Here is a 70,337-nt window from a genome sequence, read left to right as displayed (position 1 = left end):
CATATCCCACGGCCAAGGGATCCTGCAGGCAAACTCAGGGACATCCCCAGCTGACTGCGCAGCTGCACTTTCTGTCTGCAGCTTTTTACCAACCCCAAGGTGCCTGTGACCTCGAGTCCAACAGCCAAGGAGCCAATCTGCAGTTCTGCTCCAAGTAAACGAGGAAAAACCCATCTAACTGCTAGCAGCAAATACACAGGGCAACTACTACATACATGTGGTCTAGCTAGCACTGGACACTAGGATTATGTTGTTACCATTTGTGCAGCACCAGAAAGGTAATAAGCCAAAAAACAGATGAGAACACAATATCCAGAACAGGGAAGAGAAAGAAAGAGAGAGCAAAACAGTTATTTGAGCTAAACACAATTCTATTTGAAAGAAGAAGGAGACCTTTTCTGGAACAAGTGTCAAGATACTGCAATAAAGACTAAAGATCTTTTTTTTCCTCTATTTAAAACTGTTTCTGGGACTCAGAAAAAGAACTGCCATTGAGTTTGTGATATTCATAATATTCCTCAACAGACATTCCTCACTTGAAAAGGAAGTTAAAGAAAGAATAGAGGAGATAGAACAAGTACATTGACTCACAACTTAGATGTGGAGTCATTTACATTCACCGGTACTGCAGAATCAGAAGGCTGTTTTCACTGGACATTGCACAGTCTATGGTATGTGTTGCTGACAGAAAATAAATGCATTTTGAAATTACCAACCAGTGTTAGGGGTTAATGTTTTAGAAAGCTATCATTTTCTTGAAACAAATCTCTGCAAAGTTCTCATTAAAGGCAACAAAAACACAAACTCTTTCCATGCAGAATAACTTCACATACCTCAAATAAGGCTACAGGAAAAAAAATAAAAGGGAACCTCTTTTGTAACTGAAAATGACAGAGAATTAGTATTCTTCCAACGCTATTTGAATTACAACAATTTTGTCACGTTTAGAGTCATATTCTCCAAACACATTGTGAAGAGGGCATAAGACTTGGTCTTTGATCTATTAGCCTATATTCAACAGCGATGTGCTGGAGCACTGGGAAGTGTCCTAGTTCATGCCTGGAACACTTGCACGCATGTTATTAGACAGAATATTCTTTATGCTGTGACCGTCTAGTATACGGGAAGGACAAAAAAAATAAAATCAAGGGAATGGACGAGTATGTCAGTTGCCCCAAACTGTACAGCACAAAGTCTTTCCCCTACGTCCCTTATGAGGCACTGCCAACAGGAGCCAACATGCAGCATCCTCCAGGCCGTACCTGGCTACAGCAGACACCACAGCACTAGCTCCACTATCAAACTCCAAATTGCCAAACAAGACACCAACCCGTACAGCTATACCTTTCATTCTGGTTCTGTTCCCACTTCAGGTTGCCAGCCCATAAAAGTAATAGAGATCCACAGTGCTCAAAGAAACAGCTTCTTGCTTCAAACATGACAGTGACAGGCACAAGATACTTAAAACACACACGCACACCCCACATAAGAACCTCATGATTACATGTACAGGTCTGCAGTAACAGCTGGTTCACCCGGGCCACGCTGGTCCTGCCTTCCACCTCCACATGCAGGGTTCCTATGACACTGAACACTGACCGATGTGCTAACATCGGCTGTCCAAGCAGGTTAACACAACTGTAAAGGACTCGAGGCCACAAGGCAAGATCCTGAACCACGAGAGCTTGAAAATTTGGAACTGCCTAAACCAGATGCAGACGCAGGTGGCCACATACTTCAATACCCAATATCAATTATAGCTGTTTCATTTTTAGTCACCAAGACCCACCACCTCTCATTTTTATTCTCTGCATTCTGTTGTTATCGAAAACTATTTCTGAGTCACTGCCAAACTCAAGTTGCCTCTACATTTTTTGTTTATACAAGAGGGCTTCGCAGTTCAAAACAGCAACAACAAAAAAAGCACAGGTTCTAAGTGCTTCTGTACAGTTATGGAAACATATCTGACTGGAATATTTTAAGGAGTTGGGACAAAAGAAAAAAACAAATGGGTCAGAGAACACAGAGCATCAGAAGACTTTCAGCTCTGGAGTCAGCCTGAGTTCAAAACCAGAGACAAAACTATCCCCAAAGCATGGCTGCTGGGTTGGGTTTTTGTTGTTTTGTTTTCTTTTTGGCAGTGTGTGCTGAGCATAGGATCAAGAGTAAGAGAGGACAAATGCTTTGCTCCCTGTAGATGCCTTTTTACTCCTACTAAATTCTCTAGGCAACTTCACTATCAGTCAAATGAAATATTTTCCTTGCCAAACAACTTTCCTCCCTCTGTTTCTACAACAATTCTTTTGTTTACAAGCTTTAATGTTCCAGTAGAAATAATGGCTATCCTATTTCAGGAAGTAAAAAAGTCATATTGGTATAAAGACACTGAACCAATTTAAAGAAAAAAGAAATAGAAACAAATTATAGAAAAGAAAAAGCAAAACAATCCTATAAATGCTGCAAAGGCCAAGAGACTTTGGAACTGTGACCAAGCAGGCCTTTTCCACAGCCATCTAATCGCAAAACTTAACTCCAAACAGTCCTTGCTGCAATACAATTATAGATCAGCCCAGATAACTGAGTGACAATTTCTTTTAGCAAATGCTATTATCTACCTCCAGATCCAGAAGAGCCTCCTCTGACTGTGATATCTGTCATCTTAGAAGTCACCCTCCTGCATCCCCTTCTACACGCTCTAACATAACTCAAAAGCAACTCTGGCTCTCTGGAGTTTTGACAGACCCACAGTTTAGACAAACCATCGTGCAGGTAGCTTCTCTTCTCTGCCCTCTTTGGACACAAATATGTCTTTTTGACAAATGCCCTAAATGTTTGCAAAACAAGGTAATGATTCAGCTTCCCGCCTAAACTCTGCTTCTTACTCCACAAAATAATACTGCTTTCACCTTGTGAAGTTACACTTTAGTAATGCCTTGGTATGTTTGTATTCATTTCCCTTATTAAGTAATTCCCTTAATCAAAGTTCCCTTATTAAGCATTAAGTAAATTCCCTTATCATTTGGTTTTCTTCTTTTCTCCCTGTGGGGCTTATGGCTACACCTCCTTCAGGGCCAGACAAGCTATTTGTGGGCAATCCTTTATCTACAGAAGACAAGATGGGATTCAAAAGACATCGATAGCTTAGTTCCCAACGCACTTTAATGGTTATTTTACTCCTATATAGCTTAACCTTTACTCCCTCAGAGTATTAGCAACTCATTCTCACTGAGGTCAAAACAAACTGAATTGCAAACATAATTTCCTCATTGATAAGCCAAATTGTATCAGCTCACATCAGAACAAGACACTACTATTAAGAAAATAAAGAGGCTCGTTCTACCGCCTGTGCCATACACAGGGTACTCATACACAGGAGCTCTCACTCCTTCTCTTAACAGGGGGCAATTTTACCCAAGGATAAGCTCTGACATGGATTTTAGCTTAGGGTCTCTTGGATTTGGTTTGTTAGGAACTGGATTAACTCTTACTGACTTGTTACCTTAAGGAAGACTTCCATTCTGAGATGAAGTTGCAGGGGCAGGATTTGGGCTGTTCCCGTTGATGGGATGGTACAGGCAGGATGGCTTTGCGCTGAGAGCTGCAGCAGCAGTCATGTTTCACACACGGGGATGCCTGACTTGCCATTTCTCCCCATCACTTACACTGCAAGACTGAGGAGCACAAAGGATTCCTTCAGCTTACCAAGCATCTCAAGTGTTAGAAGTCCAAAAGACTAAGGAGGGAGACTTCAAAACGCTCTTCCCGTGATCCTCAGCTCAAGGGGATTCTTAGAGGCAAAAATCCCTTAACATTTTCTTCAGCAGAACTGTCTTTGATTAAATCTTCTGTTCACTACGTTCCAGCAAGGGCATCATTATGGTTCTGATAAGCTCATGTTATACCATATCTCACTTTACAATCCCCACTGAACTTGCAGGGAACATGGAGGAAGACTTTTTGCATTTACTATTGCACAAGATAGAGCTTTTATATAAAAGGCATCAGAGTCAAAAGCCTTAAAACCCCATGGTGTGCTGAGGAAACTGCTCATGCAACAGCACAGATGTTGGCAGAACTTCAGGAATGAGGTCTCTAAAACAGTGTTTCTAGATAACTAAAAGGGGATTCTCTCCCTCCACTACCTCCAAAGGGAGACATCGGCTAATACCTGCATTCCAGAAGGACACAATCCATCCGTTTCCAATAAGAAGCACAATAACAGGTATCAAAATGAAGGACCTTGGCCATTTCCTTTACCTTAGATTTGGTTTCCTAGTGTTCTACTGAACTTTTACCTCTTATTTGGTGAACTGTCTATTAATATAATCATTTTTTTATTATCATTATGACTAGATAATAACTGCATCTCCATTTCCTTGTCTTTATTACCTAAGGATTTTGATTGTTTTATTTTCTCCTGGGATACTCCTTGGCCATCTCGGATAACGTAAAGGCTCAAAACTGTGTTTTTTTCCACCGATCTCAAATGTAAAGCATTGGGAAGGATGCCCCAGAAAGACCTACTTATTGTTAAGCATGTAATCCCCATAATCCGTAGTAATTAGTAACAAATCATCTAAAACTGCAGAAGCTTTTCCTCTGAAGGTCTCAAACTGCTTTCCAGCCAGCAATTGTACTAACTTCACAAGAGCACTGTGCTAGTAAATGCGTTTCCTCGTTCCTATCGCTGTCCCCAGAACACCAGCGACTTGAAGCTCGTCCATCAGGTAATGGGCCTCCAATTTGGGCAGTGCATCTGAGCAGCCGTAGCACAGAGGCCTGCCATCCAGGGAGAATTAAGCCCTAGCTATTCCTTGACTATTCACAGTAGTTTGCCCCTGCAAATAAAATATATTGTATATATGTTGGTAGAACAGCGTTGTGAACAGCCTGGATTGTCACTGCCTGCTCTATGGCTAATTAAGCCATCCACTTATATTGCTGTCAATCTAGGAATCTCCCACTAAAATCAAAAGGAAAAAGAGTAAGAGATTACCCATGGTTTAAAAGCATTTCATTAGTGTGTATCTTTGGTCATAAATTACTGTTTACCTGTCAACTGGGTTCAGAACACCCATAAGGTGTTCTTTGAAGTTAACCTCCCGGATTTAAAGATTTTTCAACAGCTGTTGAAGGACTGTTTGATCTGAAAATCTGAGTCTTTTGAAGCTGAGAGCTAATGGAAGATTATTTTTATTCACAGTGATCAAGCAGTTAATGAGATAAAGCAATGGCAAGACAGGCTTAATAAAATACGAGGATGCATCTCATGTTATCTTTCCTGCTGCCTTTTGTAAGGATTAGCAGGAAATGCAGGCATAGTCAGGGCCACGGAAGTCAGAAGGAAGAAGAAAATTAGCTCCAAGTCATATGTAGCTCTTCTACCAAAATCAAAGCCATTTGGGGACTCCAGTCCAAACCCCTTTACCAATGTGTAGCAAATCGCAGATTAAGCTATTAGGGATATGGGCTGTGCTGTTTCTGCGTGCCCAGATAAGCTGGACCCTGACATAAGGCTGATACTCCAAGAAAGAATATGACTAAACAAATGAAGATCTGTTACTCATGAACTATATGTCTGTCCTTTTAAAACCCTTCAGGCATAGAGTTTTTACAATACTCCAGATGTTTCAAAGAGCGCCTTTTGCAGCCAACACAGATATTGAAATGAAGTGCTTACTAAGGGTAAAGCTAATATTATGTGCATTAATATTTGATAAAGAAATATCAGCTACTGTCCAATAAAATCCTCAGCCATGAAGTCCCTAGTACAGGGCACCAGCAACATCTATCAGAACTATTCCCACTGCTCCCGCTCATGTGGGACAGAGGATGGGAAAACTTGGAGGGTTAAGCAGTTCCAGAGAAATTTTTAAACTACAGACAATATGTGCAGAAGGCAAAAAAAAAAAAAAAAAAAAAAAAACAATTCACACGTAACAATTCACACTTCACAGCACAAAAAAATCACTTCCAGCATAAATATCTGAGTTGGGTTACAATCCATATTTATTTGGATCCTTCTCCAAGTCAGATGCAGGCTTCCCCTCGAAACCAACTCCTGAAGATAACAAATCATTTAAAACAGCTGTTGACAAGTAAAACATTCAATTTAAAGAAAATACACCCATCAAGTAACTTGCAGTCTGTCTGAATAGGCTGGCATACTCTTCTCAAGCCTCCATGGGTCACTATAAACAGCAGAGGATTTCAGTCCTCTTAAGCTGTCAAGTGACCGTGACAGCAATGGCCAACTGGCCCAAGGGTGGCCAAGCTGGGGGCAATGGGGAGACAGAGGAATTTTCCTCAGTGCGTTTTGTTCAGAAGTGGAAGTGCCACTGGCACTTAATGGAATTGCTCCACAAACCAGGCCAAGCAGGTTAAACGTGAAAACGCAGACATAGGGCAGAATAAAAGCACCTCTAACATATTATTTAGAAATCATGTAACAAACCATAGATACAATCAGTGCTAAATGAGAAAAAGTAGCATTTTAGTGTCCTTCTGTTACTGCCCATCAATAACCCAATAATTACTAAGTACCTTTGTATGTGCTTGTACAAATCTCCTCTCTAATGAGGTAGTTAATAATGCAGAACTTGAGCTCAAGAAATGCTTCATACTCTTTCATATATTGTGCACAGTATGCAGGAAGCTTGTTCTGCAACAATGTTTCTGGGGGAAGGAAAAGCAAACAAAGCCAAGTTAAACACTAGTTTACGATCAGTTTCCTCTAAAGAATATCATTAGCCGTAAGCGCAAAACTAAGGATTTTGGACAGCAAATGGGCTGGCAGATGTTCTTACTCTTCTGACGTATTTGATGACATGGCCACCCCCAACTCCTCAGCAGGGGCGCAAAAGTTTTGTCCTTCTGCATGCCAAGGGGGATGCAAGGCCATCCGAGAGATGGTGGGCAAGCGGGAAGGGCAAGAAAGCTTCCGAGGCAGCGCAGCCGAGAGGCAAGTGGCCCTGTGCGTGGTGAGGGGGCTGGGAGCTGCTCCCAACACAGCCAGCCGGGCACGGCGCCCCTTCCGACCCGTGTGCGAGTGGCCCCGTGCGTGGTGAGGGGGCTGGGAGCTCCGCGGCCATGGCCAGCCGGGCACGGCGCCCCTTCCGACCCGTGTGCGAGCGGCCCGGGCAGAGGTTCTGCTGCTGGAAACGTCTTGCGTGCAGGGCCGTTCCAGGAGAAATGGCAGCATCTTCTAAGCTATTAGGAAAGAAGTGCTCCCAACGCCCCAGTCCGCTCCCAAACAAGGCTAAGGGCAGCGCTGCTGGGCGGCAGTGAGACACCAGCCCCCGGGCTGCCGGCCGTGCGGTGAGCTCTGTGTGCTCACTGTCCCCTTCTCCAGCTCTAAGCATCTCCCTGCTCCATGTATACTCTCTCCAGTATCCCAGGCAAAGTAACTATTATCTCTTGCCAAGGGGAGTCATTTTCAAACAAGATGAGCTAAGAGCGATGTTTGATACTCAATTATTTTCATTCATATGAACAAGCCTCAGAGAATTTATTTAGGATATCACAGTATCTCTGTTCTTAAAGCCTTAATAACTGTTAAGGACACAGGCCCTCATGGATAGTGGCATGCTTAGTTGTGCACTTCCTGGCTCACTGGGACAAAAGGAAATTGGTCACACTGAGTCAAAGTCTTGGCAGGAGGTAAACGTGCACTAGGCCTTATTCACAGCACTTGACCATATCAAGAGACATTCACCTACTCTGGAAAGTGTTTTTAAAGCTGAATTACAAGTTCATTGACACTAACATAAGCATAGCAGGGTAATCAAAGTTCTATTTCTACAGCATAAAACTGGGAAAAGGCCTTCCAAGGTTGTCCTATAATTTATCTGTCAACATAGGGCTCCACATACTTGTAAAAAAATGAGTTAGAGGAATTAAAGAACCATTTCTGTGGTTAGAGCTCAATAATTACCACCACTGTAATATCAAAAAAATGCACTGTATTGTAGTATGAAAAGATACATATATACGTATATAGCTGTCCACTGCTAGCCATGTTTGCATGACAGATAGAAAAAATACTACAAAGAAAATTCCTTCTAAAAATACTCTAATTCTGATACCCTACATCCAAGTTTTCTATCATCTTGCATAAGGTCTACAGGAAGAAAGAGAAAAGCATTGGCATGACACACAACCTATAGCCATGTATGTTGTGGGCCAGGCTCATTCTATTGGACAAGGGATAGAGGACAAAAAATATTTATTCTGTTACAGAAGCTGCCTTGGAGATACCTTACCGGAACAAGGAACATTTCGAGAAACCAATTTCGAAACGCAGAGGATCAACAAAACAAGAGAACAAAGGCACTGACCCCATGTCCCAATATTGGAAGGAGAGGCTGAATGTTTAGCTCACACAAAATGAGTTCAGAAGCACCAAATGCCTCCTCATAAGCCCCAATGTTGTTTAAACAGTGTAATGCCATCCTATACCTCGAATTCAAGAATGGGAATCCAACTCTTTTTGGAGAGCGCTTAAGTTAATACACCCTCCATACACTAGCCACAAAGGTAGTTGTGATTCTGTACAGCAAGGAAGAACTATTTAACAGAATGGAGGAATAATTTCAGCTCAGTGTGGACATGTCAGCATCCAGGACTGCAGTTAAAGCAATGGTTCTTCCTTCAAATTCCTCCTAGATATATCACAGAAGATTCTCTCTGAAAAACATTGTTTTGAAACAATTCTCTTGAGCTTTCTCCTGGCCTAGGTATCACAGGACACTTAGTAAAAATTGATTCTCAAAGTTTTAAAAAAAAAAAAAAGAAAGTTTTAAGTCAGAGGTCTGTGACTGCGACACTAGTGACCAAAACAAGGGACTGGAAAAAAAATAAACCTCGTTGGGTTTATTTGCAGTACCTCACTGCAGCAACTGAATGATTTTCCTTTCTTTACTCAGATTTTTCAGGACTATTTTCTGTCCTTTCCAAATGACTTCACTAAGCCCCCAGATACGTCAGGAATTCAAACCACCTTCCTTCAAACTCAGAGCAACAACTAGTGAAAACTGCCCAGACTGATCTGTTTTAATGCCTGCAAGATCTGGTACTGCATTGAACTTTGGCAAGTGAGCTACACTCATGCAAGTTGTCAGTGAAAAAAGGAAGTAGTGGGAAGAAACATTCATGAATATGCATACAACCTAACACTGAATTTTGATTTGGCTGCATTCACAACCCATTTACGTTCATTTCTGTGGATGATCAGATGCTAGAGATTTATTCATGAAAATGAACTCAGCTCTCAGTCACCAGAAGGGAATTCTGAGCAGCATTTTTAATGGCAAGGTCTGCCAGTGCTGCTGAGCTACAGAAGTCACCTAATCAGACAAGGAAAACGAGCGAAAAATAGTAATATATGTAAAACTAGCACAAATTACAAATATTCACAATGAGGACGTCGCAGATGAACTGATAATCAGCACCAATTCACTGAGGAGCGGGAGTTCAGTGGTCTGGGTTCTGCTCATGATCTAACTCCTGGCACTGTAAAGCGGGAATAACCCACTTGGGTAACAAAGCATTTGAAAAAGCTACAGATGAGACGCCAAGGATAGAAAGTTCACTATCGATCACCAAGGGCATGGCACAGCTCTTGGCTGCCTGTGCACAAACAAAGCCAAAAGATAGAGTAGCTGATTATTTGTTGTGATCATTTGCAAAATTGATGACAACCTGGACAACATTCAAATCAATTCCTATACAATTTCAGGTTTCCTAAAAACCTACTGTGCAGTGTTAAAGCACAGCCTAACTGCCACGAGCTGAAAGCATCATCTCCACTGCTCTCCAATAGAAAGACCTCTGCAAACTGGATGGTTTTCTAAAGCTATGTAGTACAGCAGATCACAGGAGGTTAAATGGCAACTTGGCTTAATTGGAAGCCATGAGGAGAGCAACATCACACCACTTTCTTCTCGGATTTTCATGTAATCTGAAGAATTATGTTACTGGAGATTTAAGTTAGAACAGTAAAGAGCCTCAACAGCAAGACTCTCTCACATTTCGGACTTTCAAATTCTTAAATTTGCCCTTTACTTAAAAAAGTCAATGATTTCACCAAGAAAGTTTGATTAGTTTCTTTTACTTTCTGTAATGAAGTGCCATCCTTTTTACACTTGAAAGGATCTTTGTAATAATGCAACATTGATCTTTTGAATACAGATGAGCTAACCTAGATAATAGGATTTGGAACCAGAGAGGGCTTGTGAGCAGAGATATCTAAGACTCCAGTGCCATCAAGAGGATTTGAAAGAAAAAACAACCATCCACAGAGCAAATGTTTAGATTTGACATTGCAACAATACTCGCTTGTTTCCTTGATATTTATGTGTAATCTTTCAATGCAAAGGAAACTCCTATATGGCATAACTGTGAAGGCAATATATGCACACAAACTAGCCATGATGCAGAACCAGCCACAAAGGTGAAACACAGAGAAAGCAGCAGCCGCCAGCAGCTTCCCCTGAGAGGAGTTTGAGAGCTTTTCTGCTCCAGCGTGGTCCACGCCACACCATGGTGCCTAATTTATGAACTGCAATCATTTCTTCTGGAGGAAGAGAACAGTTGGGGGAAAACGTTAAAAGCATCTCCCTAGACAGAATAGGAAATAAATGATGTTATATTATTGTTTCTATATTTAAAATGGAGTTTGAGTAGAAATTATGGTAGTAACAGTACTCAGTGAAAAAACTTTAAAGTTTTGTTTTCTTTTATGTTCCTGCAAACAAAACAGGGTATTAGTATCAAAATATGTGGACTTTTTCCTCCAACTGTACTACTGGCTTCTTGCATTAAATTGTTATAAGGTTATTTAAAAATCTGCATCTTTATACCATTACCACCCTCTTACTTTATTTATTTTTGTAACCACTTTGGGACAAGAGCAGCTTTTTATGTGCCACCAAGAGGCTAGCATTGGCTAGGTATGTTTCGTGATCTGTAACAATCTCATTAGACTCTGTCCCTTTCAAATTCAGATCCCTATATTCTGCCTACATCAAGGAGAAAACCATATTAGAGAAAAAAAAAAAGAATAGGACAGGCTAGTTGGAGGAGAGAGACAAAACACTTCCTCACCTCTACCCCCTTAAAGACTCTCTGCCAGTTAGTGCTTTTTTAAACAAAAAAAAACACTAAACCACCCTTTTCACATACCCATCCTACCAGAGAAGGAGGGGGAAAAAAAAAGAAAAAAAAAGCAGCAGCTCCGGATATCACAGGCAAGCTCTTGCCAGCCTGCCAAATCATTGTTAGAGCGAACCAGCAAGAGCCCAACTCAGACTGTGCCTTAGCACCATTTTCAAATACAACTCTGTTCCAAGGGCAGCCAGGAGCCTTTGAGGAAGAGAAGAGAGCCATTTCTTCTGACCTTTTAAAATCTTTTTATGACACAGACCCATTAAGAGGCTTACTGGGAAAGCATTCTGCACTGGCAGGATCTGGATAACTTCAATTGCACTTTCCTATGCACAGCAATGCGGCTTTGCTGCTGACACTACACATGCACCATCGTTTCAGATTCAGCTCTCCAGGCTTTGGGACTATTTAAACACAATTATTCTATAGTCAGAAGATCAAGCACTTCTGTTAGTCCATGATAGCAGTAGGATATCTCCTGACTTTTTCTTTCCAAGGGGCTTCAGGCAGCACCTACAGATTGGCAGTTTAAGAAGAAAGACAGACTGAGCCACGGCTTTAACTTGTAAACAGGGTCTTTGAAAGAGCAAAGGTGCGAGTTTGTCTTCGGTAAAGCAAACTTACTTTGTTGTTTGCTTTAGGCATTTTTGTTATAAATCTACGGAGTAGGAATGGATTTCCTGTCATGTCTGCAAACCTGCCTTTTACTGAACCAAGCAGAATTGCTAGGGTTTTATTTCAAATGCAAGCATGCGTGTCAGGGTCAAAGACATGGGATCAGAAGTGTGTTTCAGGATTAGGCGCATTTCTTCTCAATTCTTATGCAATCTACAGTGGGAAGGGAAAATGAAGCACAAAGACTTCTATGGTATAGACAGGCAGAATGTGGTGACAGAGTGGATCAGTAGAAAAGCCTGGAACAAAATACACAGGTTCTCCCAAAAAAGTAATTGAACAGCCACTTCCCAAATGAAACTTTAAATGGAATGTTCGTCTGTTATGTCATTTAATACATATTAATATAAGAGTATTTGTGCATATATTATATACATGAATGTATTAAGTATAGTGTTTGTGTCTTGTATTGTAGAGTGCTTTTCACTCTTCATCTCAATGTGTTTCTAAAAAAACAAAAACAAAAACCAAACCCCCCACTAATTTTCTTCTTACTAGTTGAGAAAAAGACACCATAATCTGGCTCAAGTCGCCTGATTTGGTGCTACTGGTATTGCTTCTCAGCAAACCTGCGGGGAAGGAACCACTAGACACATTTACAACATTTCCACATACCAGAACGATCCTACTACGTTTAACTGAGCTAACCACTCTGCAAAAAAATGCACCCGAGATGTGAATGACAGGGTTGGCAGGTAGCAGCAAGCAAGCAACACGTACACATTACCACAGTGACATTTCCAACTAAATAGCATCTATTCTACAAGTGCTGGATCAGAGGGGAAACGAATACCCGACTCATACCATTAGCACATGTCCATCAAACTGACAAATGAAGATAAATCAGCTACTTGGCTGCTTCCATCAATATAGATACATAAAGAAACCATAAACATTATAAATTTTTAACTACCTGTCTATTTCTACCTGCAAACATGAAAATCCCTCACGCTTCCATATGCCAAAACCGCACTCACCAGGGTCTAGCAAATGCGCCATCTGCTCGGGCGAGCGCGCGAGGCGCGCGTTGCATGGGACAACGCTGACCTCTCGTGGGGAATTCAGGAAAAAACAGCTCGAGCAGCGAAAAAACCTTGAAAACCCGGGCATTCACATACACATAAAGAGTAAGACGAGCTCCGGAAGATGGAACCCATACGGTACCTCGTGCCCAGTATTAGTCACCCATGGTCCATATGAAGAGATATTTTAAATGGGAACCACAACGAAAACCACACCACTTAAACCTTCATGAGCTTTATTTCACCTTCTTTTTTTTTTCTCTATCCAACCAACAATCTATTGCCAGCACCAAGACTCAGGAAAGTTACTTTCAAGCCTCAGAAGCCCTGGAACACCCAGGCACCAAGCCAGCGTATTCATTCCTTAAAACACCTGCTAAAGGTCACGCTTTTTATAGTAGAATGGGCATTTTGAGGGCCTCAAGTCATGGGTAGATCTCAGCAGAAATCCTAAATGCCTCAGCGGTTGCTCGACTTGCACCATAAGGGCACACACAAAATTTAAGACTTCACATTGCAGCAGTCACTTCACAGCCATGTTTGAACACTGCAATTAACCACCTGATTTGCCTTGAAATTTCTCATAAGAGATTAACTTACCATTAAGAAGAACGTGAAAAACAGCCGTTCCAGGGATCAACGAGGAGAAACCATAAGTACACATAGCAAAACCAAAAACAAAAACAAAAAAAAAAAAAAAAAAAAAAAAAAGCTAAGCGACGACAACATTCGCCGTGGCCTCCTGACATCGACGAACACCAACCTCTCTCCCACAACCAGCACTCGCGCTCAGCAGGTGGCGCCATTTCGAGTTCCAGAAGGATCGGCCGCCATGCCGCCATTTGCGGCGCAGCTGTGAGGAGAGCGCGGCCTGCTGGGCCTCCAGGGCCTCGGTGGGTTTCGAGGTTTCTGCCTTCTCCTTCAGCTGCTTTGAGTATTACAGTGCTTCATTCCTGGTATGAGGACAATAGAAAAAATAACTAAAATCTGTGCTTTTTTTCCAACTATTTGTCATTAGACAATTTTAGGAGATGCTACTAAGCAGACTTAGAACTCAAGCTCAATGATTGGTTTAAACAAAAGAAAAATAGCTGTATGTAGGTAAATAATTACAACATATATCTTCAGTGGGAGTGTTTGTGACATCCGACTCTGTCTCGTAAGAAACAGGTGGTGTGTTTTTTATTTAAACATTTTCTTATAATGCTGGAAACCCAAGTGAAAGAGTTCACTCAGTGCTTGAGAGCTAAAAAATGAGACTCAGCTCAGAAGGTTATTCTAACCACTGTAATTTTCATATGTAAACTGGGCAATAGGGAGCAAGCAGGAAGTTTGCACTGTTGCATTAAAATGAACTTTCTGAAGTTATTTGAGTTTTGAAGCTCCAGCTGTTCTAGCCACAGGCCACCTGTAATTAAGTTGCCACAAGGCTGCCTCGCCCTGGAAGAGGTGCTGTGGACAGCAGGGCAGTTTTAAAACAGACAACCCTCATGCAGCTGCCACTTGAGAAGTAAAAATGAACTACAGCTGTGTCTGATTGGTGGGGGGGGAGGGAAAGAGAGAGTTTTATGGTTCCTCAACGTCCTGAAAATGTGCCTGTTCTGCATATTGTGGAAGTTCTGAAGTATTTCACACAAAGTAAAAGCAAAAGCACCCGCATGGCTGCTGGAGATGCAAATACAAGTGAAGACTGTGCAAAGTGGTCTCCTGGCATCAGTGATGTCCAGTTCTGAGTTATACAACACATGGACTTAACATTCATTCCACCACATCCTGAAATGAGTGACTTGATCACTGCCAGGGCCCTTGGTAGGGGTTTGGAGCCCTTTCTCTCTTCCTAATCACTGCCTGTGTAGGTAAATGTTCATGAATGGATACAGGAGTGGGTATCTCCTATGCTGCAGTGACTAGGATTATATTAGGACACTATTGAAGCCAGCAGGGGTTACTTACATGCAGCAGAGAAAAATACAAAGCCTTGGGGGTCCATTAAGCATTCTGTGAAGTATCTTTCCAAGGCAGAGGTCTTCTCTTACAGTGATGTTATTTGTATCTTATTTTCATGAAGAGATAAGAGAAATATTATGCATATTCATATTTTGGAGGCTAAGTTAATATCTTCATGTCTGTGCTAATGTTATTTTACATATTTTGGGAAATAAGATACTGGGTTACTGATACTGTATCTTTATGCTATTTTTCTTCTTAATATTGTTGCTTTTGTGTAGCACTGACATGGATGTAGACAGTTGCATTTGTTTTAGAACTAAGTATCTAATAAAGAAATGGTCGTGGATAGGTTTGGTTCCTATTTACTTTTCCTTTAGCTCATCAGAGAAGGAAGAGAACCCCAAAACCCAGGGAGAACAGTGCTCTGGTCTTCACAGGAGGATGTCTGGAACTGCTGCGTCTACCTAAGTGAAATAAGCGGTTCTTCATAATGCCTCTTTGACATTTAGACACCAGGTAAAATACCTGTTTGCAAGACTATTAATTGACAGTTTAGATTAATTATTTGAGGAAAATCTTTAGTGGGAGGAACACCCTATAAATGCAGAGGAAAATTTTTTGCTTTCATCTGTTCCCTTCTCCTTTTCACAAAATGTCTCCTTCCTGCTTTTTTTTTTTTTTTCTATGAGAATGGAGCTTGGACAAAATAAAGCTCACTTGTATGCAAGGGTGCATTTTTCATTTTCAGTTTTTCAGACCTACACCTGTCTTCTGAAGCTTCACTGTTGCAAAGCATGTGCTACATGAAACATTTCTCTTCCTGCTTTTGCTAGAATACTGAAATATGTAATTCATCTTGACCTTGTGCCTTGTCAGTTTTTAATAGTTCTAATTGCCTGTCTGCTCCAGCATAATCGTAAAACCTTTTAACATCTCACTTACTCCAGTTTCCAGGATTTGACCTTCTTCAGCCTGTCTCATGAATAATGGCACACAGAAATTCATTTAGACTCCTGGCAGACTCAGCAACATTGATCTTCCTCTTTCCTTACTGATTCCCTCACAACAGCCATTTACTGTTAATAAATACAAGATAGTGTTTCACTTATTGCTGTTCTCTGTCATAGAATAATAGGATAGTTCAGATTGGAAGGAGCTTGAGGAGATCTCTAGTCTAGCCTCATGCTCCATCCAGGGTCATCTCTGAGGTCAGACCAGGTTGCTCAGGGTTTGATCTTGTCTGGTCTTGAAAACCTCCAAGGGCAGAGACTGCACAGCCTCCCTGGGAAACCTGTTCTGCTGCCTGACTGTCTTCAGGAGGTCCAACTCTTTCCCTATTTCCAGTCTGAACCTCGTGTTTCAAGGATGTTTGTTGTCACTCATCCCCCCACCATGCACTGCTTTGAAATTACATCTTGCAGATCACTTACACATAGGTGCTGGCAGGCTGCTATTTGGACCCCAAAGCCAATAGGGGGTCACTCCCCCAGATCCCTGATTGACCTAAGGTACTCTTTTTAGCTGTTTCAACAATCCCACTTTGTTTATAGAAGAAATGGTGCAGTTAGTGTTCCAGTATGTGTCTCATGGATGAAGTTTGCCTCTGACCTGATTTCCAGGCTATTGTTGAATTAATTGAACCTATACAGGATATTTCTGCTACTGTTTAGATCTCCTGACCCGGTGTACAAATCCAAGCTTCTTTGCTGATTCATTTTCCCTTGTTTCTGAGTAAGCACTTCTCCCTGCCTTATTTGCCCATTCCTGACTAAGGGCGTATAGTCCCAAATGCTAACTATGGAAGTGAGCTGTTGGTTTAACTCAAGTGGTAGAAGAGTGTGCTTTGGAACAAGACATTCAGGCACAGGTCTTTCCTTATAATCTATTTCTCCAATTTCTCTGCTGTGCTATATTTTGTAGTAAGAGCTCTGTGGATGATTATTTTTCTTAGATTTCTCTAAAGTAAAGCCTACATGCCATATGCTATCATGCGTTTTACCCTTTCTATGGCTTTTATCAGCAACAATTAAAATTCAGTGCAAGTCCTTCCTGCATATACTTTTATTAGCACTAATTGTCAGTGGTGCAGTTGTAGGAGCAGTGCTGCTGGGCTTTGATCCCCCTGTGATTACATCCACTGCCATCACCACTAATTCCTAGACCATGATAAAAATACTTGAACCTTAACCGTTTCTCTCTTTCATATGAATTACAGTAACTCCAACAAAATTCTATCAAATTATACTGATAAAGTACGTGTGAGATGATAGTCTGTATCCCTATTTACTCCTGATCAAGATATTCCCAAGCATTGATGATTCCAAGTTATATGCCTGCTTAAATGTAAGCATAGTAAGACACCCTACTGAAGTCAATGGAACATTAAGCACAGGCAGAAGTCTTTGCTGAGATAGTGTTTCCAATGTAATTCTAATCCCTGCACTGTATACACTTCTTTTCTTCCCCTCTAACTATTAAGTACAATTCTTCATGCTGACAACTGCCCTATACCATCACATGGTCATTGTTGTGGCAGCTAGTGTAACAAAACAACCAACTATCCTTGAGAGCCCTTTCATAGGTTATAAGGAGGCCATCTCAGACAGAAACCTCATTTCTCAAAGATTTTAACTACATACAAATTTAGGCAAATACAAGTTATAAAGTAAACGAATGACAATGCAAAGGCCAGGTTTCTCCATCCCTAAGCTACAACTCAAGGTTCCTCAAGATAGTGCTATGTTTACTGTTCATTTTATTAATGACCACCAAAAGCAGTGTACGTAGTAGGAGGCTATATATTTCCCTCTTATTATGCAGCTAATTTCAGCTCCTGTTATACCCTAAATCCCTAGATGTTTAGGTGTTTTTATATGTGATAGTTGTCAAGTTAACACATTAAACCATAACACACCCAGCTTGAATAAAGGTATGGCACTTTTATATGTGTGTGTGTTTTATATATATATATATATATATATGTGTGTGTGTATGTGTGTGTGTGTGTGTGTATATATATATAAAAGTCCAAGCTTCATTTACTTATAGAGAATGTGGAAACAGAATGGTTAGAAATTTGGATAATTTACATCACTAGTGAGCTAGTGTAAATCAACCTTATGTAAATCTAGGTCAGAACTGATTGGTATCATTTGAATTAAATATATTTGAAAGTATGCACAGGTCTGTCACAGTTCAGTCAACTAATGCATTTTCTCATTTCATTTAGGAAATAGATTAGATTTAAATTTATATCATCCCTTTTGGCTTGTAATTGCAGCCAACAGTCCATGAGAAAAAAATTCCAAAGTAAAATGTAATACAGCTGTGAAGCTTTAATTTTTGTTCCCCTCTTCTCTCCCTCTCCCCACCCAGCAAGAGATGTGCAGAAAATGCGTCCATCCTCCTGGCGCTGCAGCTGTGACTCCTGCTCCGATCCTCTGTCATCCAAGCTCCCCCACGTACACGAGCCCAGATGGGAGCACCCAGTGCTCCCCTCACAAGCCACCAAGTGCCTGACCTGCTCTTCTGCTACTCAGAGATGCCCTACTGGTACTGGGACACCCATGGAGCTCCTAAAAAGGGACCGGCACCAGAAGGTACGTTAAGGTGGTCTGGAAGAGCAGTTAGTATGCTGCAGTGTATGTATCCACATGCCTGTATCCACACAGGATACTTTTTGAGCTGCCTCAATAGATGTGCACCCTGTCAAACAGGGGAGGAAAAAAAAAATCCCTTTTAACAGGTTTGGTTATTTTTTGTGAGATCACCACTGAAGAAAAACAGCATAAACCAGTTGTCCTAATTTGAGTATTCCTTTTCAGCTCTGCAGTGTGAAGATGGTGAATTCAGACACGTGTGTCTCAAGTTAAGCAGCTACGGCGTTATGCAAGGCTAGGTGAACAATTTCAGCCCTTTGCAAAGTTTAACGTGGTTCTTAAATTGTACAGATAGTGCAGCTTAATTCAGAGGAATTATTTTTCAGTATTTCTTTCTGTGAATAGGTATGAAAAGCTGCACTAACAGAAAAATACTCACAAAAAAGTAAAAAAAAAAAACCTCTGGAAAGCAAAAAAACTCTGGACAGCAAGGTGGCAGTGGATTTTTTGAAGTGATCTGCTCATTGTTTTTCACAGGATTTGAGAGTTCTCTGAGAGACTGACCTTTCATTATAAAACACACACTGTAAAATCCCAAACACAGCTTTACAGTCCCCATGTTTCACCACAATGTTTGTAATGCATCTTCTCAAAGGAAGATAGTGAGTTAAGGATGAGTTAACCACTGTCACGATAGCATCCTAACTTAATTGTAGCTTTAAAAATCAGTGTATTAGTTGTGAGCGGACTACAGAACAGCTGTAGCCAACTGGAGGGATCTGGATACTGTAATGTATTCCTGTCATCTTTGCACAAGGACGCAGCACACAGAGCAAATTGCTTCTGCCTTCCTTCAGCTACGGTAATTAAATACGGAACTGACAGATGCACTGATCACTTGGACAGATCCTCTTCCAAGCAGATATGAGAAGATGGCAAAAATGCCAACCTGCCGTTTTATATGTTACATTTCTTTTTTGTGTGATGAGAAATGTCATCGACTTCTGACAACCAGTTTTATTTAGAATCTACTGTTTACCGTACAATAAGAAATAAGAGAATCTAAAAGATATTTTTGAGCAGAAATTGGATGTTTCCCTAGAGACTTTCACATGTTCTTATGAATGTGGCTCTTAATAATCAGGAGGATTTCATACATCAAGTCTGATTTTCCCATTTTATTTTCACTCCATACACTATGAATCTCAGAGTACTAAAGCAGACTTAGAGCTATGACATCATCAATTTTATTTTCCTTTCAGCATCTATCAGAGAATTGATTCAGTTTTGGAATTTAATAAAATCTAAAACTCTGGAATCTGCAGCTAAGAAGTTAGATGCACACAGTTACCTTTTGTTTTTGGAATTTGTTTTCAAAATCTTTAGTCTACTGGCAAATATAGAACTTTAAACTGCAAAGGTGCTGTTGAAAAATCTTTGGAAAAAAAAATGACAATGATCTGTTTTATAACTCTGCTGGTCATGGAAGTCCAGCTGTGAACGAAAGCCCTTGGAGATCACTTCCCTGACACCTCTGCTGCAGATCTCCTGCTGACAGGCAAACACTTCTATACTTCAGTGCTTCCTAAACAGACAAGAAATTTCTTCAAATGACTCAGTCCTGAAAAAATGTCAGATTTTTATTGAATTCACAGTAGCCCAACTTTGCGGGAGATGGGTATTAGATGCTGCTTCATGGCTTCAAGTCCGCTAGTCTAATAAGCCTGTTCTGTTACTTGATGGCTTTTCAGTTTATCAGTTCTGTGCAGTGAAGCATGCCAGTTTGGGAACTGATCCACATTTAAGTTACTTACAGCAAGATTTAATAGCAAAATGGAGTCAAGTGAGAGAATGCTAACTTTTTGAAGTCAACAACCTTTTTGCTATATTTCAGCCCAGAAATCCACAAGAAGGGCTTCAGATTGAATTTAAATATAGAAGTGTGCCATTGTTTGAATGATGTAACATGAAACTCTTCCCTGTGCAGAAAAACTAATACACATAATTGATATGAAGCCTTGCTATTAAAAATAGCATTAAGGGTGAGGAAAAAAACACAACAGCACTCAGCAAGTTCCTTCTTAATTGAAATGGAGTAGATTATATATATGTGTATATATATATTTATATATAAGAAGAAAAGTTGGGACAGTGAAAAGAATTTTTTTTAAATGCTAAGTTCTATTTTAATTATTTTACATTCTTTTTTATTTAGGGATAGAATTCTGCATAAAGATGAGATTAAGACCATAAGATAAGTGAAGAGCAGACAAGTGATATAAAAAACTTCATTTATGAAAAATCCATCATTTAGAAGGCCTGGGAGGTACAAAGATTAAATGCATCTTTGGAGCCTGCAAAATGAGGCTTTGAAAACAGCAACATTTCCATTCTTTATCCTCTTAAATGATAGAGAGCAATAACTAGATGAATATCAAAAGGATCAAAAAAATGAAGATTGAAGCATAACTAACATTATAAGGCTGTATTTGCACAAGCATTTTAACTTAGCAGAAATTAGACCGCATCTGTACAAGGCCGCCATTCTCTCATCTACATCTCAGCATCCTGATTCTGACACGACACAGATCCCTGGCTCCTGCTGAGCAATCCAGCTGCACTAGTGCCTAGTCATGGAGCCAGCAACAAAAAGCCAAAGGAGGCAAGATTAAAATAGTTCTGTCAACAGCAATGCAGCCTAAAAGTGAGTGTAGTAAAACTGTACCAGTTGCAGATGTTCTCTCGAATATTTATAGCCGGAGAAGTGTCATGAAAGGTGTTTATCTAGTAAGGAAATGTAATGTAGATATCAATCTCCAGAGCAAGTCCTATTGATCTTTAAAGGGCAGGAAAGAATTTAATGCTGAGGAAGTTCTTTTTTTTTTTTTTTTTTTTTTTTGGTCACAAGATACAACGGTGCCTTTCCTTCACAGAAATTATAAGATTTAATGATGTTTTTTTTTTGGTTTTGTTCTTTCTTTTTTGAGGGGGACATTCTTGTACTACTGCAAACCTTGACAGATAAAAGTCTTGACTAATGCAACCCTTGAAGATTTTTACTGATATCATAACAAAATCAGAGAGTAGCAGAGGTTGAAAGGGGACCTCTTGTCCAAGCCCCCTGCTCAAGCAGCACCAGCTCAAGCAGGTTGCCCATCTCACATCAGGTTGCAATTGTTTTGCTGTATAAAAAAGCTAAGAATTTCACCTTTTAAACATAAAGAATGCAATGTTTCTTTTTCCCCAAAATACTTTGTGGCGAGTAGATAGAAAATTCAAGAACATTTTTACCTTTCACCTTCATAATCTGAGTTTTTACATTATGCTAGTAAAATAATGACATCCACATAGAGTTTGATATTTATTTTTATATTTTAATTATGAACAAAACCAGAAAAGTACATTGCTAAATATATATATAGCTAAAATACATCAGGAACACACTCAAGTAAAGTGCATTGTCATCTGAACAGAATCCAGCTGTTATCACACATTTACTGAAGAAATGAATATTCAGTTCAGAATTTGCAAGATACGTAATTTCAACAGCTTGATTTTTATCCTTTCTTTGACAGAGTTTAGGCAAAGTTTAACTACAACTCATAGCCAAATGTAGCATCACAGTTCAATCCAGATTAAGATAGAGAATGAGAGGAGCTACCATTTTAACCCTTTTAAGTCAGTGCTTAATTCAGAAATCTTTAGGTTGATTTACGTTGTAATTCAAAATTTATTTGAATTTGTTAAAACTACCAAAGACCTCTCTCTAAAAAAAAAAACAAAAAACAAAAAAACAAAAAAACAAACACACACACACACACCAGCAACAAGTTTCTTGGACCGCAGCCCTGCTGCAGCCTTACTGGGAATATAGTTTTTATTGAACAGAGCCTTTAGATACTGAAGTACTTTGATCTGGGGGGGTAAGCAAGAAATAGAGAAAATAATATTGTTCAAACATCTGATATTGGTCTATCTTTGGTCCTCTAGTAAGTGTGCAACTAATAAAATCACAGTTTTCTGACATATCCTTTGCCCTCTTCGCACCTTCCAGTCATCATGTACTTCTTTGAAACTTTTTATGAACATCTGAAATGAGTAAGACTTTAGTACAGCCAGCTCCAGAGGCTTCTTTTTCAAACAACGTATTTTTCTGTGTGGAAGAACGCAGTCCCAGGCTAGGGAACAGCACATGTAATATATCCCATTTTGTTATATTGTCCAATACCTTACACATACACGCAAAAAAATCTTCATGTGGTACCCTCCTTAGCACACCAAAGTCCTGCAGCCAAACCCTTGCTTCCTATCTGAACAACTGTCTAGTTGACCAAATAATGCAGAGTGATTCTGCAAATGTACGATATCTGAAGAAAAAAGTCCGCACCTTAAAAATTAAATTAAAAAGCAGGGGAGTTTCCTAAAATGGGCCCTAGGTGGAAAAGTAAAGTTCAACCTCAGCTTAAAAGGAGAAGCGGTTGCGTCTCCTTTGATTTAAGAATTATTATTTTGCATACTCGATAATTACTTCTTATACTTTGGCCCTCTAATGTCAGTGGTTAGGCACCTCCTCAGTTACCTGAAAGGTAAATACACATTCTCAAGACTCAAGTTCCAAAATTCTTTTCCTGTATCATATTTATGTTTCAGTTGCAGAAGTATTAATCCTCCAAGATAAATGAAGTAGCTTTTTTTTCAGCCCATGTCACCTGCAGTATTTGCTGCTCTCTTAACAAACAGAAAAGGACAACTGGGAAGGTAAGTGATTTAATTTTATTTGACAGCTCAGTGCTTACAGAATTTACATTTGGACTCAATTATTTCCTCATGTGAGGACAAAAAAATCCACATTGCAATTTTCTCCTTCCCAGCAAAATGCCCTAATCATGCCTATGAAATGCTTTACATTTCAGAAGGACATTTACATTTCAGAGGGACACACTAAGAAGTCATCTTTTCCTTTCCTAGTAAAACTGCTCAATTGAAAGTAACACTTGCAGTGCCAGCAAACCTACTCCAGCTGCATGGAATGAATAGCTGGAACACTTGGGAAGTACTCTAACAACCTCCTTGTGAAATACTTAGTTTCAATGTTTTCAGAAAAAGACAAATATACCAGAGTAGGTTTCTAAGCTGGATCCTGAGTTAATGAAGATACTTCCTCACAAGGCAGTATGGAGTGTTCATTCTAAATATGCCTAAAAATCCACACTGCATTTATTATCCATTAAAACAATTCTTTGCTAAGAATTTTTCATCTCTATTTACTTTCAGTTTTAAAAAAGTTATCAAGGTTAATGTAAGAAGTTAGTTGCCTGCAGGTGGAGAGGATGTGCTACAAACATTCATGTTTGGGCACAGAAAATGTCAGGCTCACAGTTTCAAAATCTTCTGTACCGTTTTTGTGCATGCATTCATTTTGTTCTCAAAGCAGTGGAACACTGATAGAGAACCCCTAATCTAACCCTGGGAGTAAGTTAACAGAACTAAAAGCACAAAAAAAAAGAAAAAAAATCTACAGCATTGAAAGGGCACAGATTTCCGTAAGAACTACAAATATTTGTGGCAAAGTAAACAAATTATTACAGGAAATAAAGAATCAACAACTGTTTCTGATGCTGGCAATACATATTTATTGTAATTGTTGGAGATGGGTTACCATGTGTGCATCTGGACTTCAGACTAAGAAATACATCAGGATTATGAACTCTTACTACATGCTAGCTGTAATTTAAAAGAACCAAATTGAAAGCTGACCTTTACAAGACAGCTTGTACAGCTTGTCTTGTAGAGTTTGTCTGTTTCTGCCCTTTTTTACTAAATGCCCACCTCTCCCCCGCTTCTCCCCTCCTCCCCCACTTCAATCTCAGAAAAATAGATAGTTTTCAAAACACTGCTCTTCTTAGTTTTACTAGTGATCTGCTGGCAATCTCGGAGCATTTACATTGTTGATTCCAACAACTTCAGATGGAGGTTAAAACATTTAAAAAGCCTGTTCACTTCCATTTTAGCTCGGAAATGAGTCCAAAATTGAAGACCAGCCTTGAGCAAAATTAAGATTTCCTTATAGACTTGTGGTTACATTATTATGGTACAAACCTTCAACATACCTAACTCGCCACTACAGAATAAGCTGCCTTAGTGCAAGATTGAGGAGTGTGCAAAAGAAGCTACAGTGCTAGAAATCCTTGAAATGCCTTTCCTCAGTTCTTTGTATCTTCTGACTAGCAACATCTTCCTACCATTGGGGATCCCCTCAAATATTACCACTCAAAAGAAGATACTTCATGTTTTTATACAAAAACAACCCTAAAGAAAAAAAACAAAACCTCCCTCTCCCCCTCTAAATGAGTGAACTAAACTAAAGCCGAAAGATCAGAACTATTTGCTCCCCACCGTCTCCTGTTATTTAAGTCACCATTAAAACAAACGCATATCATGTATTATACAAATATGAAGATGCAGGTATTCAAATACAGAACATTCTGAAAATATTTCAAGCATAAAAAGTACACTTGATCATTGCAAAAATAAAGTCTCACTTTGCTAAAAACATTTTGATCAGAGCTCAAGCAAAACAAATGTTTAATGATTTATTTTAACTTCAATAGAATACCTTCAAAAATTAAAAGCTCACGGATTTTGGGTGATAACATAACTAACCAAGGCTTTTAATGAAGAGAAACTGTATATATAACAATAGCACAGACCTTAAGCATTAACGGTATATATATTAGTCAAGAGGAAGTCTACAGGTGATCCAAGCCTTTCTAAGTATCAAATGATACTGATGACCAAAACCATAATTCACTAGGAATAGATATCAAGGTAGACTGATACAAATGGAAGGAAAAATTCATGACTTGAAACAGGCTCAGTTTTTGTCACTGAACTTTTTTTTAGGTTAACAATTTCACTAGTGCAAGACCGTATGTTTACCTGATTAAATGAAAACTCGTATATGTCACAATTTAAGAACACTCATACAAAACTATTCTTTTTTTTTCTTTTAAAAAAGTGCCACATTAACATACTTTTACTAAAAAAGTTACAAACTAATGGAAGACCGTCTGCCTCCATCTCTTGTCAATGAGGAAAGGCCAAAGCGATTCTTTGATCCCAGCTCGAAACGGTGTCCTCTGACCTATCCCCAGCATCTCCAGCTTGGAGCAGTCTAGCTGAGCGTTCCTCGGACGAAGAGCTCCCACAACTGGGCTATCAGTAATCTTAGAAACAAATAAAAAAACAACAAAAAATTACAGGAAAAACAACTCATTTCAAAGCTCTCAATTCACCGTTTTCCATTTGGGTTTGTTGTGCATGTTTTATGACTGCATGTTTTATGACTAACTTCCTTTTCAGAGAGATGTGTCCAGCACAAGGATGTACAGTCTGTTAAATTTCAGTTTCGTCATTTGATGGCCACTCACTGACTGTGCTTCTCTACCTTTTATTGCTATGAATGGCCTAAAAACACACTCGAGAGGCAAAACATACTGTAAAAATATTGACGGAGTCTTGCCTTGATCAATGTACTTGGAGCATTTCATTGGGAAGGAGGAGAGGAGCAGGGATAAATCAGGGTTCTCCAAGCTTTTTGTCTCCATTTTCCAAAATCCTTGGAATGTATATCCAAATAAAAATTTTAATATAATGTTAAATTTTAATAACATCTCTATATCTTTTAAATTAATCATTTTGAGTGTAAATACTGCAGGACAATTGTCTGTTTTAAGCAATGCAAAATGATCTGGGGATTTTTAGCACATGAATTCAAGCATTATCTGGACACTGAGAAGTTCTCAGTTTCCTACCTTCAAATTAATATTCTGTAAATATGTAGGCTTAAGGAAGAAGAAAAAAAAAAAAAAACAAACAAAAACAAGCAGAATATCCTTATTCACTGATGAGGGGGAACTGTAACATCATCTCTGCAGAACAACAAAGGCTGAAAATCCAATTGACTAAGTAATTTTCATAACCCAGCAGGTGCAAGTAGCCTTTGTTGTTCTGGGTTAGTTACCAAACTGTGCCCTCAGCAATACACGTGCTGTGCTGAACATCCAGATTATCCTGAAGAGGAAACTTGCCTGTATAGCTACTCCTGCTTCAATGACTAAGTACATCCATGTTTCTACAGCTTGCACACACCACTTACAGGTCTCAGATGGCTGCTGGGAAGGTTGAAAGCATCTGCAATCGCACAGGCCATTTCATACTTAGTCATCTGCTCATTACCAGACCAGTGAAACGTTCCTTTTATTGATGGGTCCTAGGAAGAAGCAAGAATCCCATGTGAATGAAGGAAGCTGCCTCTCTGACCAATTCTGGGCCATAATAGGGTCAGAATAAGCTTCTGACGGGTGCGTCAAAACAAATCATGGAGACGTTCTGGAGACGACTTGCATATTTTCAAAGTACACCTCATATTATCTTTATTAACCAGTCACTTGACTGTAGCATAATTTTGCTAGTCCACAGTTCGAAAGTTAAAATCCTATTTTAGATAATCACTTTTCAAAAATGCTGAAAAGTTACACTTGTTACAGACTTCTGTTTTCTCTAGTATGAAGTAGGGAAATTGCGTAAGATAACTGGTCCCTTCCAACCGCAACCATTGTGTGATTCTGTGATAATTGTGGTTTTATTAAACACCATTTATACAGCAGAAAGATTATCTTTATGAAAAGAAAATTAAACCTGGCAAACCACTCGGGAATAACAAGTACATTCCTGCCTCACAAAGATAGTGATCTTGAAGTATTCAGGTTGACTACTTGAATTTTGTTAAGAAAACATTCTAGGACATCTTAGAGAGTTGTGCGCAATCACTGAAATATGCCTTGTGCAAATTCTTTTTTTTGGACCAAAAAATGATATTAGCGTTGGCTCAGTATTTGCATCTCTCCTGCATATTAAAAGAAACATAACACTTTTCAGACTGATCTCTCCTGTCACTCTACCCGCTTTTCTTTCAAACACCAGAGAAACACCATGGAAGACACGGAAAAGGAAAGTCTTCTTGTGCTGCAAATATTTTGTTTCTCTTTACCCCTTCTAAAGTGTTTCAGAAATATGAAAAATAATACAGGTTGCACACAGCCCTCAGGTTCTCAGAAGCAAAGCTAAAAACTGTTTTTAGCTCTAAGAAGCTTCTTTCTTCAGTTTCTTACCAGCATTCTCTTCTCTGCTAGCTGTCTGCAAACAGCTGCTACATCCTTTACATTAGTAGGAAATCTTTGCTGCCAGTGGTCCATGTTGGCTGATTTATTACTGAACTGGACTTTATCAAACATAACAGTCACAGCACTTTCCTCCAGTTTTTCTACTTCTCCATACAAGACAGGAATCCTAAGCACTGCAGCATCTGAAAAGAATAATAATTTAGGAGAATTAGTAGGGTTATGAATAGGTGTGAATACTGTAACCTAACACCTGAAGGATGTTTCAAAAGTATTAAGAAGTGTCTTAGTGATATTAGACATGTATTTTCTCTTCAGTTTGTACAAGTACTATGTTTGTTCTCAAATGATCATTTTGAGTTCAACTCAATTTCCAAACAGTAAGTTTATATGAATTCATTTCCTTTTATACCTTTAATTCCCACAGTGCACTCTTTCATTAACACAAGAAGAGGGGGGGGAAAAAAAAAAAAAAAAAAAAAGAAGAAAGAAGATAAAGATTTTCCAAGTGTATTCTTACCTTCATTATTTTCTAGGACTGCCTTTTCTCCCTCCAATTTTGTTTTACCATATAAATTCAGGGGATTCGGTGCGTCGGTCTCTTTATAAGGAGGACTTGTTCCATCAAATACATAGTCTGTACTGATGTAGATCAGAAACGCTCCAATTGCAGCTGGGAAGAAAACGTTCAAATGGCTGTCTTAATTCATGTCTTGTTGGAAATCTTGATAAACCTTTAAATCTTACAGCTCCAAAGAACCTCATGTCCTAGCAGCCCTGCTCATTCCGTCTGCTTGTCTGTTCCCTAACCCTTCACTTCTACCTGCCACTGTCCTTACAGGAAAAGGAAAGACTACACACTGCTAGTGGAAATGACACTTAGCGCTTTAAGCAACTATTCATATTTATGTTCTTGTGTCAGTGAGTGCAATATCTTGACAGGAAAATAAATCTACGAGGTGGTCTCTTTACCTGCTTCTTTTGCCAAGTTGCCTGAAGCAGCCACATTGAGCTGAGAAGCAGAATCTGGTTGACTCTCTACAACATCCGGCCTTCTCTCGGCAGCACAATGCACTATAACGTGAGGCTGGAAATGCAAGACTTGCTTTAAACCAGGAACATGATCAAAAGATGACAGTTATGCCCTAACTCGCGACATAGGCTCTCTCAGAGGAAAACACATTTGAATAAGTTGCGACAAGCCATACAACAAGTAGCCTTATTTTTAATCATAGCATTAAGAAGCATGTTTTGCTTAGGAAATTAAACAGAATCAAGCTAGCTCAATATTTCATATTAAAATAATGAAAAAGCTTGGATCGTTAGTTTTGTAATCATGATCTTCAGTAACTTCAAACTTAAAGTTTTTTTAACTCAGCATAATAGAAAAATTTGGAAAAACAATAACATAGTGCCACATAAAATCATACCGAAGAGTGTTACTTAAACTACTTTTAGACAAACCATTTACATAGCATATACAGACTATTAACAAGATATTCAAAGCCGTTTTCCAGAGTGGTTCCCTGCTTATTATAGTTCAGGTTTTAACTATTTCCCTTGTAAGTTTGTTTAAGAAAACAATTTTTTTTACTGTACTGCAAGCAAAATATCCAAGTACTGATACCGTGTTCATGTGTTCTTCAACATCAAAACTACTTCATACTAACACATCTATATTTTCCTTTCAGCTCCCAATGCACGTGGTGAAACACGCGTCGAGGTACCTGCTGCATGCGTGGTCACAATAAGGGAAGTTCAAAACAAATTTGCACTCAAAGAGTAAACCTATACCCTAGATAGGGCAGAAAAAGCAGCGGCCTCAATACTAGAGCCACAACACTAGTCCCACCCAAGTTAGAAACACTGAGTACGAGAGAGTACGCTAAGCTGACATACTATGAAACATATTATCTGCTTCACCTATTTTGTATTCCAGAAACTTACCTGAAAATCATGGATAATGTCATGAACTGCAATAGAGTCCAGAAGATTGACCTGCTCAAACCTGGGCTGTGCTCGCCTGTATCCACAGCCCACTGCATTCCAGTTGTTGCCATTGAATTCTTTAAACACGGCTCGGCCAAGAAGTCCAGTCGCACCAGTAATCAAAACGCGCCTACTGGGAATCTCAACATCCTCCTAGGGAAAGAAGAGGAGAACATTTTTATTTCTAGTGCTACTTTTTTTTCTCTCTCCTTTTTTTTAAGGAATCAAGGATGCAGTCAGTGTTAATGTATTATTTTTGTGAATATTTGGGTATTACACTGTTTATATTTTCTTATCACTGTGTACATTACAGGCTATAACAGAGACAGTATGACTCTCTGGATCTATCTCCAAGGTCCACAAAATTTCAACATCTCATTTGTATTACAGATCAAGAGTTTATCATTGCATGTTTTTCAAGTGACGTGTTGGTGTAAACGGAGACCAGCTCTTCTTGGTTTTACAAAGAGCATCCAGCAGTGATGCAATTATACAAACTCTCCATGTAGACAACGAACAAAAACTTGACTTCAATCACATTATATTCAGTGCTTAAGATAACTGCATACATATCGGTTAACACACAGCTCACGGCTCTCTCCCACCTCCACTAGGATCATCAAGTTCTCAAGACAGCAACATAACACTCAGCGCTAGCTGCACAATCCTTATTTTCCTCCTGTGCCTCTTTCTGCCTGCATCAGGGCAGAAGAAGCTGCTAAGAAGCCAAGTACCTGTGTATGCCCGTACACAAACACAGAACAACTTCACATGCAGCCAATCCACCAGCCTGGCGGTTCCTGAGCACGGCAGGTACAAGCAGAGTGTGTGACAGCAGGTTCCTCGTGCGCAGAGGTTCTCCCAGCCGCTCCGCGCACACCGGGAGCTCCGCCGCCTACCCCGGAGCTGCGGTCCCGGCTGCAGGACGCGAGGCCGCAGATCCTGCTCTGGGCTGCGCTCTGCCCTGTTTGCTTCACGGCAGAAATTCCTCTCCCTGCAGGGCATGCAGCAGGCTACGCTACAGAAACAGCCTACTCCCAATTAATATCTTATATCCTGCCAGTATAAAGCCTGGGCAAAGGGCAACTTCCTCGATCCGTACCAGACAGGAACTAGCAATTTTATCTGGACTGTTTCAGGTAAATGACCAACTCGAGCAAGGGAGCTTTAAAAAGTGTCATTATCTTCCCAATCAATTTCACCCCGGAACACAAGTTTCTGCACTACTTTTAAGGCTGCACAAGTTGCTCTGAAAAGCGAGAAATTGCAAGGACTAATTTTTTTTAAAAGGTACTTTCTATCTTGTCAGAATCTGAAGGGATTCTCATAGGACACAGCTAGATATCATTTATTTATTCCTAACGTCACTCCCAAATATCATTTATTCATTCCATACGTTATAGACCTCCGTATGTTTATTCTATATGCTCATTTCATTTATTTCAAAACAGGGCCTTAGGTTAACAGCGCAGCTTGAACTGAACCTAATGACTTGTACGAATGCAGCTCGTGTCCTTGCTGCCCTGCTGCAAGACCAGCTCATCTCAGCTGCTGGTGCCTGGGTACTTGACCTCAGTGACGGGCGCTTCCCATCAACTCAAACAACGCGCCTACCAGCTGAAGTGTTTCCCTTCACAGAGGTGACAAGCGCAGGACACGCACAGCCCGTGTGCACGAGCTCTCCTTGGGTGCTGGCCTGCTCCTCTGCAGGATGCCCGGCCCAGGCCAGGCACCGCCGGGACCCCGCCTCAATTCCTGCAGGGGAGCAATTTAACTCCTACAGCTCGTTCCACCTTGCAGAAAATTAACCCAGCAAAGCCACCAGGCCAAAAAAAAAAAAATCTATGGCTAGTGCAGCCTCTTCCTGCTCTGTTTTGTTGTATTTTTCCCCTTAAAAACCAATAACAACATGCAAATAAATAAGCAGACTGGTTTGTAACTGTTAATTTAAGGGGCTAGAAAATATAGGTGGAGACCATTTCCCTGTTATTGTGTTTGTTATGTATACAAAGAAAACAGAACGTTCTGGAATTAACTGCTTCTCTTGTCCCTGCGAGTTGTACAGCCTTCAGAAATACAAGCTCTTGCTCAGACTAGCCCAGCTAACACCTTTGAGGCAGATTTCTCAGCTCAAAAGCAGTCAATCTCATTCCAGGTTACAACTTGGTAATACATCAAAATTTCATTAACACCTAACTTTAAATAACACTCTGTTAGGCTTTATCAGGTGGACAACGTTCACTAAGGATTATGCTGAAGTCACCAACAGAGGAACTCCACTCAGCACTCTCACTGATGTTAAAAAAAATGCAAGTAATAACATGGGAATAAAGATGAAAAAAATCAATATATAAGAAACCTAAAAATACTTTGTTCATACTGCTCAAAAAATCAAAGAGTATGACCAACAAAAATAGCAAAGTATAACATGTTTCAAAGTGAAAACTGAGATTCAAGTATTTAAGCTTGGTGTAACAAAGAACAAGGAATGAGGAACTCGAGAGTAACCAAACCACGGCGAACACCAATAGTTTCAGTTACAAGTAACGTTCACAGAAATGGGAGCTACTGGGGTCACTCCGATTTATGACATAGTGCGTGACACCCAAAACCAGAAGCACCTCAACACCGCCCAGCAGAACAGGCAGGCAGTGACCAAACGAGCTCCTCACTGAACTTTAACTTCATCCTCAAGAGCAGCCGAAGAGGCTTCCCTGGAAATGGGTGCGGGACCCGCCCGCGGGGCGGCCCGGCGCCACCGGCAGCACCCGCGCCCCTGGGAGCGGCCACCTGTGGAGCGCCGCCCGCAGCAAACCCCACACAGCCCAGCAACAGCGATTTGATTTAAACGTGCTCCGCTAAAAATAAAACCCTGCAGTGCAGGGGATTCAATAAGTGTATTAATTAATTTGGTAAACAAGTGGGGTGAAGAGATTTTTTTTTTGGCTACAAAGCAAGCAAGCAAACAAACAAACAAACAAACAAAACGCCCTTGAGTAGTTGCCCCAGTTACTGAACTCTAAGGACATAACCAACCAAACCAGAAACCGAGACAACAACAGCAACGAGGCAACGCGCAGGCCAGGCCGCCGCCGCCTCCCGAGGCCGCCAGCGGCCCCGGCAGCTCCGGGGCCGAGGCCGGGGCCATAGCCAGGGCTCGGCGGGCCGCGCTGCGCGTCACGGCGTCCCCGCGCGGCCCCGCGCACCTGCACGAGCTCGCAGCGGCCCGGCACGAAGCGGATCTTCAGCTCCTGCTCGCGGCCGACCATGGCGCGACCGCCGCCCGCCCCGCCCCGCCCGAGCTGCGGCCCGCGCCGCGCCCGCCCCGCCGCGCTCATTGGGCCGCACGCGGGGGCGGGGCTGCCGCAGCCGCGCGCCCATTGGCTGGGGCGCCGCGGCCCAGCAGGGCTTTAACGGAGCCGCGCGTGCGCACGGGGCGGGACGCAGCTGCGGGGAGGCACCGCGCCCCGGGGGGGTGGGGCCGCCTGCGCGCAGGGCCCTCAGCCCCGCCCCGGCCCTTCCCCGCGGGCCGCAGGCAGCCCCGCCCGGCCCCGCCCGCTGCCGCCCGCCACCCGCAGCGCTGACGTTACCGGGTGGTAACGCGCGTTGCGCTCTCCCTGGGGGCAGCTCCACTCACGGCCTGCGGCCGAGGCGCAGCTCGGGAGAAACTGCTAGTTCAAGAAGCTCGGGAACAGTGTATGGGGAAGGTAATTGTCTTATTCATGATCTTTCAACTGAAATATATCATGCTAAAGCACTTCACACACAAATTACCTTCATTTAAGGGCGGACAATGAGTAGTTAAGCGACCCAATGCACCCATCGAACTTACCACTACTTGGTGCCTTTGCAGCAGATTGAAACCCTGTTTCTTCTCTTCTAATAAGCTATGACCATGTCCTTTCCCCACATCTAAAATCACCTTACAAATACCAGTAGGAGTGGTTTGTGCCTGGTGGTACATCTTCTTCTGCATTTAAAAACTATACTGTATGAATATCTTATTATGAAGTATAAGGCAGGATAGTAATGGATGACTAAATGCAGCTTCAGTTTAGTATTTCCTACCATTCAACACCACTATTGTGTACAGCAGCTTTATTTCCTTTTGACACCCCATCTTACCTACTTGGCCTTTTCTAAGAAACATGAAGCAGTACTTAAGTGAGGCAAGTCAATTACTTTAACAACTCTCCATTTGACTTGTAAGTAAAACTCATGTCATATGATCGAGATATTGAGGTAGATGATACAAGAAATCAAAACTCATCTTTGTACTTATGTTTTAGAAGATCTGCATGCAACATGAAAAGAGCCAAATCATGTAGAGACTAAAGCCATGCTTCACACCTGTTTCTATTTTGCCAAAATATTCAAGATCTGAACAGAATGTATATGCTTCTGTTGTCACTTGCTTAAATTGCCTACAAAATAAGACTAGGAATAACTTACATGGAAAACAACTTTTCCAAGTTCACTTTTTCATTTTTCATTAAGACTTTTGATCATAGTCATCTTGCCTTAAAACACATGTAAGACCAGAAGTGTCTAAGTGTTATCAGGCATACATGAAGGCCATCTTGAGTCTAAGATGCTCAGCCAAAACCTGTAAAGCAAGTAGCTAAGACAGTCCAATATTGCTGCAGAAGCCTCACTGTGACAGGAATGCATTACCCATATCTAATGGAAGAAAACTGGAAGTATTACTTGTCTTCTGTTTTCAGCTGCTTACAGATCCTTCTGTCTCCCCCAAGATTTTTTGCTCTCTCCCTTCTCTAGTTTAACCTGCTGTTCTTTTTGCATCCAGGTTAGTAGATATACTAGGTCATGCAACTTCAGTTTCTTATACAACCATTGCAAGGATTATACAACAATGCAAGGATTTCAGCATTTCCTTTACCACTTTTGTTTAATCTTTCAGACTAAAATATGGGTTACCTTTTTTGTATTCTCTCACAAGGAAAAATATTTTCATCTTTAAACTGTGACCAATTCATATTAAAAAAGCCTCTCTACACTTGAGAAACTTAAACCCTTACAATATTCCTCAACAACCTCAAGTAAATCCTTAAGCTTCAACTGCACATGTTCAAGTAATCAGCAAACAAAGGTGAAGTTACATAATTTTGTAACAGTTTATTTACTAGACCTCAGTGTATGATTTTTCATACCTCTTTCTGAGGTATGACTATTCTCCATAAATAATTAAGTGCACTATGTTCAACAAGCTAAGCTTTATTTCCTCTTTGCAGCACCTTTGCACAGCATTTTAGATGCAACAGCAGAAAGCTCCACCTATTTCACCAAAGTTCCCTTACTTGTGTTTGCACTAGAAGCTCACAAGACATTCCCTTATCTTCTTCAGTTCTGTCTGCACAACTCATGGGAACCCTTTCTGTAGGATTAGACAATATACTATCTTTGAGACACTGGGTATTGTGTTTTGGTGTGAAGAATTCAGAGTAGAATGCCATTTCACACAGCTCAATTTCATTTTTTTTTTTTAAATCTTTTGTTTGTGAAGAAAGTAGGCAAGGAGTAAATCGTTTAATTAAAAACAAGTTTATTCTGCTAAAGTGTTCTTACATTGGAGAGCAGCTCAACAGACCCTTCCAGCTTGCCAGACTCCCAAGTCTGCACAACGAGCACATGCAGAGTTGCCATCCTCCCACCCCACAAGGAGCACATCTTTTTGTCCCTGTCTTAGCCAGGGAGCCAAGTACATGGATTAGGACATTGCTTTCTCTTGAACTGCAGTTATGTGACTGGGGACTGGAACATCCAGCCATCCATAAGCTCCAAGGGTTAAGCACAGTGTTTTTATAACTAGATCATTCTATCACATTTCCCTGCTACTCTAATTTGCATTATATACAGCATTCAGATCCACCTTTCACAGAGCCCCTTGAAGTCTTCACTGCATCATGAGTTTATAGTTCACTTAGTTTTCCTTAAAACCAGGAGATTAACTTTGGTTTCTATTACCTGCAATGAAAAAACATACCAAGTTGGTCTTTTTCACTCCTGCACCTATCCCATCTAGTAATTATTTGTCTGCTGGAAGACAAAGGAGAGGGCTGCATTTTCCACATAACAGGCAGGACCAGGATTTCAAATCCTGGAGCATTTCCGATCCTGGAGGGCCCTCTCAAATACAAGCCTGTTGCCATCTACATCATTACTCTTTACTCTTACACCTATAGCAGCACGAGCACCTGAAAGACAGCAACTAAAAAAAGTCATCTCAGAAGGCTCAAACCCAAGCTGAATCACTTGCATGTCTACACTTGAACACCCTGGCGTGCTAGCTGCATGTGGCAGGGGGCTTCCTGAAATGAAGTAAGCTCTGAGTGATGCACAGCAGCAGGACCATGCTCACACCTTGCAAGATGACACAGGACAGTTCATTCTTTGTAACCTGCTGCCTGCTATCTAACACACTTTATTACCTCACCTGACATAGGCCCGGCTCATCTGAGGATGGTAAAACAGACTAGGAAGCCCAAGGGGCAACATTGTGTCCAAGGTAGAGGTAGCCTTCCCCTGCCATGGAACACACAGGAGAAGGCATCTCTTCTTCTTGCCCCAAGTCAGGCAGACACTACATAGAACTAACCACAGTTACTGAAATCTTCAAGCTTACCTTCTTTAAGGGGGGTTTTGGGAGGAATATTTTCCTTGCTGTCATGCTGGAAAGCTTTAGAGGGATCAAACCTTCTAATGCCCTGAACTGCATGAAGCTGCTCCTGAAGATCTCTACTTGTTTGCTTCTCTTTTGCTAGTAGCGCACGCAGTTTTGAGACATCCTAATGGGGAAAGACATACTTCAGAGGTCAAAATAATAACAGAAGGAAAGCATGCTGCATTATTTCTTCTAGCAATACTCTGAAGGACTAATTAATGCACACCTATATATTTTTAAGTCAAGACAGTTAACACTATGGTATAAGCCCACTAGGCAGTACAGTAGCTTGAAGTAGCCAATACCTATGTACTGCTTTCAGCAGACAACTTGGAAAGCCTGGAATCCCCAAACAAGTCAGAAAAAAAGCCAGGCTAAATGCAGGACTAGTTTGCACCTATGATCTTCTATGTCATCTACCTCGCGCAAGCTGAGAGAGGATTTTGTTTCTAGAGACATAAACCCACTGCTCCTTGTAATCTAGTACTGCCAAAGAAAATACCTATATCTATCATGTAATTCAGACACAGTAAGGACAAATTCCCCACACAAGGGCAAAACAGTCTGTAAATACTTAGAAAAATGATGAAGAGCATCAATAGGTTCCAAATTACTGACAATTTAACAAACCTGCTTCAGGTGTGTATTTTCCTCCTTCAGCTTCATGACATGCTTGATTTTTTGCTTCTGGTTCTGATGGCCAAGCAGTTTAGCATATGCATCACTCAGTTTATTCAGTTCTTCTTGAGCTGCACCATGCTCATTTAAGAGAGCATTTTTCTCTGCTTCAAATGCATCTAATTGTTGCTGGAAAATAAGTTACATAATTTAAAATCTTTGGGTAGTATAAAATACTGAACTAAGTTTTCAATTGGTTTGGAAAGAATGGCTGCTCTATGGGTAGTGGCTTCAGAAGCCACTGCATGGTAAATGCCTTAGAGCAGAGAGCATGTTGACTTGGCCAGTACTTCTTGAGAAGCATTTCAGTCAGCTGCACATAACAGACAATAACAAGCAGGCCATTTGTGACACACCTGAAAAGGCTTGGTTTTGTTATGCAAATCTTCATAAAGAGTCCGCCAGGTCTTTATCTCTTCTCTTAAGCTGGAGTTCACATCTTCATTTGTGTTTTTCCTAAAACACAGGACAGTTTCCTTACCTACATATGGTAGAAAGCTCAGGGCATTTCTTCCCTGTCCATCATCTGCACCATGGTACACAAGTTAGAGCCAAGTTACCTGTATCTTTCCTCTTCAAGATTTTTCAGGTCTTCAGCTTGTGCTTCCAGCTTTTCCTGAAGTTTAGTCATTTCTGCCAGATAACACTCCTTGGTTCTCTCCATTTCTGTTTCTTTCAGTGCCAGCTTTGTCTGGGCTTCTAAAAGCATCCTGAGGGAAAAATCACTGATCTTGAGTTGACCTCTAAGTTATTTTCTGATTCCATATCAGATTCTATACTGGAAAAGCACTCATATTTGAACTGCTGTTAGAAAAACCAACTAAAATCAAGGCTTCCAACTTTAACTGCTTAATCCTATTAGCTTTTCATTAGAGACATTTCATCTGACATCTTCATGCAAATGAGGCAAGGTTTTAAATACTTAAGTGTAAGAAGCTGGTTCTAGGCAGAATCATTTGTGGAATATGAGTTCCAGAGTTCAGACATTTTATATTCAAGCGTTACCTTCCCTCTCCTCCTTCAAGTAACTTCAACTATTCGTTTTATCATCATGGAGACAAAGCATGTTCCCCTGCCATTCCCAAGAATCAGCAAGTCCAACAGGAGAAATCCTGCTGTTCTTATCAGCTCCAGTGGGAAACTGAGGCCACAGTGAACAAGTAGGGAGCAACAAAACAGCAACATGGTGACTAGTGTTTTAGACACGCTCAGGTAAGTTGTAATTGTGGATAACCCTAAACTATTAGCCAAAGCTAAAAAGCCATTTTGTTATCAAAACATTTTGTGAACCATAGGTATACCCAGCCAAGCCAAATACTCAATTCAGATGGGAAAAACAAGTGTTTTTTTTTTCTCCTTTTTATGAATGCCTTCAACTCCGCAGTGGCAATGAGAGGAAATATTAACTTCCAAGTGCTGATTTTATTTGACAGAGCACCATGTAGAGCTGCAGATAAGAGGGCAAGCTTCAGCTTCACCAAGTTTGTGGACCCCATACCTCGCACATTCTTCTTTTGCTTTGCTTCCAGTGTATTCTGCTTCCTGAAGTAACTGTAAAGTATCTTCGCCTACTTTTTTCTGGCTGGCAACCTCTCCTTTCAGGGAGGTATTCTCCAATTTAAGACTGGATATTTCCTCAGATGTTGTTTTTTTATAACTGGAATAAGAAAAGTTAGAACTTGAGACACCAAACAGACCAACAGCTTCAGGCCTTAGGAGAGCCACACAAGCATCCAAGATTTTTGTTAAGTTTGCCAGAATAAGAAATTGATTTCTATAAAATCCTAAGAAGCTACACTAAAATACAGTACTCTATTTTCACCTTATAACCATCTATATCTGAAGCCTGGATCAGAAGATACCCTCTTCGACCCCTTGGGAGGGCTTTTGCACACTTGCAAGAATTAATAACACTAACATATTATTCCAGCCTGCATCTTGGTAAGGGAGGTGTGCAGTAATTCCCTCCCCGCAGGCATCTGCCAGCAGACCACCAAGATGATGCCTAGTAGCATTACAGCTCAAATCCTTCCAAGTGGCTGTACACAACACGCTCAGTTGTTTTGCACGCTATCAGGGAGAAGACGCACTCCACACTAAAGTTATTTTCAACAACTTCAGGAAAATAACTTTAATGCACTGCAAGTTCTGAGTGTGAGCAGAAAATTATTTTGAAAAAGCCTTTAGCACACAAAACATGACAACCAGTTACAATTAAAGTTCAAAAGCAGTTAATATTGTACTTGGTTACAGTTTGGAGGAGGAAACACCCAGCTGCCTGAACAGCTCACTGTGCTGGCCTAGCGTGCAGGAGCTCCAAGAGTGAGGCAACGACCATGTAGCGCTAGGTAGTAAGGCACACGCCTGAACAATATCTTGATTTAATAAAAAGCTGATTCTAGATCTTAGTGGAATTGAATACCTTTCAAATTCAGCAATAGTCTTTCCAAGCTTATGCAGTGTGTTGCTGTGCTCTTCCTGGATTTGCAAGATAGCTTTCCTGTGCATTTCTCCAAGTTGCTCCAAATCATCATTCTTCCTGAAACACAAGTCAGCATTCTATATTGGACGCAAGTAAGCCTGAACAAATGCAGTCCTGTTAGCAGTTACTGTGTTTAAGGTTTGCTGTGGCTGCAGTACGTGAATTTTGACACAAATCAGCAAGTGCCCTACCACAGCTTTTCAGGCATTCAAATGCTATCTTCACATGAAATTTAAATATTCCTTTCCACTTAATTCCCCAAAAGAGCTGTAGAAAAGTTTTTTTTAGTACTTGCTAAAAATCTTTCATGAAGTGACAAAGGAAAAACAGCTTCCTTAAAAATACTGATGCAGCCTTCTCTAGTGAGTGCCCTCTCCACAATGGGAACATTCAATACGACACCGATGTAGCTGACCCTTAGGAGTAACAGGCTCAATCTGCTGGTACTATCATAATACCCTGTCTCAGTAAGCTCAGTTAAGCAGTTTCGTATTAAAACAATTTTCAACAGATGATTCAAAATGACTCAAAAGAATTCCATCCCATTTTATGAGTTAGCAACCAGCAAGAAAAATTTCTTTGTTCAGGTCTCTTAAAAGTCCTATTTAGGCTTAACACCTTTTTCCATATCTTTAACCTTTTGGTAAAAGCTCTAGAATCAGGCAGTTTGTTTTTACAAACCCTTTCAATTTTGCTTCCATTTGAGCAATCTCAGAAGCTTGAGATTTGGTTTCATGTTCCAACTGCTTCACCAGCTTCTCAGCTTTCTTCTCCTTTGCATGCAACTTATCCAGCTCATCCATGGCCCCTTTCAGCTCTTCTTCGAGGAAAAGCCTCTCCTTTGTTACCTCTTCTTGAAAATCTAGTAACTTCCGGTGCATCGATGCAGAGGATTCCTGCAGACCCAAGTTGAGGATTTTTTAACTACTGGTACTTAGCTCTAATCTCCATGCATATATTCAAGGCAAGCTTACAGCACTTAAACTTTTAAGTTACACAAGTTAAGTGTAATCTAACTAACATAAAACAACATTTGGTAAGAATTACAGCTCTGCTCTGACAAGACATTAATTAGAGCATGCAATTTCTGCCAGTAGTAGCCATTTTTACCTCCCATAGTTTAGACTGTTAATGCAGCAGTCTATGTAATCCAAATTAGAATCTTTTGTGCTTGTCATTAAACAAGTCAAAAACATTCTAGTTGCAGAGTTATTTACCCTTTCTTCTTGCAGCTGAGTGAGAAGATCCTCTTGTTTCTTAAGCAAGTTTTGGTGCTCTTGCTCTTCCAAGAGAATTTTTTTTTTCAGGTCTTCTATTTCAGCTGTCATACTCTGGTATTTCTCCCTGCTCTCAGAAGACTCTTTCTCTGTGTAGGCAAGTTGCCAGTGTTACAGACTAACATCTCTATCTTTAGAGAACTAAACACATTCATCATCACATTCATCACTTACATTCCAGCTCTAAAACTCATTAGACAAGGGAAAGACCTTTCCCCCACCTCAGAAGTGGCTGAAACTTGAGATTAATATTTATGACAGCTATTTTAGCCACTTAGCCTTCTTTAGATCAGCAGTCTAGGTGGGGAAAACAAATCAATACAACAGAAAAAAATTATTCTACCTAATACTATCACCAGGCAGCCAAGTGGTATACCGAGAGCTGAGTAGTAGTGCTAGGCTGCCTTTTTTATTTTATTTCGGTGAGGGTTCATGTGGAAAGGTCACAGAGGTCAAAGTGTTTCTAGGCACATTCCCAACCCCTCAATTTTAACATGTACCCTAAGAAACTGAAGCCACTTAGTGCTGCCTGTCAGTGATGTGTGAAGTAGACATCAGGCAACTTGGAGAATAGCACATCTTATCAGGTAAACAATTTTTATTTCCATAAAACCCACCTTAGCAACCCTCTGCAGATAGCTGGGTTTTGACTTAAAAGGTCACATTCCACTTAATCTCCATACTGATAAATACATGCTGGGCTGTTTTCAACCAGAAATTAAACACACTCAAACTAGCCTGCATAAACATCTTACTTAAAACCTTACAGATAGGTTGGCTTTAACTGAGATGTGCAAGTGCTTCTCAGCTATACTAACAGTATACAAGTGCTAGCAAATACCTTTTTGCTGTTCAAGCAGCTGACACCTTTCATTAAGTTCTCTCATCAGTTTAAATGACTCTTCTTCCTTGCTTTTAAGAGAAGCCCTCAGGATCCCCATATCTTCATCTTTCTTTATCAGCATCTCTTCCATCTGGGCAAGATCCAGTTTGTATTTTTCTGCTGTTTCTGCAACACTACTGTAGTAGGAAATTCAATTGTTACCACTAGATTTGGTTTGTGAATTTATACTTGACTACCGAAGGAGAAATAGCTTTGATCAAGGGGCCAAATAGGTTTGCCTTGTGAGCAAATTGAGCAGGGAGTCAACCTTGATTTACTTCCTCAAAACCAGTTATTGCACATGAAAACTAACTACTTGTAATTAAGTGTGATTTATTTCAATATCAACAGGTATTTCAGAGAAATTAGTTACATTCTAGGACCATCCTACTCTTCCACTATATTGCATAGCTCAGAGAAGCACAGACATTTGGAAAAGTAAGGGTCTTAAAACTCCTTTCCATTATCTGTACGAAAAGTAAACAAACACACCAAAACACCCAGCTTTGCCCCCCTCCAGTCCAATAAAGTTACCTAACTGCTGCCTCGGTTCTATATACAGCCATCACCAGGGCTTAATCTCCCAGTCTTTTAACTCACCCAATCCTTTCCAAGAAAGGTGTTCTGGTTACCTGAGCTCTGTGATATATTCTAGGAGCTTTTCAGTATCAGACTTTTCTTCAATCTTTTCTTTCTCAGTAGCACATCTAAAAACAGAGAGTTTCATGAGTGTTTAAACACAGAAGAACTGAAAGCTGTTTGATTGCAGATAGGATGACATCCTTGCATCACAAGTTACAGACACTTAGCATATGCTCTCCATAATCCACTTGGTCTGACAAACTCCCAGCGAGTGTGAGGAACCACCTCCCCTGTTTTATGGCTTGTTGCACATGATCTTCTCATTTTTACCAAAGATGCTGAGCCATGTGTTACCATCAAGTGTGCTGGAGGGGCTACATACATTAAGCAACTTGCCTTTGATAATTGTACCGTACACATTCATACATTGTGAGCTTGGTATATTTTCTGTTTAATATGGGTAATAAAATGCCTGCTTATATTTGAGCACTTGGACACTGCAGTTCATCTTCTAAAACACAACATAGCTCCTATGCCACAACCCCAAAGGCATCACAACTGCCCTTTAATACTCTTACTTAGAGAGCAATGCCTTTTACATGACCTCTGTCAAATGCCTGTGTTCTGAATTAGCATCTCTGCTCCAGGTCTAATACTTCATCATTCTTAATTGTTCCTAACTTGTCTAGTCTAATTGGACTAGACACAAGCATTAATGTACAGATGTGTCTTGCAACCTTTTTCAACAAGACTATTTCCCTTTCTTACCCTAGACCAAAATAAAAGACACCCAAGCCAAATCACACTGGAAGGAAGATGCCTGACTTTTTTTAATTAAGAGGAACAAGCCATTTTGTGTTATGGCTATAAAAATGCAACAATTCCCAAAACCCTTTGCCCTAGAAACTCTTCCAGGTCACGTACACAAATAACCACTCCCTTTCAATAGAGAAATAGCCTTTATTTTCCCTGAGGTAAATATGTACTGTAAGCACTGATACACTGCACATATCAGTGTTGAGCACAGCTGGCAGATACAATACCTAAGACAATTCCCTTCCTGATTACTTACAATTTTTCTTCTAACTGCGCTACTTTTCCTTTTGAATGTTCTAGATTCCTCTGTATTTCCTGCAGCTTCATTTCCATATCTTCCTGCTTTGCAAGAGCAGTCTAAAAAAGAAAACCAATAAAAAAATCAGCAGCCAAGTATTGCCACCAAAAACAGATCTGTTCAAGAAATTAAGATTCTACGAGACAGGGGTAAATGGATAGTAGCCTGTGCAGTAAGGAGGATCCTACCTTTTCCTTGGCATCTCTCTTGTTTCTGAGTTTCATTAACTCCAAGCATAGGCTGCTCATTTTCTTCTGCATGCCATCCTCAGACAGCTTATTGGAAATCAAGACAACAAGTGAACCTAACCCGTTCATTTGAATTATTTTTCCAGAACCACTTCATTTATTGTAACCCTTTGTCAGCACCACTAATCTCCATCTGCCCTTAAGATACACATTTGCAGGCCCAGCTTCATCTTTAGACAGACATGCACAAAGAGCTAAAAGTGAGATCCTCTGCCCCCGAGTAGTGAAGGGGCAAGTGTGAAAACAGACCCTGATTCATACTGCCAATAGCTACAGGTGATTGCAGAATATAGTCAATAATTGCAGAGTCACAGCATAAAGGGGCTCAGTACCTTTGATTTTAATAATTCATTGGTTCTTGTTAGTTCAAGAAGCTGTTTTCTCAGGCATGCTACATTTGCCAAAAGAGATGTTTTCTCTTGCACTGCAGCAGTCAACTTGGCTTCAGTCTTGGCAAAATCTTCATCCAAAGCCTGAAGTTTTTTATCCTGTTCTCCACGCTCCCTCACTAAAGCACGGATCTGAAACAAAATTACTATTTACAAGGAATGACAGGCAAAAATTACCAAAATATTAAACCTTTTCTGTATTCCTGTAAAGGCTGAGTACAAAGAGCTTTAACTTTTGTCATTTAGAACTTTATTCTGTCATTCATGCGAAAAGAAGGAAGAGAATTACTGTCATTCTGAGCCACTGCAAGATATTCAAAAGCTTGAACCTGCAGCAGAACTCAACTTTCCTCTCTAGTGAGGAAATTAAATGGAACTTGACATCTGAGCAATGTGAAGCAGACATGGTACCAGCACCAAGGAGTGCTAACTGCTTTAAACTTTAAGTCACTTAATAAAAAGACCTCAGTAGAAGTTTTTTAATAAAACCAGTATTCTATAAAGTTGCATAAAACCCTCCTGAAATATAGGCCCATCCTTTCTTCTTTAAGGGATGAGCTGCAGGGCTGCTCAGGGTCAGTAAGAAGGCATGTAAATCTGTTCCATTAATCAACACAATTCTTCCTACCCAATACAATATTTGAGAACCTCTGCTCTGCACAGAACTGTTTGCCAACAACTTCTATCTTATATTGAAGAGGCAGATTCTGCCAGCTTGTAGTCTTCATTACAGGAGAATTGTGCTCACACAATGTTTTCTTACCTCCTTCTCCAGTGTCTTCTGCTTCTTTTTCTCTTTCATAAGCATATGATCTCTTCTGGGCTTGGAACTCCCACTGGCTGGCTTTTGGGAACATAACCATTACAATCATTTAAATGATCCTTACAGCTGACTAAGAAGTCAGAATAAGGGATTTTACTAGGCTCTAAAGTACTAAGCATCACAAATTAAAGCACTGCCCATATGCCTGCTTAATTAATACTGTGAAATAGGAAAGTAGACGCCATCATATACCAGCTCTATTTAATAGTAACTCTAAAAAGAGACTATGGGCTCTTAACTAGAGACACTAACAATCAGACACAAAGTTAGGCTTAGCTGGAGTTAATAGTATTAGAGACAGCACAGTAGAAAGTCTTACTATTGATTCAAGAGATCGAAGTCTCCTTCCCATTAGAGGAGTAGACATATTCTTCTCATTGCTCAGGTTTGTTGCAACTGAAAAGTAATGCAAACAAGCAAGGTGTAGGAAGAGGGTGTGCACATGGTGTGTGATCAAAGAATTCTCACCCAACTCAGAAAGAGCTTGGATACAAGAGAGGTTGCTATTTTATTATTATACTACTTATCTCACAACCCAGGGCTAGTTATTGCATGGAATGCTTGTCTCTGAAAAAAAAACTTAAAGCACAAAATGCTTTTTACAACTGCTAGGCATATTATCTGAAAGGCAGCTTATCAGTCCCCACCAAGAGAAAACAACAGCTGAAAACAGCAGGAGCATGTGAGCACCTACACTGGTAGGTGTCAGAGACATTCCCTGCTGCATTTTGGTAGCAGCTTTTAGCACTACTTACTCGTCTGCCTCCTAACCCGTCCATGAGTCTCAGACACCAAGGAACCTCTTGCTGTATCTGAAGATTTGACATCGCAGGATCCTGGCAGCAGAAGACACAGAACAAACAGATTATTCAAACTGAGTAAGAACTAATAATAATAATAATAATAATAAAAATAGAGCTAAACCTAACACACCTGAACCACACTTTCTTTAAAAAACACAAAAAGAACCTCCAGAACAACCATAGTCCCGCTCTTGCTCTGTTAATAGGAAGAAAACTGTGCAAGCACAAGATGGGTGAAAGCTAAAGACTTGTGCAAACCTGAAGAGTTCATTGCCAGCTAGTGAACATGGCTTTTCACGGGATGCACCAAGGCAAGTCTTAAATTGTGCTTCACATGCCAAATACTTCAGACCTATTTCAATTTTTTTCCCGCTTGGAAAAACACTTTAGATACTAAAATACTCCAACCTTGTTCTTGAGAGAAAAAAAAAAAGGAAAAACAGAAGCAACCTGACTACAGACTCTTTCAATACCTATAGCTAAGCAGCCTCAAGCCCAGTAAACACCCCCTGCGTGGGGCCACTTTGAAACTAACAGCAAAGGGAAGAGAGCAGCCTGGTTTAACTTGGCTCAGAGACCAGGCAAAAAGAAGAAAGAAGCAAGCGGCCACGGCTGAAAACGCATAAGAAGCGTTCTCAGGAACTGCGCTCCACCCCAGAGATTAGCACCTAGTTTTTGGCTTTGCACGGCGACTTCCCTCCGAGAGCGTTCGCCCGCTGCCCCAGCGACAGCCCCCGCGCTTGGCGAGAGCGGAGGAGCAGAAAGCGGAGGACGCGCGCAGCCGCCCCGCACGCACCGGCCGTGTCGTTGAAGCGGCGCAGCGGGGCCCGCGCGAACGCCATGGTCACCAGCAGCGCCCGCCGCCTCCGCTCCCCGCGTTCAAATGGCACCAACGGCCGCCGCGCGCCGCCGCCAGCCAATCCGAGCCCGCGGCGCACCCGCTCGGCCAATCGCGGCCGGCCTCGCGCTGCGCACGCGCGCCGCCCGCGGTGGCGTCAGCGGCGCAGGTGGGCGGGGCCGGCGCCGCTGTGCGCGTGCGCGTGGCGCGCGCTCCCTCGGTGTGGCGGGCGCCCATGTCGGCGCCGTTCGAGGAGCGCAGCGGGGTGGTCCCGTGCGCCACCCCCTGGGGCCGCTGGTACCAGACGCTCGAGGAGGTTTTCATCGAGGTGCGCGTCCCGGCCGGCACGCGCGCCCGCGACGTGCGCTGCGCCCTGCGGAGCCGCCACGTCGAGCTCGCCGTGGGCGGCGAGGAGGTGCTGCAGGTACCGCGGCGGGGCGGCGGGGCCCCGCGGCCGTTACGGCCGGTGCGCCCTCAGCGGCGACCGTGACGCGCGCGCTCGCTTTGCCGATCCCCGGGCGGAGCGGTGTGAAAGGGGCCCTCCTTACTGGCGGCCAAGGAGCTGCTCCAGCGTCAGCCCGTGGGGGCGGGAGCGCGGGCAGGGTTAGTTACAGTTTCGCGTGGAAATGAGCAGTAAATTCCTGGTATCGCCGCGTATTGACACTGCGTCATGGGTGCGCGTGGCCCCAGCAGGCCCCGCAGTTATGAAGGCAGGACAGTTAAAAATGGCTTTACCCCGAGAGTACAGGCCTAGCCTTGAACGGAGCCACTGAAACCGTGGCATGTATTTTTACCATATTAAATACCTGACTTCTACAATACACGCATATATTTCTGTAGTAAACTAGTTCTTTGCTAGTCCAGGAGCAAGTGTGGGTTTGTAGGGCTAGACTGTCTGTCAGCAAGCAGGGAGTGACACTTGGCAAAGGCTCGTGAGCTGGACACTGCTCTGGTTTTCCTCCTGTGTAATATTGTACATGTCTTTTGCAGGGTAAACTTTTTGACTCTACAGTAGCTGATGAAGGAACATGGACATTAGGTAATAACCAGTTTCTGAAGTGACATTTTGAAAGGAGTAGAAATTCTCTGCAGGAGTAGAAATATGTTACAGAGTAATAGGAGTGTTTTGTTAAGAAAAAGATGACTTTTTCTGATTTTGGTTCTGATTCTCCATATGTAGAGTAACATGAGCTGTCATTATTCTTTGACTAAGGGGATGCAAATTTAATTGCGAGATGGTCAGCATTATATACTAATTTTCTGGCCTTTTTGTGTGATAAGTGATTTAAGTAGAGGCATTGCAAAAAAACATAGAGATTACAGGTGATCGAGAAATGCCTGTGTTGACTGTACATCTTACAAACATTTCTCAAGGCATGATTTTTGCTTTCCAACTAAAATTAACATTGATTAATGACTTAGTGACTTAATCATGAAAATCTGAACTGTCAAGTACTTTTTCCCAATATGTGAATAACTTTGAAATTGCACTTTCCCATGCTGTGTTTATTCAGCTAGTGATAGATGTTTTACATGATAACTCTGAGATGTTATTTCAATATATTCAATGGATCTAAGTGTATTGTCTACCTTTAAAGAAAAGATTATTATATCTGCATATGTCACTTAAATTCATTTCTGACTTTTACCAGTAATAATGTTCTCTAAAGCTGCCGGCCTGACTTGAAACCTGTAGTTAGTGCCTTATCTGAGCTGTACACATGAATCTCTTCATATATCTAAATCTCTTGCCAGGTACACCCCCCAACTTAGTTTAGGTTTGCCATAGAGGTACTTAGAAGCTGTATTCTAATCCAGAACAGCTTTGGTGTTTCAAAGGCGAAAAAGGGTGGTGGCTGTATAGTTGTCTTTACTTGAGCTTTTCCATTTCTTCATTATTTAGTAATAGCCACATTGGCATCAGCATTAAGAATTGATTTTTTTTTTCATTAAGTGATTTAATCCCACATTTTCACTTGTTAATGGTGAACTCAGTGAAACAACATAAAAGCAGTATCACTATAGGAATAAGTCTTTTTTTTTTCTTTTTTCCTTTCAATATCTTCATTCAACAGAGGATCGGAAACTGATACGAATCGTTCTTACAAAGACAAACCGAGATGCTGGAAATTGCTGGACATCTCTGCTAGAAAATGAATACGCTGCTGATCCTTGGGTACAGGACCAGATGCAGAGGAAACTCACCCTGGAGCGATTCCAAAGAGAGGCAAGTTAGAAGCCTGGGTTACTGCCCGTGTGTTTTTGTTCAGCAGACAACCTAACTATGGTGCTTCAAGATTTATCTGTTGGTGCATTTTCCAAGCAGAATTTCAGAGCCATGACAGTTTTGCATAACAAGGATGATAGCTGTATGTCCTTGCTAAAGTCCCAGAAAGTTTAAAAAAAAAAAATCTGATTTCTACCTGATTTCTACATCTGCAGTAACTGCAATCTATTTACATTTTTTTTTCTTTTATCTCCCTCAGAATCCTGGATTTGACTTCAGTGGGGCAGAGATTTCTGGAAATTATACCAAAGGAGGACCAGACTTTTCTAGTCTTGAAAAGTAAACTGTCTTCTTTAGAAGGAATTATACAGTGCACTTAAGGACTGGGATATATAACCATGTGAAGACTTCAGTGATCTATTCAGCAGAAAATTGGTGATTACTTTTTCCTAGGAGAGAAAGAAGACCTCTTGGAGCAGCATCAAGACAAAGTGTCAGCAGCTGATTTTTAAGCTGGGATAACTTTAAACTATTATAGACAAAATACAAAAAAAAAGGTATATTCTTTAAAAAATCACATCTTTTCTTACATTATTTTGAACTACTTAGGTACAAGTATACCATTTGGCTTTGTATGAGAATGTCATCTCTACTAAATTTTGAAGAATAGACCCTGGAAGCAAGATGCTTAACATTTTTTCTTGCAACAGGAAGGATTATAGGAAGGCTCACTCAGAGTTCTCTAGGAAGGTGTAAATTTCATTCTAAAATAGTGATTTTAATAAAGTAACTATAGCATCTTGCAGAAAATAAGGTTCTGTAATCCATTGCTTTGTTGATTATAGGGCTACTGTTTAATCCTAGCTGCTAGGTTAAGTAAGTGATAGCAGAAGACAGAAAGATCAGGTGAAAGCATCTATATAAATAACTACTAATGTAAAATCAGTGCAAGTATTTGAAATTCGGAAATGAGAGGAATATTTAATGATTCTTGAAATGACAGAATTCATAAGAAGCTATTAAAGAAATACAAATCCCAAACTAGGAAGTTATATCTTCCATCTATTCACAACCACCAAATTTATTTAGGTATCAAAGAATAGGCAGTTGTAGATTTCTTTAAAAATACTTTAAAATTTATTAGCCAAACTTTAAACTTGGCTGTTGCCTGATTTGGTATTTTAATTTTACATGTGGACATTATGACTTTCTATTTATTCACTTAAAGATGCACTTGAGAACTGCTCCATCAACAGCACTATAAACAGCTAATGTTGTGTCCAGACTAACAGAGGAAGGAAGCATTAGTGCCAAACTGAATTCCATTACGAGCACTGAAATTACTGTGTACAGTTAGGCTCTCAAGTCCCTTCGCTGGTAAGAAATTGCCAAAAAAAAAAAATCACTGCATTGCTGAGCCGTTAGCATTTAAATATTAAATTTACATCATTATTTCCATTAACATATGACAAAAAAAAAATAAGGCTGGGGACAACTGCTTGTAATCCTGTCCAGCACTTTCCTATTGCACCAGCAAGTGCTAAACACTTCTCAAGTCATTACAAACCTTCTATGACTGTCAACTCCCCTGCTTGTAAGGTATGCTCAGAAAATATATTTGGATTATAAAGAATTTTTCTCATTATTAGGAAAAGGAAAATAACAGTCAGCATCCAAAGCTGATTTGTGTCTAGAGGTTTTATACCTTCACTAAGTTCTTAGTATGCAAGGGGGCTGCTGTAATTAAGGAGAGCCCCGGAAGTAATTTAGGCTAGGGGAAAGCCAGCGAAGTTCATCTTGCTTGAAATGCCAAATAAAATGCAAACTGGATTGCAATGTTTTTGCTTGGAGCAAAGACTTGGATCTTGATATTACAATTAGATTTGGATGTCAGACTATGAGTAAGCAATATTAGAAAAATAATTTAAGAAAGCCTCAGCCAACTTGAAATATCATCACATTAAGACAGATACGCTGTTGTCTTTTAGTCTAGATGGTTTTTCCTTTCTTTGGATTTGGAAAGGTGACAGGCTCAGTGGAAATAAAATTATCAAGGACAGTGAGTCTTAGCCGTTGGTTCTCTAGCCTTCCTTCTTCAGCCTCAACCTGCTCAAATAAAGGAAGCTCTCACTAACCCCTCTCCTCCTGAATGCACTTGTATTTTTTTTCCAGGCACTGCACAGGTACAGGTTTCCAAGTAAGAAGTTTCCTAATAATTAAGAGAAGTTACTCAGTTGACCACATTTCCATGTTTTATTAAAAGGTACATCTCTTAATAATGAGGCATGACACCACCATTACATTGCACAGTGCATCCTTACCCATTTCTTCCAGAACACGAGGGCTGCTCTCTGCAGTGCACGGCTGCTGTGTGGCAGTGCCCAGTGCACGCAGTGGGGGCAAGACACATGGCCCCATCTCAAACCCTGACCATTCGAGGGCAATTTTGATTTGTTCAGCACAGCACTTCGGTATGAAATCTTTTGTGAAATGTTTAACTACAGTTTCTGTTTGAGATAGTGAAGGAAAATGATTCCTTCAGCAGCTATTAAGATAAAGAAGATAGGTTTGGTAGGCTAACATCTAGGCCCACACCATCTTCACAGCATTCACATTTCTCCTTCCCTGCTCAGGCAGTTCCTATGGTCCTCGCTTAATAACAGGCTGTAAGTAATAGCTCCTCTTTACAGTGTCATAGAATTCAAAAGCTCTTCAGCAACATTCCCCCAGCACAACTATCCATCTGACCTGCTGTAACACTCATCCCTTCCACCTTAGCACCAGCGATATGATAATCCTCTTAAAATACTGACCTCATTTTCAGGAAAGAGTTGTATTTTAATGAAGCTTGCCATTAAAGAGAGCAGTTGAAGTAAATTCCAGTGTTTCTCAGCAAGATCACTCTTACTTATGGGCGGGTATGGGGAAGACATCCACACTCTTACAGAGCATATGAAAACATCCATGCTCAGTATCAGCCCTTTCCTTGTCTTGTACAACTGCACCATGGAAGACTGGTTTCACATCTGAGGCAGGTGACTCATTGAATTTCCTTCAGCCTTTCTTATGTTTCATTAAATTTCTGTATCATTCACCATCTCAGTAAGCTACGTTTCTTACAGAGTAGTGAACCTAGTAAGGCAGTGCCCCGTACTTGCTCTTTCAAGGCAATCAAGTAACTTCCATACATTCTCTCCTACTCAAATGACTTGTCCCACACAGCCAACACCATCACCCAGCCTCCTTTTTCATGAAAGTACATTGAACAACAGTGCCCCACAAGCACGACAAGGCCCCAGGACACCCCACACCTGACACATCTGGTTGATGGCTACGCATTTGCTCTTCTCATTAGTACCAAGCCGTATGGTTTTTGGTTTAAGAAACAGCCCTACTAGGGTACTGCATGGGATCTTTTCCTCACATTCTATAGCTTTCCAAAACTGAATCAAAAACCTGCTTCAGCACCTGCACTTACAGTAAACCAAGGTTAGACTACACAAGCTGCCCTACAGATTATATCGTGTTAAGAGTTCTGTGCATCAGTGTTGTGGTGCTTCACTGTTTCAAAAGCAAACAACCTAACAAATAAGGCTAAAACCTGACACTGAATATTCCCTGTTGTCATCATCATGACAAGATATCCTTTGCCAGAAGGATCTAGAGTCTGAAGCATTACGTATTTTTTTTTTTTTAATCAACTGAGCTCTTCATTTAGACCATGTTTCGGACTTCATTTCTCAAATCTTCAGCAGTTTGTAAACTAGGCCACAGGATGGTCATCTGTTGGTTTTACTGTACTCCTGCAAGGGAAAAAACATAGTCAATTCAAAGGCTTTCTAGAAGAGGCAAATAAAGCACCAGGCTTTAATACAGGACGATAACAGCTGCTACAGAAAATACTGTAGCCTTTAGAATTAACAACTAGATTTTGAAGTAATGGATGTTTTCTACACAGTTAAGAAAATACAAATAATTTCAATACAAGTAACTGAATGGCAGTTTCTGGAGTTTAGGGTGCGGACAGTTTAACAAGTGAACCTGCAGAAAACTGTCTACCTTGTAATAGCTCACTTCGACTGTTCAAGTGATGCACATTCTAGTAGCTAACTGCTTTTTGTTACACAATTCCCTCCAGAGTAGGTGTGAGCTGAATTTCTTCCTTTGCCTTTTTGCTAGTTTTATCCCGTATTTTAGTCAGAATGAGGTCCCAAGGTCTGTAGATCACAGTTCTGGGCTCACCAGACACCAAAGGATCAGTTCCTACTTCAGATCTTAACATACTAGCTTGCCATTCCTGTAGGTACATGCTCTGGATGAAAAATGGATCAGTCTAAGACAGGCCCACTAGGTTGGGATCAACAGGCTACAGAATTCCAAGTTTTGAAGTATTTCACAGCTAATCACTTGCACATTATCATAAGCAGATTTGACAGATTGCTACCTATTATGAGCTGGTCTCTGGAATTGTAGGGAGGTGTGTTATCCTGTAATAGCTGTGTTTAAGCTGCCGTGCTGTACGTCCAGACACAACCCATTTTAATTTCTGGATGTTTGGTTTGGAACACTTGCTTGAGGAATACTCAGTAAGGCACTTGGACACCAGTTCCTTCCAGAAGGTCAAATCTCTGCTGTTTATCTGAAGAGCAAAGCAGAATCCCAGACAGGTTAATACATTAAATGCTTACTTCACATAAGCATTTTTAGGTTCTTCACCTAGAAGAAAGATGCCAAGCCAGATGGAAGAAAAGACAGCAGAAACATCTATGTAAACATACCAACCCTCTCCCCTATGAATAGGTGCTCTCATGTATTTCTCGCCCTTCCCTCACTCAAGCTCAATGTATCCGCACCTTGGAATGTATCTGCAGGAATTCCAACACCTCTGTCAACTCCTGTAGTTTCTGTTCTTCTATCTCTAGTGCCAAAATCGACAGTGCCAGGACAGAAGGCTGGGGAGAGAGCAAAGTGTGATGATTTTTGGATGCCATTTCTTTATCTTTCAGTAGTCTTATATTATCTTTGCACTTCCAAGACTTTCATTTACCTTGGCTTTAGAAAACATGATTTTGCAGTGACAGGCCTTAAGCTGGGTCTCAAGTCTCTCAAAATTCAGATATTTTCTCCTACAATAAAAGCAGTGAGTGAATGTCACAGAAGAAAGCAAACTTAATCAAGACAGCACCACGCTGGTAGCTCACACAAGTGGCTAGAGTGACCTTGATTTAAATAAGGGCCTCCTTGTCCAGAAGTTGCAGGGTTTCTGCCCTGCAGTCCTAATGCCATGGGCTACATGGAAAAGTTGCACTGTCACAACAGCCTGGCTAAAAAGGACTTCAAATGTTTGTAGCACAAGGAACATCTTTCTAAGACAGAAGATTCTGAAATCTTTGCAATGAGGCAATACCTAATACAGTGTGAGCAGAGGTTAATACCACGGCTGTTCAGCAAGTCCAATTTTATGCTCAGAGAGCAATACTCTTGGGTCTCTTTAAGCAAACAACATTTCAAGTTCAAACCAGAACTGTTCACATTTGTCATGTTTAGCAAGAAAAGGAGGAGTTTTCCTTCATTTTCACCTTTTATGGATAGAAATTACTTCAGTTGTTTGTGTTGTTTTTCCCCCTAACTCCCATGTAGGTTTCCCGCATCTGCAGTCACAGCAGAATGGGCTTTTAGGCATTTTACCTTTCACAGCTTAAATTCTCCTGAACGAGTGAATGGTAGAGTTGCAGAAACTGGAATGCTGTTGTAGATTTCACTTTCCAGGACAGCTTCTCTAATATGATTTTCTCCATTCTCATCATATCAGAAACAGTGAATCTGTACTGGCTTATTCGAATCAAGTCAGTGGCTAAGGGGATGTTTCTCTCTTCTTCTGTTGCCTTCACAGCCAAGTAGAAACAGCTGAGTCCAACACATCCTAAATATTTAGGCTGGACCTAAAAATAAATCAGTGTGTCATGTTACTTTCCAAGATCGAGAATTTTACCAGACCATGTAACAAACTGAACTATATATTATATATAAAAGGAGATATTTAAAGAAAAAAGGGGATTTTAAAAAATAAATATTGAAAGATGACATTTTTATTCACAAACATGGCTCCCTTTGTTTCATTACATGAAGAGGCCTTCAACACACTGCAAGTTCTGCCTCATTCATTTCAGGAGCAGATTGGCAAAACCCTCTCTTTTAAGGAAGGCCCAAGCAGTTTAAGCAGGCTCTAGAATATCTTCATCAGGAGCCTTCAGGACCTCAAAAACTGCACTTGGTGGCTTCTGCCCAGAATATTTTAGAAAATGGACCCGATTTTACTCCACGGCTGTCAGGGTACTTATCCTACAGCTTATTTTGCAGCCTATCTTGCCAACCATCATATTCTCACTCAGTCCATCTGAGGTGCTGGGTTTTGTTCAGGGACGCACCCGTCAGAGACGCGATCCTGAGCGCCGAGCGCAGCCAAACGCTGGGAGCTGGGAGCAGCTCCCGGGCGCCAGGCGGGCCTGGCAGGGGCGCGACCCACCTTGACCCTCGCGAGGAACCTGTCCAGGAGGTGCACGGCCAGCGAGAAGCTCTCCGTGCGGCAGGCGAAGAACTGCGCCAGGCTGAGCAGCTCGCGGGCGGCCCAGTCGCGCAGGCGGCCGCCGAGCCGCGCCGGGCCGCGCGCCTCCTGCTCCAGCAGCGCCCGCAGCAGCGCCGCGCCCGCCGCGCCGCCGATCATCTGCGCCGGGGAAAGAAAGGGAGAACCTGAAGCCATTCACCACCTTTACCCCGTCCGCCCCGGGGCCGCCGCGCAGGCGCGGGGCGCCCCGCCGGACATGCCCGGGCTTGCCGGCAGCGAGCCGCGCAGCGCGGGGTGCCGGCACCACCCGCGGGGACCCCGCCGCCCCCCGCGCCGTGCCCGCACCTCGCTCCCCCGCGCAGGCGGCACGGCCGAGTCAGCGGGACGGGCGGCCAGGGCGCCCGCGCGGCGGCGGGCAGCGCTCCATGGGGCCGCGCTCCGGCACCGCCGCTCCCGGCACTGCGCAGGGCGGGGACGCGCGCGGGGCAGCGCCCGCCTCCCGCCAGCGCCGCGTGACGGACGGGCCCAACAGCCAATGGCGGCGCGGAGCGCGCGCGACGTCTCTGGGGACGGGGCAGCGCGGGAGGGGGCGGGGCCGCCCGACGCTCCGCCCCCGCGCCCCGAGGCCGCCCGCGGGTCGCGCCCGGCCCCTCCACAGCGGCCGTTAACCGCCGCCGCCGCCGGCCCGGCCTGCGTGGGAAGCGCCCGCTCCAGGAAACGTCGGAGAGGGGAGGCCCCCCGCTGCTGAAGCTACATATTAAAAATTCTAGATAGAAAATCAATAAAGGTTTTGGTATTGTTGTTTGAAGTTTTCTGGTCTCTCAGAATCATGCCTGCCATGTTAGGACGAGCAATAGCATCAACCCGGAGAGTGTAAATGAAAGACGCTGCAGGTTGGCCGTCCGCCCCCCTGCTGCTCCAGACAGGCTGAGCTGGGAGGTTGGTGCTGTGGGGTTAAGGTCACACTGGCCTCGAGTTGCACCCGGGCTGGTCTTGTCACTGCCAAGCGCTGCGGCCTGCATAAAATGGGAAAAAGTCATTGTAATACGAAAGGAGGAATGAGAACAGTGTCCTTGGCGCCGCGGGTCTCCCCTGCACAGAGCAGCAGCTCCATCCAGGCGCCATCCTGTGTGCTGGTGCGGCCTGCCCTGGCTGCCATCCCAGCCTCCGGCTCCTGCCCTTCCCGTCCCACCAAGAAGCGGCACCAGTCCAGGCCCACGCTGCCTTCCCCATGTGCCACGCGAAGGGAATTTTTGGATGGAAAAAGAGAAATGGGAAGAAGGAGTGTCAGGAGCAAGGGCCAAGTGGGATCTCCTTCTCCTTGCAGCTCAGAGAGGCTGAGCCCTTGCTTTGAAAGGACTCAGTCCGCGTAATCTTTTACTTCCTCTGTGTAAACTGTAATCCCCTGAGATAAATAAACCACTTCTGGGATACAAGCGACTGCTGTTCTTTGTGCTGTAGCGCAGGGGGAGCATGGAGTGGGGATGGCCCCTTGCAGACTCATTCGGCATCTTTCCTAATGGCATTCGAGAGGACAGAGAGTGGCCAAGGAGAGAGGAGAGATGAGTGCAGATGTGAAGGTGGAAGAGGAGGAGGAGGGTGAGGAGGTAGAGAGAGAGGGAAAGGAGGAGGCAGGAAAAGAGAGGAACTGGAAAGTGTGCAGTGCGGGGAGAGAGAAAGAAAACGGTAAACACAAACAAAACCCAAAGCGTTTTCTTATTATTTCAACCCAAGATATTCTGCTAAGTAATCGACCCCCAAATTATGTTTGTTCCAGCTGTTTTGCAGGGGTCGCCGTGCCCAAAAGTGCTTCTCAAAAGAAATTATGCTTATTTAGGAGAAGCTATCTGTGAGATGGGGCCCGAGGCAAGGTCAATTTTTTCATCAGATTTTCCTCATTTGCATTACCAGTTACAGCGTACAGCAAATGCAGACATGGCGGCAGGTGCTGAGCTGCTCTCGCCCCGTGCAGCCCTGTTGCTTCTGGTGCATTTTTCAGGGAGGGTTTTTGACTTGCAGCCAGGAGAGAAGTTGTGCCTCGTTTCTGTATGATTTATTCTGGGCTTAGAACAGTGAAGCAAATGTAGCTGCTTATATTTTATTATATAAAAGAATAAAGTAGTTTATGCGCCAACTGGTTATCTCACATTTAGGATAGGAGTATTTTCCTTTTCTCGCACTGTTTCTTTTAGAGGCCTGACCAGTTTTGATGGAGCCCAGCTATTCTAGGTAGAGTAGTAAGCTGACATGCACCATGGCTAGTTTATGTCTGGTAACTGATGGTCATTATGTCTCCTGCCTGGCTCTGCTCCCCCAGGGCTTCCTTTATTGGATGCTTTCTTTTTTTCCGCTGCATTTTCCTTTTTTATGACTTCTCGAATCTGAGCATTGTTGTAAATGTGTTTGCATAGTATTTTGCATATGTATTTTGCATAGTTATGACAAATATGTAATATTTCCTGCTCAGGAGGATTCTAAAAGTTACAAAAGTATATAAATTCAGATATGGCAGCAGATTATGGTCTCTTAGTTTCATAGAGCTCTGAAATGTCATCAGCTTTTCTTTGTAGAGGGTCTGGGTTTGTATCTCAGGCTGGTTTTGCAGTTAGCCTGGAGTGCTTGGTCTAACTGAATTATCTGGTGAAGCTCCGAGCATGTTCTCTCCTTGCTGTGAGTAATCCCTGCTGCTGAGGGCAGACCTGGCAGTTGTGTCTGTGACTGCTGTGCACAGCCTGCTCTTACCGTGTGTCTCCTTGTGCACAATCACACAGAAACCTTTTGAAAGGTGTTACTGAAAAGTACAAGTTGAAAAGATCAACCATTACTTGATACCACATTCAAAATTATTCTGGGTGCAGAAAATATTTACTTCTGAGCTTATATTAGGACAAGTAGATGAAGTTGCTTAATCTATTTAGGCATGCTCAACTCCTCGAGGTCAATGAGTCCTTTTTTTTTTTTTCCCAAATAAATGTTCTAATATCTCTTTATTTTCTTCAAAGTGAATACCCATCTTTTATAAAAGCTGAGTCAAGGATAAAGGAGGGATTTTACAGATATATAATACATGTTATGTCTTTCAAATGGGTCAGAAGAGCTCACGATCTTGTTTTTCTAAAACCGCTGAGATGTTGCTCTGGCTTCAGTCTAAACCTTTCAAGCTATTTTGTGATGATTGCTGTGAATTGTGTGGAAGGCATCAAATTCTCTGGAGGAGCGAGCCCACATTTCCTGCAATGTAAGGAGCTTTTAGGAAAGCAATTCTCTTGGCTATGTCTGATTTTCTTTATGGATTTCTAAAGAATATGTATAATGATATAGGACTGATAAATGAAATGATAGGTAACCCTTAACCTTTTTTTTAAGTATTCAATTTTTACATATTAAAGATATAAACATCTTATGGATGGCAGAAATATTTTTTCTGAACTTCAGAAGTGCTTGAAAGACTCCCAGGGGTCTTTATTTTGGGGGGAACAACAACAGGGAGTTCCCGATTTTCAGCCCAGCCTGGATGACAACTGTACAGAGGACACTGCAGCTCTAGAGCAAAAGCATCAACAAAACACGGGTCTGTTGGTAAAAATGATTCTAAATGGACACTCTTCTTTCTACAGCATTGAATGACCCCTTTAAAAGGAAGCATGGGCTGCACTGTCAGAGGTGACAAATTATCAATGGTCAACACTTGAGCCAGGCAGTTATTTAATGCTCTCCTGCTGCAGGTGGTCCTTTTTGGCCTTGTTATCTACTCTAGCAGGTACAAGGGGTGTGTTTGTGGGTACAGATTATTTGTTATGCTTATTTAAAGGGGGTTTAAAAAACTGATTTGATATTGGGTCTGATTTAGTAAATTTTTTTTAAGCCTTTTTCTTGTGCAATTTTTCTCTTCAGTCTGTGGGATCTTTTCTTCTCTTTCTTTCTAATATAATGTTGGTAGGAGCTGAATGTACTTTTATCTTTTGTCAGATTAGAAGTATTCTTTCTTCTTTGGACTCCCAAAATGTTCGCAAAAGATTTTGACCCTGCTGGGGTATGTTAGTGACAACATTAAACATAATATCTCCATTTTTGTATATGTCTTTGACTCTAAACTGTGCAACTTATATACATGTGGCTGTATCTGTTTGTATGAAGGTCTTTTACTGTGATTTTTATCTTATGGAATAGGTTTTTTTCTAAACTTTGTCCTGGAGTTGGACACCTCAGTTTTGGCAGTATGGGCAGACTGAAAGAGCATTTAAAGAGCATTTAATCCAGAAAATGGTGTTTTTTTTTTTTTTTCTTCTGCTTCTTCAAATTCTTCAGTCAGCAGTGAAGATTTCCTCATATGAGGACAACAAATTGTGTCAGGCTATTCCTGTGTGGCGTACTACAGATCAATCCCTATTGTTTTTGTTAATATTCATGGGATTTGGGGTGCAAAGGAAAGGGCTATCCTTCCCCACAGCATGCTAAATGGGTTTCTATGTCCAAAGCATGCTGGTTTGTTTTAAGGGTTCCTGTGGGAGTGTTTGCTCATTTCATGTGAAGTAAGTGAGAAATACGTGAAAAGGAACAGAATCCATTTTCCTACTGTCTCCAGAGACAAAAGTCCTGAGACTTGGCTCAAGTGATGTTCACCTCTGTTTGACCTGTATAAGGAGGGACTGGTCAACTCAGCAACCTGCTGTGTCTCACGTTGGAGAAAATATATATATATATATATATAGTTAGTTAGCCAATCTAGGTAATATCTGTTAAGGGTTTGATTTCTTTGTAGTTCAGAAGTTATTCCTTCTATTCTGTTTTTGAGCTGATGCTTACAAAAACCTAAGGCATGTAGATATTGTAGTTGTTCACTGGTGGTTTGTAATGCCTCTGTAAGACATTCTTAAGGCTGAAAATTTTTGTTTAACAAAAATCTTGGAATTTTTTCAGATCTGTTTGAGAGCATAAAACAGATCTAAATCTGACACCACAAAGCAAAAATATCTGCTTGTCACGTTTTCCATGGTAACTTTGTCAAAGGAAGTTGCTTTAGTGCAGTTAGATCTTTAACGGAGATTGCATCTTGTTTAAGGTGTTTCTAAGCCCCAAGGGGAGGTGCGGCCCTGTGAGATGGGTAACAGGGACATGAGGACAAGCCCAGAAGGTGCCTCCCTGCTGAGCTGGGCTGCTCCCAGTGCGGCCGTGCCAGGGAAGCAGCCCTGAAGCTCTGCTTGCCAGCTGCGCTGCTGCTCAGGGTGGTTTCCAAAATGGACTTTTCCTAATATTGAATTCTTGAAACTCTTTCTCGTTATTTCATATTTTAAGCTCCTCTGTAGTCTAATGTCTAATATTTATACCCAAGAGATGCAGCTTAACACATGTGTTGGCAGGGTTTTCCTGTGTGAGGTTTCTGTGGCTCTCCTGAACACTGTCCACTGGTCAGTGCCAGGTAGTGATACATGGGCCAAGGCTGTGTCAGCTTCTTCCCCTTCCTTCACCTGGTGCCCTCCTATGCATTTGGATCTGTGGGCAAGCAGTAGTCACTGTGTGTACTGAGATGCAGGAAAAAGGCACAAGAACGAGCAGGCTTGTCAAGCCTGGGCCTCCTAGGCCTCTAGTCTTTAGCAGGCCTGACATGGCAAATCCTGCTGGCCAGTCATCTTGCCAGGGATTTTGCTCTCCAGTGTGATAGAGAGGATGATTCTCTTATGTAGTTAATTAAAAAAAAAATAAAGGTATATTTTAAGTTGCTCTGCCATTAACATATGAAACATTCTCAGACTCAACTGAGCATTTGCAGCACTGTGAGTGGCTTTTGGGGTAGTCATATGGCCAAGAGTGAGACCAACCAGAGGAAATGTTAGCCTGAGCCCCTTTAAATGCGGTGATAACGCCCCATTTTACAAGTACCTGGCATATCCTCTCCTGACCTGGCTAGTGACAGTCACCAGCAGTGCTCATCTGGTATGGCCACAGAAGGGAAGTCAGACCTGTGTTAGGCCAGAAGGGCAGTTTCCTGCACCAGCTGGTTTTATGGTTGCAGAGCAGTTGTCCCATGTGTGTCACAAGTTGTCTTGCAGCAGGAGGTCCCAGGAGTTGCCTGCAGATGCAGGGCAGGATTTCTCCCCTCCGTGTTCACTTTTTGTCCCTGTTGCCTATTTGCAGCTTTCATTCATGCTCCCTACGGCTTAATTTAGGAAATAAAAGCTTGTTTTCATTTGAGGAATACTTGTGCTAAAAAGGGTCAACTCTAACAGAATGAGGGATGAGGAAAGAGGACCTAGGAAGATGCTTGGTTAGAGATATTAAAGAGAAAAGGGACTTTTGCAGAGTGAGCACTTAGAGTTCCAGAAAATTTGGTGCAAATCTCAAGAGAGAACTGGGGGAGCCCTGTGGGTGTGAAGGCAGGGTGACCAAAACACATACCCACCCCCCACTCCCCGCCAAGAAATAATTCTTTACATAGAATCTAACCATTCTGTTTGCTTGCTTTAATTTTAGCTTTTTTCCTCAGACCTTTGCTAACTAGTCAAGTGAACGCATTTATAAATCACTGTTTTGACCCTTATGGTCATGACCTTGATTTCTGTCTTCATTAGCCAAGAATTTTTTGGGAAATCTGAGTGGCAGCATCAATCCCAGTCCTTGTGCCCCAGCCCTGTGGAAGAAAATGAATGGGTTTGCTGTGAAACCCTCACCTACAAATCACTCTGCTGCTACTCTGAGATTTCTGTATAATTGTCCCTGAATGCAAACTCAAGCGCTTTAAGTATTCACAGATGCAGAACATGAGAAAAAGATTATAGTAAACCAGATCTCATGAATATGCGTGGTTTTTGTTGCTTATAAGTAGTCTGAATTACCTAAATTAAAATTCAGTTATCTATTGCAAAGGAAGCATTCTTTTTTTAAGAGCTGGAAAACATTTGCACTAGTCTTCCTGCTATTGCTATGCACATAGTAATTATCTGAGGCAAATGATAATTTATATGCTGCTTGTTTTACATAGATTTTTTTTTAAAGAAAAAAAAGAAAAAAAGAATGCCAACTGCTTTTAAAGAAGGGGGAGGAAAAGGAAAAAAAAAAAAAAAAAAAAAGGTAGTGGCCATAAAGCTTGCTTGAAGATGTTATGTGCTCCTGGTATGATGGTCCTGGGAGCAACTCTAAGGAAAAGCAGTGGATGCTGATGGAAGTCTATGCTGCAGGTTGTGTTCAACACTTGAAGGGTTTAGCTATTACACTGTGGAAGCCCCAGGATTGCTCATGGGTTTGAAAAGGTCCCATCCTGCTGCTCTTCCCGGCTCTCTGCTGTGGGGGTAGGTGCTGGGGGAGGCTGGCAGTGGGCAGTGCGGGGTTCCTGGGCTCAGCTGTGCCCTACGAGCCCTGGCAGACGTGTGGAGTGACCCCAGGCCCAGCTGTTCCTGCCTGCAGGTGGTACTGTCTGTGCTGCCCCTTGGGTGCGTGTTGGTCGGTGGCGGGGTGTTGGGTGTCCAAAGGTGCATGATAGCCCTGAGACTGCTGCAGGGGATCTCTAGGCATCCATAGGGTAGTTCCATTGGGGTGACATTCTTACCTATTTGCTGTTGAATCTGTCTAATTGCTACAGTGAGTCCGGGTAGGCTTTAATTATCCCCCAGGACCCTGAGGTGAGCTCTGTGCTAATGACATGGGTAGGTCTGTGCCCAGCCCTCTCCTCTGTGGGTCCTGACTTGACCAGCTGTCCCGCATGGCCCCTGGATGTGGCTTGTTCCCAGGGCAGTCCCTGGGCCCCAGGGCTGGTTGGTGCTGGGGAATGTGCTCTGCTTGCAGGGCTGCAGTGCTGGGGGCTGCTCTGTGCGGGGAGCCCTGCTTGTGTCGTGGCCGTCAGTCCTGCCTGGCTTCCCCCATGGACTGACCCTGCTCCTGCTGCTCCCAGCATGGGAATTGTGACAGATCAGTTGCTCCTTGTAAGTTCTGCCTGATGCTCTACAAAATCCTGTGCTTTCCCCCCTCACTCTGTCTAGAAAAGCCAGTATTAAGAAAAAATTCTGTATCCTGAATTTAGCATTGCTGTACAGTGTGTCTTATTGTCAAAAGATGAGGAACTACACTGCTCTTTGATAAAGGTTTTCATGGGGAATGCCTTGGTGTTGTAGTGCTTCTCTAACATAGGATTCTTACATCACTCTGCTTGTATTGTGTTACTAACATGTGCAATTCCTGCCCCCTGCCATGCTTATATATGCTTTAAGAGAGAAAAGGTTCTTTAAGAATATTTACCTCAACACATAGGGGTTGCTTTTATGTGAGAGTCACCCTAGACAAAATCAAGAGCTTATAACCAACAGAGGACGGACTGCAATTAATTCTGTTGGATTTGCTTTTATTTCAGGTTAAGGGTTAATTTATGTAGCTTTTAGCTTCCTGTTCTAAAGCTCACTAGTTCAGACAAGTTTTTTGGCTAGGTTTAAGTACAAGAGCTTGCGAATACAGCTGGGGAGGATAAGATATCTATTTAATCTTTCCCACCTGCTTTTGAGAAAAGACTGCTTATGGTTCTAAGGCCGCCAGAGGAATGGGAGCATTTAGGGGTTTGGCTTTCAAAGGCTGCATTTAAGCTCTCAGAGAGACAGGTTCTCCAAGGTATTTATGCACTTGGCTCCTACTACCTTTAATGGAAAGGATTTAGATGGCCAAGCTTGGTTTGAGAAGAAAGTGGCATCAACTAGCTGTGTCAGGGATGCATTAAGGAGTGATTTACCTGAAACCTTAGTAACAGGTGAGATCAATTGGAGCTTTCTTGGACTCCTACATGTGTCCTTCAGCCAAGAGGCTTCTAGAAGGCAGTAAGGAAGGCAGTGTGCTCTGTAGTTCTGGCTGTAAATCAACTCAGAGAAAGGTCAGTTGGAGATGGTTCAAGATGGAAATTTTAACACTTTTCATAAGTATTAGAACTAATAATGTGTGTATCAGTTGTAATTAGCCTTTGTTTTATGTTCTTAGTCAATACCCTTTCTGTGCTTCCTTCTCCCCTGCTCTTCCTTGTCCCTTTCCCAAATGAAAAAAAAAAAAAAAAAAAAAAAAAAAAAGTAAAAGGTCACACCAGGATAGTTTTTCAGAGTGGAGAACTAGCGTAGCTGACTTGCATAAAGTATGTAGCTGAACCATGACAGCTCATGTGGTGTGGAGGGAGGAAGAGCCAATTTATGTTCAGAGATCTGGCAAGCAGAGGATTTGTCAGGAAAAAGGCTTTTGGTTTGTTCTTTTTTTTGGCTTGATGTGCCTGGGTTAGTCACTTGAAGCTTGAATGCCATGAAGCTGCTTTCCAGAAAAGAAGGGAGTCCTTCAGCTATCTTTATGTTCCTTTAGTTGCCTTCCACTTGAAGGAACTTTGACTACTGAATGTGCACTTGGTTCTGAATACTAGTAATGTCTGAAATTGAAGGAGATGTTAACATGACTAATCTTTTGTGGTGGTTTTGATGTTTTTTATAGGAAATGCTGAGTCTAGCGCTTTGCTTTAATGCTTATAGTAGTCTGGGTTTCCTATCACTTTCTGCACCAAATATCTTAGCCGGGTGTTTCACTTCAGTGAGCAGAGCTGATAGCTCCTGGTCTTTGCCTGTGCTCTTTGGACCTTGTAGAAGATGCCCTGCATGCAGTAACCTGCAGGACAAGGGCTGGGTTCCTGCAAGTCAGGGAAGTCTTTCAGAAGTCCTTGTGATGGTCCTGGGGCTGGTGTAGGCCAGGTCAAAAAGGGCTCTGAGCTGCTCTTGGTCACTTGGAGGCCTCTGCTCTGTGCTCTGTTTGCGCTGTGTTTTGTTTGCCACTGTCAAAGGCATCTGGAAGTTTCCCTTTTCCCAGTATTCTGTAGGTTTTTGTTTGCTTCTGTTAAGATTTTAGCTGAATAGGCAGTTTGTGTGACCAGGCAGAGAATTGCTTTTCATGCCAGCTTACCTTTTCTTTGATCCTTTATCCTTATAATGCTTTTATGCTAGCCATATTTTAGGTGGTATAATAAGTAGCCCTGGTACTACTCTCAACAAATTAAATAGTGTCATTGCCTTGGTCAGAGAAATGTTTTAAATGCTTCAGTTGAGCCAGTACAAGATGATAGTTCCTGGTGTTTTTCAGATTAAGTATTTCCAGTGGTTGTGTAGGTGCTGCCCCATTCTTGGCTTCCTGGTAGTTGGCTTATTTTTCTTGACTTCCCTTGAACATGAATTTATGGACACTATTTAATTCCAAGCTGAAATCATGGAAATGTGTAGTTGGAGTTCTTCATGTTCTAGTGTTGCCAAGCTAGGGGCTCTTCTGTTGCTGACTATGTGTGCTGAGAGCCCTCAGCTCTCTCAAGTCAGCTAAGATCAGAGCATCTCTAATGGTTCCAAGTGCATTAGACCCAGAAACTCATAAAAACAATATAGAGAAGTGTATTAAGTTAATATTGTATCTTTAATTTTATGACTTGAAACCTTACTTCAAGTAACCTTTTTGATAAATTCACCGTGTTTTGTCTTGCCCTGGGTTTGCTGGTCTTGGCATTTTTTTTTAAAAACAAGTTTCAACAAGCATTGCATGTTTTTGTTTTCAAGACAATTCTAATGTGCCCATCTTAACTCTTTGTTTAGCTATATTTGATTAGAAAGGCCAACACAGTACTTATCAGTAACAGAAAGATTTTACAGTCAGTGACATAAATAACTCTTAGTTTTTGAGTATGATGAATAAGCCGGTATCTGCAGTCATCAGGGGTGGGTCTATATATGCTGAAAAGATAATATAGCACTTTTTTTTTTTTTGGGGGGGGGGGGGGTGGAATTTTAAGTATTGAAAAGCTGTCAGCTAGTCATTGTCCAAAGCCATATTTCCTACTCAGCCCACCAGGACAGTTTAGACGAGCAAATGTTTAGGATGTGAGTACATTTGCCAGGAACTTGGGTGAGCAGTAGTCAGTGCTTGCTTAGTATTGTCTCCCCTTGTTCCTCGAGGCTTTCCGAGCGAGGATGTCATCAGTTGTGGTGGTGTCCTAGCCCAGGTGGAATCCTGTCTAGCATGAGCTGGAGATCACCAGAGGCCTCCGTGACGGTTAGGGCCTGGTACTCTTAAGGACCTACATCTTGCACTATTGGCGGCATGTGTTTAAGAAGGCTAAAAAATGGCTGTAGTTAACAGAAGCAGCAAGGCTGACTATGTAAAAGTCTATCAGCAGTACACGCATTTTTCAAAGAATGGTTGTGTCTAAAAAAGGCCCTTAGGGAAGTCAAAAATATGGGCCAGGAAATACTACCAAGATTGAGGTAGGCCACAAGAAAGGTGGTGTATCGTGCTACTAGCATTGGGAAGAAAAACCTGTCAAAACAGTAATAAAATTTCTGCCTCTGACTGTTCTTGGCTATAAAAGTCAAAAGAAAACCATGGCAGAAAAACACTTTTTTTTTTTTTTTTTTCTTGTATGAACACTCCTTATCTTCAAAGACTTTTTTCTTCATTCAGAAAGCTTGTTTGAGAACTCGAGCCAAGTAGGAAGGACTCTTGAGTCAATTTAAATGAATGGTGGGTTACCAGCACTAAATAAGATTCCTTTCTGAGATTAAAGGAATTGGGGAACCTGATTATTTGCTCCATCTTTTGTGCAATTTATTGCTTAAGTCATCATAAGAGCCGAGGCAACCGAAATGGGTATATATATGTATATACCCATATATACTTTTTTCCTTTAAAAAGGTTCTGGGAAGGATAGGAACTAGTAAGTCCTTCACTGCAAATGAATGACAAGTTTGTATGGCTTTAATATAAAATAAATCCCTGCTTCATGGTTTTGGGCTCTCTTTCTGGACTCCTTCCAAGGCGATGGTGATCTTGAGCTTTCAAAAGTTTTTTGGATGGAATTGCTTGTTGGAGGCTTTGCATCTTATAAGTGTCTTGTTTGAGTTGACCTTTTGTAAGGAATTACTGGCCAAAAGATAAGAAAACCTGCCTTTTTGTGCATTACAGGACATGTAAAAATAGAGTTCTGCTGAGCTGTGTGGTGCTTGTATATTCAAGATCATTAATGACCTGGAAATGAATGATGAGCCAGTGGACTTGCTGCTGATTCGTAGTTATCTAGGATGATAAAAAAGGTGCTGACTGCAAAATGTTGTGACAAGGCGTGAAAGGATGTTGACTGATTTGACAAAGTAGTAGTTGAATGTGCATTGATAAATAAACAAAGAGCACGGGGGAAGGGGTGAATGATGATCCCAGCTTTAGAAGTAACAATTGATAACATGCTGGAAAGACTTGTGTGCTAATTGATTTGAGAAAGGTCAACTCAAAACTGAGCAGCAGTCACAGCACACGGAAGATTGGGAATTATCTGAGTAGTTGAGAGCTAAACCTAGAATGTTAGTTGGCCACTGAATGAATGAGTTGACTACCTGTGACTTGGCACACAGAATACAAATGCACTGCAAGCTCCATGTTGGTGAGGGTCAAGTGTAATTAGAAAAGATAAGGCATTACAGTAAGGAGCAGCTTTCATATGAGAAGAGGCTAAATAGGTAAAACATGTCATTTGACAAGAGGAAAAAAAAAAGGCTATAATAGTACCTAAAAATATTACTTGCATGACAAATATTTTGAGGGATATATCTCAAGGCACCAAAGGAAATACCCCATAAACAGTGAAAATTTGGCTTGTGAAACTTGCAGACAACTGGATATGAGGATTAGAGACCATGGAATAGCTTTTCCACAAGCCTCCTGATGTGGTGTCCTGACGTGGACTGTAAAATCTGATTCATTTCAGCATTGTACAAGACCTGTGACCTCTGCCTTTAGGGAATTCATAGTGCATTCCTTTGCTACCAAACGAATGTGCTATGCACTGAGATAGTTCCTACAAAACAGAGGTCTTCAGAACATGTTATGTGCGTCTGAGTTGAGGTCACATCAGGGAATGATGATATCCCTTCTGTACCCTCTGTGAAGGTAAAATTCAGGGGTTTTGGTTAATTGTCAAGTGAATTCAAACTTTAGGAATGCCATTAGTTCAAAAAAGACTGAGGGACATGGCCTGAGGCATCTGTGTTTTCCCAGGAGAAGGCTGAAAGAAACTTGCAGAAAACCTCCATGGGGTTCTTTATGAGCAACTGGAGCTTGTTGACCTCTTTCGTTCTCATTACCAGGCTATTAACTTACAAATAGGATAGTTGCTGTTTTCATTGCAATTTTTGCCTATTCATATTTTATCTAAGGTTTAAGAGGATGAATGATAATGCAGTTCCAATGACAGAACATTTGCAACTTTCCAAAACTGGACCCAAATTTAATCAATCACCTAGCACTGTAGTTGCACCATCACATCTGCAGCGTCACTGAGATTGGTTGTAAACTTGGCATGTATCTAAACTGCAGCCGTAATCCAAGCGATTGGAAAATGCTTTTAGGATTTCCTTTTGTTGCCTTCAGCATTTGGCCATATTTCTGACTCCAATATTTGTACCTATTTTACAATTTGCACAAAATCAAAATGTAAATTTTGTCTGTAGAAAGAAACCGGAAATGATGGTTCAGACTCCTACCTTTCACTTGCCTTCTAGCTGTTCAGCCGATTCTCTGCCCAGCACCCCAGGACCTGATGCTGTTACTCTGACCTGTGATCTGTGGGGCACCTTGAAGAGCAGGGTCCCTTGGCTGTTGTGCCTGTATGCACTGCCAAGTGAGTGGGTTGAGTAGTTCACATGGAAACTGTCAAGAGTTAAATATTTCTCCGCACCCTAGATGCAGAGTGCTGCAGCTTAGGAGTCGTCTCGTGTGTGTTCCTGTGGGAACCTGCAGTTAGCACTGCTTGTAGCGTTAGGCCATGTCAATCCATCCTTGTGCAGAGTTGCACCCTCCTTCTGGAGAGCTGTTTTAGAGGGAAAATGCACTTGTTGCAAGGGCTTTGATGAACAACTGGCCTGCTCTCTTCATGGATTGTTTTAGTTCAGTAGAGGAGAGTCTTAGGCTAATGAAGAGAATTGTGTTTGCAGAGAGAGCAGCCATGGCAACCTGCCGCTTGAGCATGCGTGGATTGTCATCTAGCTGTCCTTCAGGTGGTGCTTTGCGGTCCAGAGATAGCCATGGTCTCCGACTGTGTGAACGTGAAGGCCAGAGCGGTGTAGCAGAGGTGGCCGGGGTTCGGGGGTGCTCTGAGCCCCGGGGTGCTCCTTGTGCTGCTGCTGAGCCAGCCGACAAGCAGGTGTTACTGTGCAGAAGGGCTATGAGGCCTTCTGGAAAGGGGGATCAACAGGGCTTGCTACCATCCCCTCAGCTCCAGGCTTGCCCTGCATTCAAATCCATGTATTTTTGAAACAGTTTTTTAAATTACAAATTTAATTTAAAATTTTTTAAATTAATTTTTGTTGTCACTTAATGCCATATCTTCTCTACCTTTTCTGCTATATTAAAAAAAAAACTGTTCATAGCTGTTTTTATTCTGTTCTAATGGAGGTTTTTCATACACCTTCCTGTCACTGTGGCTTTCTGAGTTAAAACAGAACGTATCAGAAATATTTCTGTTGTGATTTCTGTTCTAATTCTTCTTTCCATGTCACCTGAATCCAGGCTGTTTTGTGTTTGGTGAAATGGTTACTTTTTACTGTAAATAGAATACCCTGCCTTTGTCATAAGGGGGGTGCCAGTGATGACCTAAACAAGTGTTGTGGACTTGGGCTGCTTTAGTGTGCTGGCCAGCTTCTCTGTCTTGGAGGCTATCATAGCAATCCCTCTTTGGGAGAGTATGCTGCAGGTTGAAACCATATATGACAACATGTATAGCCAGAGCTATAGTAATGAAGCTTAAAACAAAAAAAAAACACTTTTGGGGTTGGGAATGATTCTCTTTCTTAAAAGTCAAGACTGTCAGATTCGTGTTCTTCCAAATGGGGGCACTAGTGGCTCATGATTTACATAGTCCTTATTCACTTTAAATGTAACAGTAAAGATTGTGAGCTTTGGTTAATTTATATTAGGTGTTTAAGTGAATGTGTTGTAGAGTTGTGTTTAAATTCAGGGCTGAGGATTTCCAGAAAAGCCTAAAGGGAGACATTTTGATCAAAACTTTCAGCTTAACCTCCTACTGGAATGATTTCTCAAGTTGTGATGAGAAGTAAGACAACTTGGTGCAGGGAACAAAGGCTGTCCCTTACAGAGTTGGCAAATCTCCTTTTTAAGTTTTCCTTTTTTCTTT

The 70,337-nt window shown here is 41.6% G+C and overlaps 4 protein-coding genes across 6 annotated transcripts; 1 reads left to right on the top strand and 3 right to left on the bottom strand.

Annotated features, from left to right (window-relative positions):
* Positions 1-25,090: 25,090 nt before the first annotated feature.
* On the bottom strand, positions 25,091-32,874 carry MAT2B (methionine adenosyltransferase 2 non-catalytic beta subunit). The gene is made up of 7 exons (XM_088522610.1): positions 32,787-32,874; positions 29,539-29,733; positions 28,564-28,678; positions 28,112-28,264; positions 27,583-27,776; positions 26,568-26,681; positions 25,091-25,635 (listed from the first exon to the last, which is right to left on the bottom strand). The coding sequence occupies exons 1-7, from the start codon at positions 32,847-32,849 to the stop codon at positions 25,465-25,467; spliced, it is 1,005 nt and encodes a 334-aa protein (XP_088378736.1). The 5' UTR covers positions 32,850-32,874; the 3' UTR covers positions 25,091-25,464.
* A 2,817-nt stretch (positions 32,875-35,691) lies between these two features.
* On the bottom strand, positions 35,692-46,383 carry HMMR (hyaluronan mediated motility receptor). The gene is made up of 18 exons (XM_088522696.1): positions 46,338-46,383; positions 45,494-45,574; positions 45,058-45,134; positions 44,679-44,759; positions 43,859-44,047; positions 43,467-43,553; positions 43,237-43,337; positions 42,215-42,289; positions 41,541-41,719; positions 40,640-40,788; positions 40,104-40,318; positions 39,363-39,479; positions 38,439-38,597; positions 37,501-37,650; positions 37,297-37,396; positions 36,893-37,069; positions 36,224-36,386; positions 35,692-35,795 (listed from the first exon to the last, which is right to left on the bottom strand). Exons 1-18 carry the CDS (start codon positions 46,381-46,383, stop codon positions 35,692-35,694), a joined length of 2,250 nt encoding a protein of 749 aa, XP_088378822.1.
* Positions 46,384-46,613: 230 nt separating this feature from the next.
* Positions 46,614-49,150, top strand: NUDCD2 (NudC domain containing 2). 3 transcript variants are annotated; one of them, XM_088522514.1, is made up of 4 exons: positions 46,614-46,707; positions 47,370-47,418; positions 48,455-48,606; positions 48,866-49,150. In XM_088522514.1, exons 1-4 carry the CDS (start codon positions 46,615-46,617, stop codon positions 48,947-48,949), a joined length of 378 nt encoding a protein of 125 aa, XP_088378640.1. In that variant the 5' UTR covers position 46,614; the 3' UTR covers positions 48,950-49,150. The 3 variants fall into 3 exon arrangements, with proteins under 3 accessions (XP_088378640.1, XP_088378639.1, XP_088378638.1); XM_088522513.1 differs by having other exon boundaries at positions 46,614-46,794; XM_088522512.1 differs by having other exon boundaries at positions 46,614-46,803.
* A 3,180-nt stretch (positions 49,151-52,330) lies between these two features.
* On the bottom strand, positions 52,331-57,108 carry CCNG1 (cyclin G1). Its single transcript, XM_088522695.1, has 8 exons — positions 57,080-57,108; positions 55,432-55,921; positions 55,133-55,330; positions 54,295-54,548; positions 53,654-53,732; positions 53,460-53,558; positions 53,051-53,245; positions 52,331-52,409 (listed from the first exon to the last, which is right to left on the bottom strand). Exons 1-7 carry the CDS (start codon positions 57,106-57,108, stop codon positions 53,054-53,056), a joined length of 1,341 nt encoding a protein of 446 aa, XP_088378821.1. The 3' UTR covers positions 52,331-52,409; positions 53,051-53,053.
* Between the last annotated feature and the right edge of the window lie 13,229 nt (positions 57,109-70,337).

Source organism: Tinamus guttatus, unplaced genomic scaffold (genome assembly GCF_059628265.1).
Source record: "Tinamus guttatus ecotype Peru unplaced genomic scaffold, ASM5962826v1 Tinamus_guttatus_pri_ptg000155l, whole genome shotgun sequence".
Lineage (NCBI taxonomy): Eukaryota > Metazoa > Chordata > Aves > Tinamiformes > Tinamidae > Tinamus > Tinamus guttatus.
Note: the sequence above shows the minus strand (reverse complement) of the source record. Positions and strands in the feature narration are given on the sequence as shown.

What these genes read in the sequence shown, in the direction of transcription:
- MAT2B (XM_088522610.1), bottom strand. Translation starts at nt 32,849, where the DNA reads ATGGTCGGCCGCGAGCAGGAGCTGAAGATCCGCTTCGTGCCGGGCCGC. An exon ending in ACATTATCCATGATTTTCAG is followed by an intron (nt 28,679 to 29,538) that starts GTAAGTTTCTGG and finishes TTGCATTTCCAG; the next exon opens with CCTCACGTTATAGTGCATTG. An exon ending in CCAGCAGCCATCTGAGACCT is followed by an intron (nt 25,636 to 26,567) that starts GTAAGTGGTGTG and finishes TTTGTTTCTAAG; the next exon opens with ATTACTGATAGCCCAGTTGT.
- HMMR (XM_088522696.1), bottom strand. Translation starts at nt 46,383, where the DNA reads ATGGCGTTCGCGCGGGCCCCGCTGCGCCGCTTCAACGACACGGCCG. An exon ending in TTCGATCTCTTGAATCAATA is followed by an intron (nt 44,760 to 45,057) that starts GTAAGACTTTCT and finishes TGTTCCCAAAAG; the next exon opens with CCAGCCAGTGGGAGTTCCAA. An exon ending in AGAAGACACTGGAGAAGGAG is followed by an intron (nt 44,048 to 44,678) that starts GTAAGAAAACAT and finishes ATTTTGTTTCAG; the next exon opens with ATCCGTGCTTTAGTGAGGGA.
- CCNG1 (XM_088522695.1), bottom strand. Translation starts at nt 57,108, where the DNA reads ATGTCTGCATTTGCTGTACGCTGTAACTG. An exon ending in GAGAATTTAAGCTGTGAAAG is followed by an intron (nt 53,733 to 54,294) that starts GTAAAATGCCTA and finishes CTTTTATTGTAG; the next exon opens with GAGAAAATATCTGAATTTTG. An exon ending in TCCTGCAGATACATTCCAAG is followed by an intron (nt 53,246 to 53,459) that starts GTGCGGATACAT and finishes TTTGCTCTTCAG; the next exon opens with ATAAACAGCAGAGATTTGAC.
- NUDCD2 (XM_088522512.1), top strand. Translation starts at nt 46,615, where the DNA reads ATGTCGGCGCCGTTCGAGGAGCGCAGCGGGGTGGTCCCGTGCGCCACC. An exon ending in GCGGCGAGGAGGTGCTGCAG is followed by an intron (nt 46,804 to 47,369) that starts GTACCGCGGCGG and finishes TGTCTTTTGCAG; the next exon opens with GGTAAACTTTTTGACTCTAC. An exon ending in TGAAGGAACATGGACATTAG is followed by an intron (nt 47,419 to 48,454) that starts GTAATAACCAGT and finishes TTCATTCAACAG; the next exon opens with AGGATCGGAAACTGATACGA.